General features: G+C 36.9%; 2 protein-coding genes across 2 annotated transcripts; both read right to left on the minus strand.

Moving 5' to 3' along the window:
* Nucleotides 1-2,297: 2,297 nt before the first annotated feature.
* On the minus strand, nt 2,298-33,924 carry LOC139726058 (uncharacterized). Its single transcript, XM_071637139.1, has 7 exons — nt 33,599-33,924; nt 18,790-19,083; nt 17,907-18,254; nt 17,329-17,454; nt 16,858-16,932; nt 4,131-5,812; nt 2,298-3,200 (listed from the first exon to the last, which is right to left on the minus strand). Exons 1-7 carry the CDS (start codon nt 33,663-33,665, stop codon nt 3,027-3,029), a joined length of 2,766 nt encoding a protein of 921 aa, XP_071493240.1. The 5' UTR covers nt 33,666-33,924; the 3' UTR covers nt 2,298-3,026.
* A 36,533-nt stretch (nt 33,925-70,457) lies between these two features.
* LOC139726046 (testis-expressed protein 52-like) lies at nt 70,458-71,339 on the minus strand. The gene has a single exon (XM_071637127.1). It carries the CDS (start codon nt 71,337-71,339, stop codon nt 70,458-70,460), a length of 882 nt encoding a protein of 293 aa, XP_071493228.1.
* Between the last annotated feature and the right edge of the window lie 750 nt (nt 71,340-72,089).

Consider the following 72,089-nt stretch of genomic DNA (forward strand, 5'->3'; position numbering starts at 1 on the left):
CAGGTGGGCGCTATAGACAGGTGGTAGCGTTAAGAAAGGTTTTACTATACAGTCAAACCTGTCTATAGCTGCCACTCCAAGGGAAACAAAAAGTGGCCGTTATAAACAGGAAGCCGCTGTATAGGTTGTTTAGCATGCCTTTCTCTAGGAGGGAATTGCTTTTGATGGTCGTATATGGCAGGTGGCTTCGATAGACAGATGGTCGCTAAGACAGAAATGATTGTAGCCCAATAGTAGAAACCTGTCTACCGACCACGGAGACGGAAAATATCTGTTGTAGACAGGTGGCCGCTATAGAATACACAGGTTCTTTATCATGTTTTTTTCTCTTGGAGGGAATAGTTATTGTTTTTAGTGCCTGTTATGGCAAGTGGTCGCTACAGACTGGTAGTCGCAAAGACAGGTTTTACTGTACAGGCAAACCTATCTTTAGCTGCCACTCAAGGGAAATGACCCAAAAAAATACCATTGTGGACAGGTGGCCGCTATGTACAGGAGGTCGCTTAGACAAGATAACTGTAAGAAAAAATGGTAATGGCTCATGCGTACAGTGTAGTTTTGATAGAGACTCTACGAGTTTATCGTCAATCCATACATACACAGAATCAACTAGAGATTGTAATTTGTCATTACTGACAAATTAAGGTGATCCGATTTTTTTTTTTCATCAATGATTCGAGTCCTGATCGCAATAGGCATGACCATACACGTTTCGTCTGTTGTTAAAAACATTGGCCGTGTGATGTTTGAATTCTCGTTTAGAAAAGGGAGTCATATCTGCCATCTTTGGTACCAAATTCCGTATACACTAGATAACGAAGATACAACAACAAATACATATGACCTTTGACCCACCTTTACACTCCCAAGATGGCATCTGAGGAAAAAGTGGTTATTTTGTGAAATGATTCTTGTAACATGGTCTTTGCGTGTGCAAAATATGGGAAAGAAAGGACATGTATTCACTAAGATACAGGGTGAAACACTTATGACCTTTGACCCTACTTTACATACCCAAGATGGTGTCCGATCAAGTAGTTGTTATTTTATGAAATAATGTACGTGACATGAACTAAACATGTGCAAAATATGGAAGTGATAGAGGCCGTTTTTCTTGAGTTATTGCAAAGAAAGTTGCAGAAAGAAAGAAATATCTCAATACATCGAAGATAAGCCTGAATTTCAACCCAATTTTTTGACGTGATTCCGACATCGTATGAAAAAACAAAGGGCACACTTACGGTAGCGTAAAGTCTCAGCTAAAACATATTAAAATCTGGGAGAAATTTACCGAAGCTTAAGTGAGCTAGTGCTCGATAAAGATAGTCATGTCAATTTTCATTTCCAGAAAAACTGCACTCCCATAGAGATAACACGTAAACTGGTCAAATTTGACAAGATTACTTTTAATCCATTTTTACGAGGTGATACCGTTATCCAATCAAAATATTGTAATTTTATGTTTGAAAGAACATTAAATAAGCTACATCATACTGAAATCTGGGTGAAAATTGACAAAGGACTAGTGACATACGCTCGAATGAACTTGAAATTTGATGACGTCATTTTGAAAATTTACTTTTTTTACTTTATTAAGAAATTTGATATCTTTTCATCATTTTTTCAGCATCGCCAACCCATGAAATGATATGTACAACTCATCAGCTTTCAGAATATAAAAAGAAAATGGAGGGTCACCGTCCATCCTGACGAGTAATATCGGATTTAAGATTGGCGGTTTTTTGGCATTGTTGCACTGTATTTCGCCATTGACGCGCGCGCGGAATTTCAACTTTGACGGGCCCGTATGACGTCATATTGAGTCGGATTGACTTGAAACTTGGTAGAAATATTCGTTGACATTTCAGGCATCCGATAAGTGTAAAAAAACGGGAAATTTCTATTGCATATGAGCTGTGCGTGCGTATATGTGCGCGCGCGTACGCGTCCGTCCAATTTTTTTAATTTTATAAAAAATGCTCCAAATGGTCTGAAACGTATGCAAAAAAAAATTTGAGCTCGATTTGAGCATACAAATATTTCAACGCGCGCGTACGCGCGCGTTCTAAGATAAATATGAATTTTGAAAATATGAGTAGAATCCGCTTGACTTAAAATATATGTGACGTAAATTTCATTGAAGAATTCTATTCTATTAATGAGATATGCATGAAAATGTTTTCATATAATGACGTCATAGCGACGTCACGGTCGACTGATCACTATGATTTTATAAAATTTTTCGTCTTTGGGACATGATACATATATGGTATGAGTTTGAAATTGATACTGTGAGAACTTTCTGAGTACGTAGATACACAATTTTTGTCCAGAAATAAAGAAAGAAGAAGAAGAAGAAGAACAAAGAATCCGTACAGATACAGAAGGTGATCCGAGAGGATACTCGGATCACCTAATGAGTGGTTCGCACATTTCCCGACAAAAGCCCTAGCGTGGCTTTGCAGCCTGGACTTACCAAACCCGGCATATTTCCGTTAAAGCAATTTCGATATTTGCACATTTCCAGGCAAGACGTTCACACATTTTCCGGCTCCACAAGACGTGAACATAAGCATTACCTCTATACGAAATTACATTTTCAAATGTAGCCAAGGAGGTGCTACGCGCGAGCTAGTACCTCCTTGTGTATACTTACCATTTTTTTTTCTTCTTCATTTTTAGGCTATTCATCCACAATAAAGCAGTGATTTCTCGACCGAAGTCTATTTATTTTGTTGTTTCTTGTTGCTGTATATATAAGTGGGTTTCTTTACCAACGTGTGTTGCATCTTGTGCAAGACTACCCATTTACATGCTGTCCAGGTGACCACAGGGGAATTTAAGACTCAACAGACGACGCCCTGTCAGCTGGATTTACTACGCATTGAACGCATAATAACGATAAGGAGAAGAAGTGGGAGTACAATGAAATGTATGCATTGACTCTCTGAAATACTTAAATAACACACCATCAGATTCTATAGTCTGAACATTATAACACACGTACGTGTTGTAGAACTATACTGCTAAGTTCTTACCTCACAGTTCGAAGCCTCTGCGCTGAGAATGTTGTAGAAGTCCATGTGAAATTGTGACTCACATATGACTACTTTGCTGAGTACACTCCTGGAACACATACCCTCTGCCAAGTCACGTGACACAGTTCTTCCGCATTTCACTTGGATAATTTCCAGTGATGGCTGATTGGAAGGAATATTAATTGACAGGTAGTGAAGAGTCGGTGATGGTGGAAAATGTACATGCAGTTGGTTCGGAGGTGGGAAACTCAGAGCAACTGATATAATTTTGATACACTCAATCATATCATAATTTCATTAACCAGAGCTTATAAAAAAAAAAAAAGTTTGTTAAACTTGTTTTATTGTGACAAAGAACTGAGGAATGACACTGACGTGACTTCATCAATGTTCATCAACACTCATATTGTGAACCGTAAATGTACTGTATCGGTCTGGTACTCTGCAGATCACGTTGGTAGTACGGCATATCACAATCACATCACTGTCACATACAAAGCGTCTTTGGTAAAATCATGATCACACTTAAAAAGATTTTAACCAATAGCAGCTTTGAAACTGTAACTTGTAAGGGAACTTTCTTATTTTTGGAAAAAGTTGCACTTTTACCCCAGTGAAATCCAATATTGATGCTACGTATGACAAAAGTGGAAATTATTCCCTAATGTTGACTAAGTCAAACTTTTCGAAAAGGCCAATGAAACACATTCACATAGTTTACCATCAACAAAAATCCCATGGTGGTTTAGATTTTTTTAACATTTTAATTTATGTATATATTTTAATTTATGTAGCGAAGTTTGTTGCAACCTCATTGTGAGAGAAAACATCATGTCATATGTTTACAGCAATGACATTATGTTCAATTTTTGTTCACAGTTATGCGTTTTAGGACTTCAGATCTTACACCCATAATAGCAAGTAATAAGTTGATGGGTTTGTATTTAATTACACACGGGCGCGCACCCACACACACACACACACACACACACACACACACACAAAGACGCATAGTCACGCTCAGAAATGCGTTGTCATTATGTACTAGTATTTCAGCACTGTTCAAATCGAAATCCTAGCTTAATCACTCACCACTTGGTTAAAGCGCACCATAAAAGCGACTCCTGAATTTGTATGTTCTGGCGAATATGATGACAGTTCGTACTTTTTCCGTCGTTCTCCCACTGCTCTAGCGCCCTCCTCGGTATGATATTCAAACATAGAGTTTGTATGTTCATATCCTGGCACATTTGATGAGAGTGTGTACTCTGTCCATTGTTTTCCCACTGCTCTGGCGGCTTCTTCAGTATGACATTCAAACGCAACGTCAACGCAGAAATCACGGTATCGACGATCACCAGAGTTATTTCGATCAGAGTCTATCAAGCCTTGGATGATATCAAGACCGAGTTCATTCCCTAAAGCTGAGGTGAAGTAGAGTAGGTAGCGGAACTCCTGACGTCGACTAAGACATTCACTTTTCACCTTGTCGTACTTGGGCCGATCATTGGCAAATAGATTTTCAATATACAACGCTGCAATGTATTCTTGGAACAACTTGTGAGGAAACGAAACCGTTGATGCAACAAAGGATGAAATGTTGACATCCCGCCGACGCTCCCTTGTGATGACATCTGTTTCTGTAGTCAAAACACCCACGCTGCAGCATGTTTCCATGGCATCATGACAATCTCTGAATTGTTCTTCAGGGAATGAAAGATTCCTGTCCAATAAACCGTTAAGTGCAATTTCACTTATGTCTTGAATTGCCCTATGAGCTTTCTTCAATAGCTCAACAACATTCTGATTCTGAAGATTTCCACAAGTTTTTGATGCGAAGTGTTCTTTTAAGAAAGAGATCATTTCTCCAAAGATTTTCGAGAAAGTTTTCAATTCGCGCATTTTCTCTTGTTTCTCTTCACTGCAATCGTTCCACATAAGGCAAAGCATTGCACAGTAGATAGGAAATGGGGCCATGTTCGACCGGATGACTTCATTTTCTTCCATGAAACTTATCAAACTTTCTGCACGATTAATCTTCCCTCGTATCTTAAAGTACCTCTTAATGTAAGCTGATAAATTCTCCGTGTTAAATCCTTCTACGTGAAGAAACGTGTAAGCGTCAGCAAGTTCCTTTTCCATCACAAACTCGTCAGTTCTCCATGGTCGCGTGGTCACAATTACTTTGCATGACTTATATTGCTCCATTCTTAGAATGTGAATGACCTCACTGCTGTCTTCTCCACGTAATTTTCCGTTATACTCGTCAAATCCATCAAAAATAATGACTATTCTTTTTGGATTTCTTAAAATATAGTCATCGATCTGGTACGATTTTGCTGGATTTGAATCGGAGAGATAGGTTTTCACAATACCACCAATACTTCCTTTGTTAGTGACATCTCGAAGAGGAATTAGAATCACCATGTCCAGATCCTGGAAAATCCGTCCCTGGCACCAGTCCCAGGCAATTTTAGCACAAAGTGTTGTTTTTCCGACACCCCCTTCACCCTGGATCAGAAGGCGCTTTGAAATATGTCCATTTTCATGGTTGGTCAAAAGATCACAGTAAGTTATTGGTGTCTTAGTGATACCTTTGCTAGTTCTGTCTATTATACTTAAATTGGTATAGATTTCATCCAACTCAACACGTTCCATAAAGTTGAGTGGATCCACAGTGACCTTCCGTCGTGACATACGGTAATACGCCTTTAGCTCTTCTTTGCACCGCAGTACCTGTTCATTAGTAAGCGATGATGTTCCTAAGGGTGAAGCTATTTGAAAGACAGAAAACAATTTGTTTGTATAAACAATGAAAAATCTTCTTTGCGCTCAGTTGATTGTGGAGTTCCACAAGGAAGTATTCTAGGGCCGTTACATCTTATTATCTACATCAATGATTTTCCAATATCTTCAAATGTTCTTTCTTTTATATTATTTGCAGATGATTCTAATCTTTTCTTTTCTCATTCAAATCCTCATACATTAGTTGATGTCATGAATATAGAATTGAACAAGATAATGCAATGGCTAAGAGCAAATAGATTATCGCTTAATTTGCAGAAAACAAATGTGACGTTGTTTAGTAATACCCTTGATAAATTGCCACATGATATAATTTTGAAAATGAAGTGATAAAACAGGTCTATTCTGTTAGATTTCTTGGTGTAACTGTAGACAGTAAGCTTTCTTGGAAACAGCATATAGATTGTAGGCCGCACTATTTCCAGTAACATAGGTGTAATTGATAAAGTAAAGTTTTGTTTTTCTGTCAAAAAGTTGCTAATGTTATATTCAACGTTAATTTTACCTTATTAAACGTATGGAATTGTAGTATGGGGAAATACACATTCAACTTATTTGGATAGATTATTTTTGTTTAAAAAAAAGCACTTCGAGTAATATGTAATACCTCCAAACATTCCCATACTGACGGATTATTTGTGGAGAATAAGGTTTTGAAAGTAAGGGATTTGTATTATTATTACCTTGGTCAATTTATGTACAGTTTGTCTAATAATTCACTTCCTTTAGTTTTTGAAAATATGTTTAATAAGAATAAAAATATTCATAAATACCCCACTCGTCAAACAGATGAATATCATTTGCCCCTCACCCGAAATCTATTTACAAAATCCACGTTTATCTACAGTGGCCCAAAATTTTGGAATTCCCTTGAGAAAAATATAAAAGATTCCATTAGTTTGAAATGATTAGTTTGACTGTTTGGAATTGTTGTTCTTTTTTCTTCACCCTGCATCGAGAATGTTGACCTGCCCTTCGCTCTCTCTACTCCCCCTCTCCCCCTCCCTCCCTCTCTTTCCCTACTCTCTTCTGTGTGTGCACAATGTATGTGGATGCATACATGTGTGTGTACGTGCGTGTGTGTGCGTATGTGTATGTGGGTACGTGTGTGTGCTTGTGTGCATGTGTATGTGTATGTCTATGTCTATGTCTATGTCTATGTGTATGTCTATGTCTATGTGTATGTGTATACATGTGAAAGCGTATACTTCATGTAACCATCCGATTCGATTGAATGAAAACTGTATACTTTCAATGATTAGCTTGTACGGTACATGTATCGTTGTATTGTGTTATAAAGTCATATAATTACAATTTATGTATTGTAGTAATGTAACGTAAGTGAGGGGACTCCAATCTGCAAGTTCACTTTTTAGCAGCCCCTCAATTTCCATTTCCATGAAGTTCTTTTAAGAACCAATATGTATTATTATGTTCCAATATATGTAATCATGTCAAAGTGTATTACCTGTGTTTGATAGGAAATGAAAATTAAAAAAAAAACAACATGCATGTGAACATGCACGTGTGAAATGAAATGAAATGAACATGAGTGGCAAATCATTGACACCAGATATCATTATTGGTGTGAAAAAATGCATTTTATGTCAAAATGCATGGAAACAAAAGTTGCACTTTAGTGATTTGCAATGACTTTTACCAAAATAATCAAACAATCACTCATGATTCTAGAACATTTAAGCATGGGTTATTGCATATTTCTCTATCTCGTTCTTTTCATGAGCATATAGTGAAGTATTTGATAATTGATATGTCCACCACCCGCAATGACCAGCCGTCATCTCCTCCTCATACTGTTAACTAAAGTTTGTACTTGGCGCTGCTCAATGTTGGCCCATGCTCTCTGCAAGATGCGCTGAAATTCTTGCAGTGAAGTGTCATCTTTCAACTTCTTGCTCGCTTTCCACTTAATGATATCCCAAAGATTCTCTACTGGATTACAGTCAGGGGATCTTGCAGGCCACTCTATACGTTCGATGCCATTTCCCTCAGCAAACTGATCTACAACTTGAGGGCATGATGCAAAATGCCCACAGGCACATTAATGTGATCAACCTAAATTGGAATTACAAATCACATGGCTTTTACCAATATTTTCATGTTGAGAAGGCCTATTGTTCAAAAAGTATGCATAACATCTGTTTAATAGGGAAGCACATTGTACCTGAAGAAATTCCTGAGAATTACACAATTTAAAAAGATCATTTTGATAACTTACATAGGAAATGTATACAATATGCTTCCTATGGCCTAAAGTGCAACTTTTTTCCCCATGCATTTTGACATAAAATGAATGGGACAAAAACAGGAAGTAAATCACCAAAGTAACAACAATGAAGGGATTATCAGATTACACTAAAATTGAGTATGCCTCATCAACACATTCTGTCCATAATTAACGCCAACTTTCAAAGCAGTAGCCATATCCTTTCAAAAGTTATTAGAGTTGAAATTGAAGAGTGTGGACAAGGTTTTTCAGAAATGAAAAAGGGATTCTAAAGACACACCTGTTGCGACACGGATTGTCGCCCCTACACGGATTGTCGCCTCCTGCTCGGGGCGACAATCCGTGACGGGCGTTGGCGGCACGGATTGTCGCCCCCTACACGGATTGTCGCCTGGCGACAATCCGTGTAGGGGGCTGGCGGCACGGATTGTCGCCCGCCCTCGAAGCACATTTTGCTGGGTAATATCGTTCTGGACATAATCATTGAAATACTAACACATAACTTACATGGCTACATCCATGCAAACATGCCATGTAAAAAGTCATGGTGAGGTTTCAAGGAAGTGTCTATGTGCGCGTGCACATGATAATTTAGTGTCCGTTTGTGCGTGTGTGTGTATGTGTGTGTGTGTGTGTGTGTGTGTTTGTTTGTGATGGAAGAATGTGTTTATTATGTCAGTTTTTTGCGTATGTGTTTTTTAGCTGCGCGTGGGGAGGGATACCTAGTAAGCTGTTGCTGGCATAAACGTTGATATTGATTTTATCAGCAGCTTTGAATTTGATGAGTTTGTTCGGCAGATTTGTATAATATGAATTCGGAGTGGACATTGCGTGCGGGCAGATGCTGCTTTTCTGCATACGGTTCATTATGTCTTATTTATCAACATTGGGAAATCGTTTCATCAGGAAGGAATGTGGTATCGGTTCGGGTGTGCGTCGGTATGTGAGAAGGGGGTTACATTTCGTTATTGCAAAAGTTTGTTACTCTGAAGGCTCATTCGTCCGAAGGCTCATTATTCCGAAGGTTCGTTATTCCGAATTTCATTTTTGGATCAACGAACCTCTAGGTATAGGGAATTGTGTGTTTTGGATATTAAAATGAAGCCTCGGAAAAAAACGAAACTTCGGAATAACGGGACCTTCGTGTGTGTGTGTGTGTGTGTGTGTGTGTGCGTGTGTGTATGTATTTGGGTTGGTGAATGTGGGTGTGGGATGATTTAGGTTTTGTTTAATCAGGGGTTGGTGGGTTGGGGATGGGATTTGAAGAAGGATAGTTATAAATGGTATGACAGATGTTGGTAGGATTTAATATTTAGGATAGATGTAGGCCCTAGATTTGTTTCGGATGGGGAGGGGAGGGGTGGTCGGGTTTTTTATGACTGATTTCATTCTAGATTCGTGTAATGTATTTGTGTTTTTTTTTTATGTATATGCCCTTGTAAGTAAGAAGGTGTTACATGATCCAAACCAATGTATTCAAGGAATATACGTTTGGTAGGGCCCTACATGTCAAACATTTCTCGTGAAGAAATTGTTAGTAGGGTTGGTCTATAATCGTGTTATCTATGTTGAAGTGAGATTATTTGTGGTATAAATTGACAAATTGATTTGTTTCTGTTTCGAATTGACATTTGTAACTTTTTTTTTCATGTTACACCCAGAATGAGTCGATTTATGAATGATAAGAATGAAATCAATGAATATCAAGGAAAAAAATGTTGAGTTGGTTTATTTGCATTATGAGGATTTGTTTGAATGTTTGTTGGTGTTTGTTTGTATTACGTATGTATTAGCGGTGTGCAATGGCAGTTCGTTTGTGCTAAAATCAACTAACGATTGACAATTTTTTTACGGCGTGTGGAAATTATTCGCTCGTGCATAAAGCATGCCAAACCTATTCTGGGACAAAGAATAGTGGTATGGACGTTCTAGTTTATAAGACTGATGGAGGAAAATGACTGCAGTGAAAAATGAACAAGGACAAATAACATTTGGGGAGGGTACCTGATCCCTCGTACGTATTTTCTCTCGGTCTCTCTCTCTCGCCTAGCTAGTCTGGTTCCAGACCCTTTGCCAACTGGACTCCGCGGCGACGAAGTCGCCGCCCCGCGACGAAGTCGCCGCCTTTGCCGAAGGCAAAGGGTCTGGGCACATTCGCTTCAAGTGGGAGGAGCCTAAATTTACCCCCAGTGAGCGAGGGCGATCATTCTGTCATTACGTAATAAGGAAGAGGTCACGTTAGTGACCCCTGCATCCTCACCCAGAGGTCCCAAGGACACTCTCCATATACATTACATGCATACATCCACTGTCCGTGGAGTATTTCCATGCACTGTTTACTGCATGGAAAGGTTTTCTGGTGCGATAATCCTGTTTCTGATAGGACCTATTTAGTCACTGTATCCACACTATGCACGGAGCTATACACCATGCCCAAGACACATGGCATCCAAAGAGCGAAAAATGAAGTCGAAAAAATAAAGTGCAGCGGAGTATTGTGCAAAATTTTTTGTAAAAACTTTGTATGTGGAGATGAGTTGTGGGTGGGCGGCCCATGTGATATATAATGTATTATTCTATGTACATGTATTTTTTATGTTCGTGTTTGCTGATGAATACGTTCAGTTGCATGAGACCCTTCTTTCTATAACTTGATAGCAGCTAGTGAATAAAAAAGAAACAGATGATTAGCAACGTGCTCTTCCGATCAGTTCTTGTCTTCATAATATCGTGTCCCTCTCGTGGAAACATTGCGGCAACTGACTTAACTTAAAAATATTCTACGATATTGTTTATTTCTTCATCTCACACAATATGATAATCACCAAGATAATAACATCGGGATATGTATGAACCCACACAAGAAAAATGAAGTACACTTGCATGTATAGGTGAGCTGGGGTATTGTGGCCCCTCAACATAAGATGTCTTCATACACCATCTTCTATCCCTTGAAATAGCCCGCTTGATAGCCGTACAAGGTCACTTCTTACCACTATATGCTCCAACATCCATTCATTTAGCAATTATAGCATCTATAGGGGGACCAGTTTTTAAAAGAACGCGCGATAAGAGCCACATCTATTCATTTTCAATTTATTTTTCATAAAGTCACTTGATGATAAAAACCTTGTCTGAAGTGGTTATGTATAATGAAACAAATAATTAAAAAGATATTTCTTTGACAGAAGGCCATTGTTTGAAGCATGATGCGCTTCGGGGCAATTATGCCCCCCCCCCCCCCCCTTAAAAAGCCTTGCTTGCTAAGAACATCCATGGGTATATATGCAAGAAAGAATACTAATTATTTAGTTTAAAAGTTCATTGCTGGCATATATCAAGTGGACGTATACAGTGCAATCGTAATGAATTATCATTGCAGCTTTGTTTTGGATATTTTCAGCTGAAAGACTTCATTTCCCAAGGTCATCATGCAAAAAAAAAAATTAACGGCCAAACGTTACAAACAATAATAGACTCTGACTTACAGTTTTTGTATTCACATAATTAAGATATGACAAGCTCTAGCATTTGATATAGATTTGTCCATGTAACTCATATATTTTTTCAGCTTATTGCAGATTTTCACTTGTATATATAGGAAAGTATCAGTTTTGTGGAATATTTTGCCTCAATTCAAATTCTCAAAAGATGCTCATGTACTTTTTTTTTCATTGTTTTTCATATATGCTCAGAGACCCGTCCATATTAGTTAATCATAATAAACTTTCTATAAAAGAAACAGGTGCCAAGTTTATGACAAATGATATGTTTAGAGACATTTATCACCCCATCGTAAGACTATTAATTTTTTTTTTTTTAATTTCTATATATAAGAAGCAACGCAAGTTGGCTGCTTTTATTACCTCATTCAATGCAAAATGAAAATTGAGTGTAGATAAGTAGAGAACAGAAATAAGTTCGGTACTATATGGCACACCACAACCAATTATTAATTTTGGTCTCCATCCTGTAATTTTTGCTTTTTAATCCCTCGACGACAAACTTCTCCATTTCACCATATGCATGTCTTTAGTTGATATGCCCCTTGGACCTTAAAGCATGTAGGCCATAATAGGTGGTATAACCAGGGAGGTGGGAAAACCGAGCACTTGTGTGACCTTTTGTAAATATTGATGTTGTTACATTCCTGATTCCGATTTATTGAATGGTGAATGTGGCAACGAATGGTTCATCCCAATGACGATGTTGGCTATAGAGTATATATGGGAAAGGTGGGATACGGAGGAAGAAGAGGAAATATTCGTTTTCTATCAATAATGCAATCCAAAATTCCAATTGTATTCCAGCGCTCTTCCCTTAAATTTCATTGCGTAATATTCAATATCTTACCAATAACAACACCGCATTTCGCTGAAAAATAAAACATATTTTATTTTCGGAATTACGAATCCTATTTCATCACCAGATTGACGCGCCTTTGGAATAACGACCCTTCATTCATTTTGGGATAAACGAAACTTTGGAATAAAGAACCCAATTAAGTTTTTCGGAATAAGGAACATTATTCAATATCATCTGATGATATTGAATAATGTTCGTCATTCCGAAAAACATGATCTGATCAACAAACCTTCTGAAGAATTACGACTCTGCATTCATTTTGGGATTAATCATAAATTTTTGATTCACGAAACTTATTACATTTTAGCACTGACAAACTTTCGGAATAATGAACTTAATCATTCGCATTAGCGAACTTTGTTCGGAACGTAACGAATTATAACAATGAGAATTATACGTATGAAAGCATTGACAAAAATTTAAAGAATATATTATGTCCAATTCAGATACTTTTAGCTTGAATAATTTTTTTAAATATTTTTCCCGTGCACAGGTCATATTGAATCATAGCTCTTCTCCGAATATTAGCCTGCCTTATGCAATTATAATAGCTTGTCATCAACATATTTTACAGAGCATGTGGAAGCACTATGCTTTTCAGATGGAGAAATTGTGTGTGTTTTTGTAATGTATCTCATCGTTCTGACTCTTAAGTATGAGTTTAACGTTATACGAACAAATACAGCGGAAGGCGTTGTGCATCAATCAATATCGCCACAATCAAGTCTATTATACTTGCAGGGTTTTGTTGTTGTTGTTGTTGCTGTTTTGCTCTTTTAGAGGGCCTAGTCAATTTTTTCATCCACAAAGATGCCTGATTTTGAAACTCACAATTCCGGATACCTGATTTGGGAAACCTCTTTAGAGTTTTCATTATTCGTCGAAAATGATCATTGATATCATGAGAACAATAATTATATCTCTCTAAGATTTATAATGTTTGTTTTTTGTTAAGTGCTGTCTGGGGCAAATTATTTGTATAGGGCCCCATTTTCTCTCTCTCTTTTTTCGTTCTTGAAAACAACAACAACAACAACAACAATAATGTCTACATGAATTGTTAACTTGTTTCTCTCTGAAAAACCCAAACCATCCCCCCTTCCCCCCCCCCCAAAAAAAAAGCAACAAATTAAAATACTTCACTGTTGATGCTGTTCATTTGGATATTTGAGCACCAATTCGCACATTGATGAATGTCGGGAAGATTTGGGACCTCAGATAATGTTCATTTACATTGAGCTGATGATTGCATTCCACGTCTATAGCACCTATAAAGGGACTGTACAGTACTGGTTGAGGTGGGCATTCATCTTTTGAACATTCCTAAGCGAGATAATGAAAAGCCTCTTATGAAATATGAAAGAGCATGTAATTTTAAGAAGGATTCAATGTTTATTTGATGAAAATTGGTTTTCAAATGGCTGAGATATCCAAAAAAAAAAGGTGCTAATAAAAGGCGACATGCCACAACTTTATTAGGACTGATCTCTTTGTTTCACCTTGTTTTTGGTTATCTCGGCCATTTCAAAACCGATTTTCATCGAATAAACTTTTGATACCCCTTATAGAACTTAGAAGGTTTCTGAATATCTCGCAAAACGTTCAGAGCTATATCCTCACCACGACCTGAACTGTACACACCCTTTAAGATTAAATCATTGAAGTGAACTCAATATCACATATAGAAAAAAAAAAACGTGTATCTGAAATTGCCAGTTTCTATCAAAATATGCATCCATTTTGTGTTTTTTCATTGGTCAAAGATCCGTGAATTTTGCTTTATTTGTAGGATTCAGTATACTAGTAGTCAAATTAGACCGGTTTTTACATTCATACTCATAAGGCCTACTAAAAAAAAAAGGTAAAAAAAAAATGTTGCTGGTTTTCCCCAAGTCGAGCCTACAAAAGAAATCCATTAGACAACATAGTGGAAACGAGAAAACGACCCAGATGGTTATGCATTAGAATACTGTGATTGAGATACTTTGCAAAAGAAGGAAGGGAAATGTGGTTCGCATTTACTGATTGTATTGCACTATAGGCCCTACATTAGTTGAAAAAAAAAAACCAGCACAAATGAAGAAAGAAAAAAAAATCTTACTTGGACACCTATTCCTTATTGAGCTTATAACATAAGTAACAAGGATATGTGATTTTTGATTTCGTCGATAGACACAATGACACAAAATGGTCTGCTTCAATTTTATTGGAAACATAGTTCACTTGACCATTGTGCGCATCTATAGTAGTAAACAGGAAAAAAACGTGAGTAACAATAAAAAACATAGCAAACTTTTAGGAATACACATCATGGAGTACACACTGTCTACGATTGCCGATTCTTCCATCCGACCTTAAGTCCGAATGTTCGTGTGCAGGGAGGTAGAATATACGCCTCCCTGAATGTACCTGTATACCATCACCCTCATCCTGCATACTACAGTATACAGCATCCACACCATTGGTACACACACGCCGCAATGCCAACACACAGGTAGTATATAGGGAGAGTCCTCCCACCACCCGGCTCTGATAACACGCTGAGCAGGATAATTCGAATTTCGCGCTTCAGAGGACGGGAGCGCTGACAGATTTATGGATTCCGCCCAAAATCGGGCGGAATCCATTAACTCCAAGACGAATGCTTCCAGACCCTCTGCGCGAGAAAATCAACTTAAACTATACTAGTTTTCGACGTTGAGGGCGTCAATATCATGGATAGCGAAATAGTATGGGCAGAGGGTCTGGAAGCCAGACTATCGCCTAGCCTGCCTCACCGCCGATATTGGTTCAGACACCCATACTATTTTTAGATCAACGCTGGTGTGAATTTCTTAAACACGTGCTCATGCACTCTGAAGGCGTTTGTATTGCCACAGTAGCGCCGCTATATGCCACATACACACGTAAGCATACAGGCACACGTATACACACAGACAAACAAACCACTACCACTATGACCACCACACATGCACAGTTTCTACATGATTATTGTATTATTATACTCCAAACACACACACATACACACATTTACACACACACACACACAGACACACACACACACAACAAATCATACACATCACATATCATGCAGCTCACAATACACACACACACACACACACGCACACACGCACACCCACCCACCCCCCCCCCCCCCCAACACACACACACATGCGCATAACTTACCAGTCATACCCATCCCACCAAAGCTTAACACCGGAGGAACCACCCCGAGCCCGGGGCGACAATCTGTGACGGGGCGACAATCCGTGTCGCAACAATTTTTTTTTGCCAACACGGATTGTCGCCTTCGAGGTCAAAAACTGGGAACTGCACAAGCGTCACGGATTGTCGCCAGGCGACAATCCGTGTAGGGGGCGACAATCCGTGCCGCCAGCGCCCGTCACGGATTGTCGCCCCGAGCAGGAGGCGGCAATCCGTGTAGGGGCGACAATCCGTGTCGCAACACACACCTAATCACACTATTCTACCCAAAATGTTCGCGATAAACTGCTAAAAATACACACACTTTTCTGCCCGTTTTATGATACTAAAATTTAGCATAATGTAAAGAAGACCCGCTCTTTCAGAAAATATGAAAAAGTCAAGTTCGGCTAGGTTGACCCATTTCACTTATTTTCACTCCTCACGCAAAATCAGTGTGCATGCGACTTTATGTTCGCTTTGAGGTGCACGGTCACATATTGTACCTTTTAAGGATAATCGACTGAAATGGAAATATAACTATAAATACACAGTGCAAATGCTGCAATGACAACTAATCCTTAATGCATTATTTGCTATACCGTCGGAGAATAAGAAACATCTCGGCAAGGATTAGTGACCTTATCTTTAAATGTTCAAGAAAAAATATCATAAATGAGAAAATCATAGTAACCGGGAATGAAATTTGTGAGAAGGATTATTTCTTCATCAACGCAACAATGAATTTCATGGAATATGCAATTCATAACATTTATCTCATGGAAGAACACAGAAACCAGCGTTTCACTGCATCATTTGTTGTAAAAGGATTAAAATATGAGTTTATGTTATATTGCAATGATATCTAAAAAAAAAAGAAGAAGTATTCGAGTAATCGAGTAATAAAATCAGTTACACTCAGAATTTTGGTTTTATGTTAATTGAACTATCAATTATGACTGTAATTGTTTTATGCTTGTATTGAATTATGCATGCGTCTGAATATCGAGTCATATACATAAAGTCCCTCGGTTTGAGGATAAAAAAATACGGTTCATGGACTTCCAAGGCACTATACTCTACGTCGTTTCATGAGATGACACATAATTTTTCTTTTAATGTTTTTAACCACATTTATTATGTGAAACAAATAATTGATGAATTGATGAACGGATACAATAAGGACTATTTTCTTACTCAGCATTGATTCGTCTTCCTCATCAAATCGCTCTGGTTTATTTGGTCTTCGCCAGCACGGATTCCAGCCACATCCTGAAACATATCATGAACAATGGTAACAACATCACTGATATTAGTGTTAGATATATACATATTATATACATGCTGCCTGATAAGCACTTATCTATAATTTTATGTTTATCCTAGAATTCTGTCTTTACATCTTCCACTACGGGCATTTTGTTTAATTACAAGCCTATGCTGAATACGTCAGACAACTATAATGAAGAACTGGTTTATCAGCACAACTTCCAACTCCCTAGCACCTTTTAATGGGTTAAATGTTGATGAAAATTGACTGTTATTCAATTAAATATTGTAACCAGTGGCTTCCTATAGTTCCCCCCGCACACACACACACACACACACACACACACATGCACACAAGGATGAAAACACGTTCAAACAAGAAGTATCAAAGATCTACACCTTTTCTTGGTAAGTAGTCCGGGTGTTTGTTTTGAAGATACTTTCCAACAAGGAGAAATACGATGATAAGGACAGCAGGCAGGCCAATGGCGAGTCCAATGATGAGAGCCAAATGAGCGCGTTTTCCTGAAATTTAATACAAATATAAACAAAGATGATGCACGTTTTCATTCATGACCGGATGTAGAAGGCAATAAATAAACGGGTCAATATTAAAAGGTTGACATTCTGTTCTATGCTTTGCCCCAGTACCAAAAGAAAAAAAAAAAGAATTGATTACACATATTACATTACTCATAGTGTGACAAAATCATAATTCAGAGGACACCCTGAGAAAAGTTGTTAGTTGGTGTTTTTTTTCTGTTTTGCTTTTTTCTGTCTTCACTTGTTATAAGTTATAAAACTTTGTTTTTCATTAGTAGACATGATAATCGTGTGTGATAATGTTAGATTATCCAAAATGTCGTATCAGATTTTACCGTGACAAAGATATTAAAAATCAGAACATTTGTTTAGGTTTCAGAACGTGTTTACCTAATGTAATTCAGAAACAAAGAAGTTTGAAAGTTTCACGGAACCTGATACATGTATAGGCAGAATGGTGATTTCTCTGGTCGACGTTCCATTCAGCGAGTCACCGGTAGCCACGCACATGAAGGTTTGCTCTGTCCCATGTTTGGCTGATACAGTGATTGTCTCGAACCTCTCGTATGTGCCGTCACAAAGTGTGTTCTGTTGTGAAACCACGGAATTCAGTCTCTTACCCGACTCCTCGGTCCACAGCATGGACACGTTAGGTTTGAATCCATTCACCACACACGTAAGATTTAAAGAAGGGGTGTTGGAGGGAGATTGATATGTACACCGGTTTTGACGAGATTGACTTCTATCAGCACATTCCTCAATCGTATGTCCTGATGCCATCGCTGGGAAAATATATAGGAAAATCAATTTCAAAATTACGCGAATTTCGTATTCAATTTCAAATTATTGTTTTTTCGCTCAGCAAAGAATTGAAATATTTTTAGCGGACCTCCATCCTTTTTGTGGAGAGAGTTTCATTTTTTTTTTCATTATCTACCGTGATATCTGATTTTTTTGTGTTTAAATTTGATTTTTATTTGATTTTTGCATTATTCATTCCTACAAGAATATAGCAGAACGTCAATTTATCAAGGTTTATTGCCATTTGAACAAAGAAAACACACTGAAATAATTATGTTAAAGTTGGATATAAATGTACAGCATTTCTCCTCAAAGAATGAAATAAAAGTGTTTTACGACGTAATACGCCCTAGAGTGACTAAAGTTAGGTAAGCCCCAAAATTGTGCGTAACTTCCGCGTATCGTTGAAGCCTGTTACACAAAACTCATGTGTAAGTCTGTCAAAGTAATATACGAACATTTGCTCAAAGTCTTAAACCATGCTTCTCAGTATATTTTTGTCCCAATGCGACTTACAGCTAATCGTCACGATGGTGGTATTCTTGGACGTCTGCTGATCTCCTAGTGCCACTTCGCAATAGTAAAGACCTTCATCTGCCACCCGCAGGTCGGTGATGACGAGGCTGAAATCATTTTCCATGTTGAAACGTTCCTTCCTGCTTTCATATGTCCCATCGTTGAATGTAGCTACGGGCTCCCTCAGCTCATCGTTCCAATACACAATGAGAGGATCCTCCTGAATGTCACATCGTAGTCGAATGTCTTCCCCTTTCCATCCCCGAACAGTGGGGGCAGTACCTACCACAAACGCTTAAGATAGAAATTCTCGAGTGTCTTAATGCGTGTATATTACAAGATTCGTTCCGTTTTCTTTCGTTCATTTATATAAGCTCGGCAATAAGATTCAGTCAAGGCTGTTTTTCTTTATGTTCGTTTCGGATAAAAACATACTGAAATTTAGTAAACAATACAAACATGCTTTAGATTAATACAAATTATACAAAAAGTAAAAACAAAAAAGAATGTGAAAAGCAATACGAGATAATCGTAAGTCCATAGTTAATAAACAAATAGATTATATAATCATACAACATTACTGGGTTGATGCTTCTTATCACTATAAATCACAAGTTACACTGTATTAGTTGTATTTTTCAAGCTTTCGAATTGTATGTTTGTTTGTTTTTTACTATTTTTGCGCAAAGCTTGTGTCCGCATTGTTGTGAGACTGCCGTGCAGGCATGCCTTTCAAATATTGTTTTTTTTTTTACAAATCTCTTAAGTAATCTAGCCTTTTATATAGTTTTTTATGCCTCTGCCACGTAGTGGTGCCGGAGGCATTATGTTTTCGGGTTGTCCGTCCGTCCATCCGTCCGTCCGTCCTTCCGTCCGTCCGTCCGTCTGTCCGTCTGTAATGAATGTTGCGGACAGCGTAACTAAAAAAACCTTTTGAGGTATCGTAATGAAACTTTGCATGTATGTGTATTAGGGGGTGAAGTTGTGCCTTTTGGGCACATATGCTCGAGGTCAAAGGACAAAAGGTCAAGGTCAAATACGTAAAATTTCACTATTTCCATCATATCTGTGCAATGTCTGAAGATATTTTCTTGAAACTTAGTGTATACATGTATTACCCAAATGAGATTCTCTGGTAAAGGTTTGGGGTCATGAGGTCAAAGGTCAAAGGTCAAAAGGTCAAGTAGAATATGAAAACTTCACTTTTTTCTCCGTAACTTGGAAATTGTTCAAGGTATCTTCATGGAACATAGTATACATACATTTACTGACTGGCAGTGATTATCTAGAGAATTTAGGGTTCATGGGTTCAAAGGTCAGGGGTCAAAGGTCAAGGGCAACACTTCAAAATTTTACTATTTTCCTCATTTATGCAATGCCACCAGGATTTTTTTTTTTTTGGTTACACTTGGTGTATGCATGTATAACCTGATAGAGATTCTCTGGAAACTTTTTCTTTTCTTCTTTTTTTTTGGCCTCAAAGGTCAAAAGATCAAAGATCAAGTGAAAGTGCTGAACTAACTTTTTCCTCCATATCTCGGAAGTGGCTCCAGTTATCTTGAAACTTTCTACATACTTATGCATGTTCTGCCTGACAGTGATTATCCTATGAATTGTAGTGTCAAAGGCCAGATGAAAATGGTAACAATGTACTTTTCAATACAGAAATTGCACTCTTTCTCTATACCTTGAAAATTACTCCATGCATAAACTTATGAATGGGTCAAAGTCAAGTTAAAAGTCCTTAAATCCCCAAATACATGCTCTCCTATTTATCCAATTGCACCTAGGTCAAGGAAGGTGAACATTCAACACTTTTCTGACAAACTTGTCATTATTTGATATTTTGCAAATTTTGTGAAAATGTAATCACACATTGTCCACGAGTACTATAGACCTATTAGGAGAATCATGCATTATGGCGGAGGCATACCAGTCGCCTTAGCGACATTTCTAGTTGTTTATGCTTCGCATGCAATGACAAACGTTTTAAAGACAATTGCAAGCTTTTTATGAAGTAACTTTTACGATATTTCATTTTCCCCTTTTTTGCGTCCAAATGGCCAGTAACTACATTACATTCAAGGTCTCAGAGGCATGAGTTGAATACATAACCATGACAACGGAGGGGGGGGGGAATTAGAAACGACTTGGAAAAATTAAGGCAAGTGACAAAATGTGTCTCGCCCATTTGCGTAGAAGAAATTGATGTTTTACTTAAATTTTGCACTATCCTGTTTGATACCTGTATTTTTTTTCCTTTTTTTGTGCGGATATTACTTCCCATGTTCATAGTATACATGTTGTCTATTTCAAAATGCATTTTATGTACACTGTATAGTTCTTCTCCCCTTTTACTTATATGTTGGCTTACACTTAGTCTCAACAATGTTGATGTCACACGATAGGGACGCTAGCTTCCGGCTCTATGCCGCCCTCCCTCGCTTGCACTGGCGTTCCCTCTGATTTCCTGCACACATGGTATACTGCATACTCTTTGCATCCTCAGCATACCGTCCAGTACATATCTCTGTTACCTTTCTGTCTGATGGCCATTATTATAAAACGTTTTCGCCTCATTGATTACATTGTTATATTGTACAATTCTTGATTACCATGTACAATACTTTAATCCAAAATCTTGAACTCATTTGTTTTTTGGATGTTATATAGGAATGTAATTATTTTTTTTTTCTTTTTTTCTTTCTTTCTTTCATTAATCGTTCCGAAATGTTATATCCGAAACTCAAGAAAGATGTATTTAAACCTCCTTACACATTCTCTTATGCTATTAAATTGTCGTGTTATCATTGAAGGATTATTATTCATTACAATTTTATTTCATCTAATGTAATTCTGTTCCCCATCGTATTTCTGTATCTGGCGGGAGCCCTCCCCCAAACACACTACAACATGGCTTTGTTATCCCACCTTCTTCGCTCTAGCATATCGGATTGCCTCTCGCAATCCTCTTTATCCTTTCCAATGCATGTATGTCTTCTCGGAATCCCACTGAGACACTGGATTTATTCTTGTTATTGTGTTGTGTGTGTTCTATGTCCTTTTCTGTCGATTCTTCTCACTGCTCTTACTTACCTTATTCTTCCCCTTCTCATTTCACGTTCTACGTCTCCTCAGCGATCTTCTGCTTATCATGATTATGACGTCACCCATGTTCGTAACTTACTCCAGTGTCTTGCCACATTACGGCGACTGGGTATTTTCTTGTATTGTCCACTCGTTCACTACATCCTAGTTTCGTTGATGACGCAGACTTTAAAAGATTCGTCTTGTATTCGTAATTATGGCTAATTTTTTGAATGCTCCATTTTATTCCTTATCGAACGATGATTTTTTTTTTAATTGTTTAGGGACACAGGCTTAGACTCTGACCCAGTGAGTGGGTCAACCAGTATACGAACCACCCCTTACGATAATTTTGTTACCGATAGCCTGAACACTGCTGCAAATGAATTGCCTTTTGATTTTAGTAATGATAATATCACCCAAAATAAGTTGTGCAATTATACTACAGTGAATCAATACAAAAATATAATTCATAATTTTTCTGAGGATACATATTCTTTTTTGCATTTAAATATAAGGAGTTTGAATAAACATTTTGATGATTTAAAATTCTTATTAGAATCTGATGCAAGTCAGTCGCTATCCGTTATCGGATTAAGTGAGACATGGTTAGCTTCCAATGCAGAAAATTATTTCGCAATCGAGGGTTATAATTTATTTGTTAACAATAGGTCTGATAAGAATGGAGGGGGGGTTGCATTGTATGTAGCACGTTCCTATGATACTATTATTCATGAAGATATCTCTAGAATGGACAATATTGTTGAATCTTTGTTTATAGAAATTTTTATCCCAGGATGTAGAAATCTTATGGTAGGCGTTATATACAGACCCCCTAATTCAAATTCTAATGATTTTTTAGATTATTTTTCAGATCTGGCTAGTTCCCACGTTTTTCAAAATAAGGATTGCTTCTTACCTGGCGATTTTAATATTGATTTGCTGAAGTCTGAGCATGATAATATCTCTAGTTAGTTTCTCCACACACTTCTGTCTTCGTCCTTTCTTCCGCTTATTCCTAAACCCACACGTGTTACAGATCGCTCTGCCACCCTCATTGACAACTTGTTTTGTAATATTTTACCCCTCCCCGATTCTTTTATAATTCTTTCAGATATGACCGATCATTTTCCAATAATGACTTGTTTTACACCTAAAACACCAGCTAATACTAAACCTGTTTCATCTTTTTTGTTCAGACGTAGAGTTTCACCTGAAAAGTTAGCAAGTTTTGATGCGGCTCTCGAGAATGCTGACTGGTCAGGAGTATTTGGCAGCGATGACGTTAATATATCTTTTCATAATTTTATGGAAATTTTCAATCATCATTTAGATGATGTAATTCCAAAACAAAGAAATAGAACAGAGTATAAAAAAACACCCAGGTTACCTTGGATTTCAAGATCAATTCTTCGTTCAATTAATAGGAAAAATCGTTTGTATTATAAGTACAAAATGGAAAAATCTGAGCGATCGAAGAATAGATATACATCATACAAAAATACTTTGAGAATGATTTTACGTTTTGAAAAGAAAAGATATTATTCTAAGCAATTATCGAGATATAAGTTTGATATGAAAAATACCTGGAAAGTTTTAAAACAGGCCATGAATGTTCCGAGTAAAAACTGTGACATTGATAGAGTTAAAGTGAATGATGAATTAATTAATGATCCCCTTTATATTGCAAATATTTTTAATACTTATTTTTCAAAAATAGGCGAAAATTATGCTCATAACATTCCTGCAACAGAGACTCATTTTACTGAATTTTTAGGTCAGCGTAACTCTGATTCCACATTTTTCACACCAACTAACAGATTTGAAATTATTGATATAGTTTCCTTTTTTTTTAAAATAAACGTAGTTCTGGTTATGATGAGATAGATAATTTTGTACTTAAGGGTGTTATTTCCTCGGTTGCTGATCCACTTGCTCATATATTTCATTTGTCAATTTTTAACGGCGTGTTTCCCGATAAAATGAAATTAGCTAAAGTAATCCCAATATTTAAGGCAGGTGATAAGTTTGAAATCAGCAATTATCGCCCAATTTCATTATTATCGTCATTGTCCAAGGTCTTAGAAAAACTCATTTATAAGAGAATGATTAATTTTTTGAAGGCACATGAGGTTATTACGAATTATCAGTTTGGTTTTCGCGAGAAACATAGTACAACGCATGCTCTTTTGCATTTTGTTGATAGAGTAGTTCATGCAATTGATAACCATTCTCATTTAGTTAGTATTTTCTTGGACTTCTCCAAGGCCTTCGACACTATCAATCATGATATTTTACTTTATAAGTTATCGCATTATGGAATACGTGGGAAGGCCTTGGAGTGGTTCAGGAGTTATTTAGTTGATAGAAAACAATTTGTAACAATTAAAAACTATGATTCAGTTGTCAGAGAAGTCAAATGCGGCGTCCCACAGGGAAGTCTTTTAGGGCCGTTATTGTTCATTATTTATATCAATGATTTTTGTCGCGTATCCGACAGCCTCTCTTTTATTCATTTTGCAGATGACACAAATGTATTTTTTGCCCATAATGATATTGATTTTCTTGTTCATAAAATATTCATATTAGTTTGGGGCAACACCCATCAGAATTTATTAGACAAAGTGTTCCTTTTAAAAAAGAAAGCTCTTCGTGTTATCTGTAATTCCTCTGTATGTTCTCATACAAATATGTTGTTTGCCTCCAACAAGCTCTTAAAAATGACAGATTTGTTTTTGTTTAATTTAGGGCAATTTATGTACAAGTATTGTAATAACTTGCTTCCATCTATTTTTGATTCTATGTTCCTCAAAAAACAATCATTTCATAAATATCCCACTAGGCGATCTAGTGAATTTCATTTACCTCTTTTAAGAACGATTTTTGCTAAAAACACACTTATTTATGTAGGCCCAAATTATTGGAATTCTTTGAATCATGACTTAAAAGATGCTCCATCCATATACTCTTTCAAGAGGAGACTGAAGTCTTTTTTATTGCAATCGTATGACTCTACAATACTGAATTAACCTTTTGGCCTTTTTTTTATACTAACCTGTTTACTTTGTCCCCTATTCGAAGAATTAACGGTATTTTTTTCCCCTGGATGTTTGCAATGTTGTCATCTATGCCATTTCTTACCTATAGAGTCTAGTAGCTGACTCTCCGTGTGCTACTTCGGTTCATATATCCCTCTATTTTCTATTTTCTTGTCTTTCTTCAAGGCGTCAAAATTTCGCTTTCCCCAGCAATTATCTTCTGTTTCTCTTGGCATGCTTCTGCCGAAGATCGCTGTTTATGTTTATGTTGTTTCTGTTGTTCTGTTACTGTTTCTGTCTTGTTTGCGTTCTTGTCTGCTATTTCGTCTTCAGTTCGTCAGTCTTGTCCATCCCGTTTTGTCCTTTACAACCTTTTCTTTAGTAGTTGTCTTGCTGTCTAGTCCTGTTTTATGTTAGTTCGCGTCTATGTAAATGTATTTATTTGTTAATCTAATTTCTAGTGGGCTTCCAGACTTCTTCCACTTTGTTATCTTTTTGTATATACGACGGTTCAATTTATCTTTTCGTTGATGTTCTTCTCCAGAGGGACCCACATACTACAAGCTCTGTCTTTTTAGTGGGTCCCTCCATTTTTCGCATTTAAAACAACGGTATACATGTATTTCGCTTTGATCACTTTTGTTTCTTTCTTGCAATACAATGTATGATTACTTTAGGTCCTCAATTGTTATACTCAAATAGGATCTGCTTCTATTAGATTATGTACGGATTTTTGTTAGTAACACTTTTCTCCAGGATTTTATTTATTTTTTTTATTTTTTTTTTTTTACCCTGGTACACTGTACTATGAAGTATTCATGTAATGCACACAAGTCAGTGGAAAGTATTCATCACAATAATAAGCTCTGGAGAGGTACAGTATAATGTTGATCTATTTTGTCAACCCCCCCTTCTATCCACCACCCCCCCCCCCCCCAACTCTGCTTCTCTACATTTTTTTTTTTTAATAAAGTTCTTGTGGTACTAGATTTCAGTTCAAAGTAGTTGAATTCCTGAATCCTGAATCCTGGTCAGTGACGGGGCATAAATCTGCACATTACTTGAATATGAGACCATTCTGAAGCAAATAATTTTCACATAACAGTATATATATAATGTACTCTTAAATGAATCCCACAAGGATTGGAACAATTATCCCTCAGCATTCCCACTGATTCCCACTGATCGGTTACTAGCCATCCCCTTTAATCTGTTCGATAATTAAAAGTCGTTTTGTTCTTTTGTAGACAATAAGGTGATAATGATACCCCTTAAATGCAAGGATAGTTGCATGTATCTATTATAGGCATCTTTTGTAAAACTATATCAACACTGCAGGACTTCTTTTTTTTAAACCCAATGTGCATCATTCTCAAAAGTGTCCCTATTAGAAGTTTTTCCATCCTTCAATGTGCAATTTCTCATATGATAACAAACGGGAAGATATCATCAAAAATACATGATTAAAAAGAAATCTGTACAGAAATGTGACCACCACTAAGGACTCACACCTGTAAATATTATAATGAAATATCCAAAACCGCATCACAAAATCGTACCAAAAGATACTAACAATCAGAGTAACATTAAGTGAAAAAAAAAATTAACTGAAAAATCAGATGAAATTATCTACTGACAGCATTTTGGATGGAAGATGAAGGCTTTTCTCATGAAATTTGAAGGGACTATTAATTGTACGCATGTATGTACAAAAAATATGTGATCTATGTGTTTATTTATTTATTTTCTTTTTTAAGTAAAAAAAAACAAACAAACGCATAGTCTGGCTTAGCAAACCCCTGGACAGAGTTTGACCAGAACACCCCTTGGAAATTTAATGGATTGAACGGCATATCTCACTTTTACAGATTAGAGAAGATGAAAGACCTGATTCCTCCCAGCTATTTTACAGATTTTTTTTTTTAATTTAAACACACGTATTGATGGGGAAATACCTGTGTGAGCCCTTTATGTGACAAAACGGGCAATGGCTCACAACGACATTTGCAAGGAGCCCTCTTTCGTCCATAATGAATCCACGTACAGCCAAGTTCTAAGCCACTCATAGTTCAAAGTTCACGTGGGATTCCCCATGCTCACACTACTGGTCTCCAGATATACTTTTCGTAGAGATCAGTGTCCACGCCACACGCAGTTAAAGCCTTGCTGTTTTCCGAATGCATAATACATTTTACTTTTATAGTTTGTATGCATTCCATGGTAGTTGCATGGATGAAGAAGCGTTTCACTGTATACGATGCCGTCAATACCACCGTGTGGAAAATCAAACGTATTGACGTAAGTCTCTGTCATGAGTTAAACAGATTGAAGCCATCAAAGGCATATACAATATAATATGCACAGTTAAAGGACTTTCGACACGCATGTCGACCGAAAAAAGAACAGTTTTTCTGGTGACTTTAGTGATTCTTCATTTTTTTTTCCATCTTGTTTTATTATGAAACAGGTCTATCCGATTCCTCCTGCCAGTGTTTTGTTTTTTTAATTCCAATAATTCAAGTTTTGTTTTTTATTACAGATTAAGGAGATCCAGTTTTTTTGCCTGTTAGTGTTAGGTTCTAGGCTACTGTGATTTGTTTCTTCTTATCGGTGGTCACCAGTACGATGCATTCATAGTTAGTATTCCATGCCAAGGTATTTTGTTTTACATTGATATTGCTATATCCAGAAATTATCTTCTTTTTTTTTTTTTTTTGCTCAACCTGACATTTACAATCAATACGATAATGTTATTTTGATAGTCTCATTGGCTTTGCACCTTGTTATCCATCACTGCTTTTATCCATCTTTCAGTGATATGTAAAAAATGATTAATATAAAATAATCTGTAAACAAAAAAAAAATCGTGAGGAGCAATATGAGATATCATAAGTCCAAAATGAAATCAACAAATAGATCATACAGTCATACAACTGGGTTAATGCTTCAAATCGCTATCAATCACAAGTTACAAAGTATCAGTTCTATTTTTCAAACTTTCGAATTGTAGGTTTTTTTAATCAACTATTTATGCGCAAAGGTTGTGTCCGCATTGTTGGAAAATATTTGAAAAATATTGGAAATTAAATGAAAAAAATAACATAATTTTGTTTTGGATATACTATGTAAAAAAAGGAAATAGATTAACCCCTCTATCAATACTCCCGTTGGCATCGTTAACATTTGTAATGATTTTTTTTTTGTTTGTTTGTTTCTCTCGTCAATTGGGATTAAGAAAAAAAAAACGCTCTTCAGCAAAAAAACAAAAAAAAACAAACAAATAGGATCTGCTTCTATTAGATTATGTACGGATTTTTGTTAGTAACACTTTTCTCCAGGATTTTATTTATTTTTTTTTTATTATTTTTTTTTACCCTGGTACACTGTACTATGAAGTATTCATGTAATGCACACAAGTCAGTGGAAAGTATTCATCACAATAATAAGCTCTGGAGAGGTACAGTATAATGTTGATCTATTTTGTCAACCCCCCCCCCCCCCCTTCTATCCACCACCCCCCCCCCCCCCCCCCCAACTCTGCTTCTCTACATTTTTTTTTTTTAAATAAAGTTCTTGTGGTACTAGATTTCAGTTCAAAATAGTTGAATTCCTGAATCATAAAGTAGTCATTTTTTTTCCACAACTTTGACTGATTGGGGTATCTTCTAGTTTTGGCTATACAACTGAAATAGTTCAAAATGCATACATTTAAAGGGAATGGCTGGTAACTGATCAGTGGGAATCAGTGGGAATGCTGGAGGATGATTGTTCCAGTCTTTGTGGGATTCATTTAAGAGTACATTATATCTATTGTTTTGTGAAAATTATTTGCTTCAGAATGGTCTCATATTCAAGTGATGTGCAGTTTAATGTTTCCAGGTTAGCGTGCCTGGTCAGTGACGGGGCATTAATCTGCACATTACTTGAATATGAGACCATTCTGAAGCAAATAATTTGCACATAACAGTATATATATAATGTACTCTTAAATGAATCCCACAAGGATTGGAACAATTATCCCTCAGCATTCCCACTGATTCCCACTGATCGGTTACTAGCCATCCCCTTTAATCTGTTCGATAATTAAAAGTCGTTTTGTTCTTTTGTAGACAATAAGGTGATAATGATACCCCTTAAATGCAAGGATAGTTGCATGTATCTATTATAGGCATCTTTTGTAAAACTATATCAACACTGCAGAACTTCTTTTTTTTAAACCCAATGTGCATCATTCTCAAAAGTGTCCCTATTAGAAGTTTTTCCATCCTTCAATGTGCAATTTCTCATATGATAACAAACGGGAAGATATCATCAAAAATACATGATTAAAAAGAAATCTGTACAGAAATGTGACCACCACTAAGGACTCACACCTGTAAATATTATAATGAAATATCCAAAACCGCATCACAAAATCGTACCAAAGATACTAACAATCAGAGTAACATTAAGTGAAAAAAAAAATTAACTGAAAAATCAGATGAAATTATCTACTGACAGCATTTTGGATGGAAGATGAAGGCTTTTCTCATGAAATTTGAAGGGACTATTAATTGTACGCATGTATGTACAAAAAATATGTAATCTATGTGTTTATTTATTTATTTTCTTTTTTAAGTAAAAAAAAACAAACAAACGCATAGTCTGGCTTAGCAAACCCCTGGACAGAGTTTGACCAGAACACCCCTTGGAAATTTAATGGATTGAACGGCATATCTCACTTTTACAGATTAGAGAAGATGAAAGACCTGATTCCTCCCAGCTATTTTACAGATTTTTTTTTTAATTTAAACACACGTATTGATGGGGAAATACCTGTGTGAGCCCTTTATGTGACAAAACGGGCAATGGCTCACAACGACATTTGCAAGGAGCCCTCTTTCGTCCATAATGAATCCACGTACAGCCAAGTTCTAAGCCACTCATAGTTCAAAGTTCACGTGGGATTCCCCATGCTCACACTACTGGTCTCCAGATATACTTTTCGTAGAGATCAGTGTCCACGCCACACGCAGTTAAAGCCTTGCTGTTTTCCGAATGCATAATACATTTTACTTTTATAGTTTGTATGCATTCCATGGTAGTTGCATGGATGAAGAAGCGTTTCACTGTATACGATGCCGTCAATACCACCGTGTGGAAAATCAAACGTATTGACGTAAGTCTCTGTCATGAGTTAAACAGATTGAAGCCATCAAAGGCATATACAATATAATATGCACAGTTAAAGGACTTTCGACACGCATGTCGACCGAAAAAAGAACAGTTTTTCTGGTGACTTTAGTGATTCTTCATTTTTTTTTCCATCTTGTTTTATTATGAAACAGGTCTATCCGATTCCTCCTGCCAGTGTTTTGTTTTTTTAATTCCAATAATTCAAGTTTTGTTTTTTATTACAGATTAAGGAGATCCAGTTTTTTTGCCTGTTAGTGTTAGGTTCTAGGCTACTGTGATTTGTTTCTTCTTATCGGTGGTCACCAGTACGATGCATTCATAGTTAGTATTCCATGCCAAGGTATTTTGTTTTACATTGATATTGCTATATCCAGAAATTATCTTCTTTTTTTTTTTTTTTTTGCTCAACCTGACATTTACAATCAATACGATAATGTTATTTTGATAGTCTCATTGGCTTTGCACCTTGTTATCCATCACTGCTTTTATCCATCTTTCAGTGATATGTAAAAAATGATTAATATAAAATAATCTGTAAACAAAAAAAAAATCGTGAGGAGCAATATGAGATATCATAAGTCCAAAATGAAATCAACAAATAGATCATACAGTCATACAACTGGGTTAATGCTTCAAATCGCTATCAATCACAAGTTACAAAGTATCAGTTCTATTTTTCAAACTTTCGAATTGTAGGTTTTTTTAATCAACTATTTATGCGCAAAGGTTGTGTCCGCATTGTTGGAAAATATTTGAAAAATATTGGAAATTAAATGAAAAAAATAACATAATTTTGTTTTGGATATACTATGTAAAAAAAGGAAATAGATTAACCCCTCTATCAATACTCCCGTTGGCATCGTTAACATTTGTAATGATTTTTTTTTTTGTTTGTTTGTTTCTCTCGTCAATTGGGATTAAGAAAAAAAAAACGCTCTTCAGCAAAAAAACAAAAAAAAACAAACAAATAGGATCTGCTTCTATTAGATTATGTACGGATTTTTGTTAGTAACACTTTTCTCCAGGATTTTATTTATTTTTTTTTATTATTTTTTTTTACCCTGGTACACTGTACTATGAAGTATTCATGTAATGCACACAAGTCAGTGGAAAGTATTCATCACAATAATAAGCTCTGGAGAGGTACAGTATAATGTTGATCTATTTTGTCAACCCCCCCCCCCCCCCCTTCTATCCACCACCCCCCCCCCCAACTCTGCTTCTCTACATTTTTTTTTTTTAAATAAAGTTCTTGTGGTACTAGATTTCAGTTCAAAATAGTTGAATTCCTGAATCATAAAGTAGTCATTTTTTTTCCACAACTTTGACTGATTGGGGTATCTTCTAGTTTTGGCTATACAACTGAAATAGTTCAAAATGCATACATTTAAAGGGAATGGCTGGTAACTGATCAGTGGGAATCAGTGGGAATGCTGGAGGATGATTGTTCCAGTCTTTGTGGGATTCATTTAAGAGTACATTATATCTATTGTTTTGTGAAAATTATTTGCTTCAGAATGGTCTCATATTCAAGTGATGTGCAGTTTAATGTTTCCAGGTTAGCGTGCCTGGTCAGTGACGGGGCATTAATCTGCACATTACTTGAATATGAGACCATTCTGAAGCAAATAATTTGCACATAACAGTATATATATAATGTACTCTTAAATGAATCCCACAAGGATTGGAACAATTATCCCTCAGCATTCCCACTGATTCTCACTGATCGGTTACTAGCCATCCCCTTTAATCTGTTCGATAATTAAAAGTCGTTTTGTTCTTTTGTAGACAATAAGGTGATAATGATACCCCTTAAATGCAAGGATAGTTGCATGTATCTATTATAGGCATCTTTTGTAAAACTATATCAACACTGCAGAACTTCTTTTTTTTAAACCCAATGTGCATCATTCTCAAAAGTGTCCCTATTAGAAGTTTTTCCATCCTTCAATGTGCAATTTCTCATATGATAACAAACGGGAAGATATCATCAAAAATACATGATTAAAAAGAAATCTGTACAGAAATGTGACCACCACTAAGGACTCACACCTGTAAATATTATAATGAAATATCCAAAACCGCATCACAAAATCGTACCAAAGATACTAACAATCAGAGTAACATTAAGTGAAAAAAAAAAATTAACTGAAAAATCAGATGAAATTATCTACTGACAGCACTTTGGATGGACGATGAAGGCTTTTCTCATGAAATTTGAAGGGACTATTAATTGTACGCATGTATGTACAAAAAATATGTAATCTATGTGTTTATTAATTTATTTTCTTTTTTAAGTAAAAAAAACAAACAAACAAACGCATAGTCTGGCTTAGCAAACCCCTGGACAGAGTTTGACCAGAACACCCCTTGGAAATTTAATGGATTGAACGGCATATCTCACTTTTACAGATTAGAGAAGATGAAAGACCTGATTCCTCCCAGCTATTTTACAGAGTTTTTTTTTTTTAATTTAAACACACGTATTGATGGGGAAATACCTGTGTGAGCCCTTTATGTGACAAAACGGGCAATGGCTCACAACGACATTTGCAAGGAGCCCTCTTTCGTCCATAATGAATCCACGTACAGCCAAGTTCTAAGCCACTCATAGTTCAAAGTTCACGTGGGATTCCCCGTGCTCACACTGGTCTCCAGATATACTTTTCGTAGAGATCAGTGTCCACGCCACACGTAGTTAAAGCCTTGCTGTTTTCCGAATGCATAATACATTTTACTTTTATAGTTTGTATGCATTCCATGGTAGTTGCATGGATGAAGAAGCGTTTCACTGTATGCGATGCCGTCAATACCACCGTGTGGAAAATCGTACGTATTGACGTAAGTCTCTGTCATGAGTTAAACAGCTTAAATATGCACAGTTAAAGGACTTTCGACACGCATGTCGACCGAAAAAAGAACAGTTTTTATTATGAAACAGGTCTATCCTATTCCTACTGCCAGTGTTTTTTTTTTTTCATTCCAATAATTCAAGTTTTGTTTTTTATTACAGATTAAGGAGATCCAGTTTTTTTCCCTGTTAGGTTCTAGGCTACTGTGATTTGTTTCTTCTTAATCTTATCGGTGGTCACCAGTACGATAGTTAGTATTCCATGCCAAGGTATTTTGTTTTACATTGATATTGCTATATCCAGAAATTATCTTCTTCTTTTTTTTTTTTGCTCAACCTGACATTTACAATCAATACGATAATGTTATTTTGATAGTCTCATTGGCTTAAATTGCACCTTGTTATCCATCACTGCTTTTATCCATCTTTCAGTGATATTAATTTCTGTTTTGGACAATTTTTGGCAATTGTGCCTTATAGACTACCCTGTGGGAGAACAGACGCATTTTGGAAATACCAAGGCTCACCAGGCGCGCAATCAGAGACAGTTTTTTTCATACCGTAGGTCTATATAATAATTATATATATTTTTTTTTTACATTTTGTATATTTTATCTGAACGCGGAAATAACAGCAGCAACAGCATTATTAAACTTACCTTCTGCATTATGACCACTCAGCACGGTCAATATTAATAGGACAACGAGGCCGTGTCTTCTATCCATGACTGTACGTTGTAGTCGAAGACTAAACACATTTCACATAAAATGAGATGAATATGCGTTCTGATCGTTAACGTAGACCTATATGTTTTGATGTAATGTCCAAGCCTCTCTCATGATCTAAGTAACCACAGCTTTCGAGAAGGCGCAAGAGTCGAACACTTACAATGCAGCCTCCCTATATTCGAGACAAGCGTCATTCCATTGTGTACAAAGAATGCTGGTTGTTGTAAACGCACTGCTCCCAATCCGCGACGATAGCAGAGTGCATCAAACGCTTTATTTCCGTAGAGAAACATTTCCTGGCATCTCGCCAACTTGGGACCAGCGCCCAAACAGTGATCGCGATACAGGCTGTTATCGATACCAGACCTCTTCCTGTAAGGAGGTGGAGCATAATATAGGAAGAAGTTGAAGAGGTGTTTTAGCATGTTTAGGGTGAGAATTCGTTCTTGCCCTTAAATGGATAGTACATTTTGTGGTAAAGATGGAGACTCATTTATTAACTGTTCGCGTAATAATAAGAAACCACGTGTAATAAGATACACAATGTAGGCCCTATAATGTAAGATGAATTAAGAATATTCGATAAAATTCGGTTGGGGGTGATGATGACGCGGACAAAATGACAATGTATATTGTGTTCACACATGTCATCGTTAGAAGGCAAAATGTTACACGGAGCAGCGGCTGTAATTTTATTTCTTTCGTTCTGAAGCGATCGCCCACTGGATCAAACGAGGGCGCCAAAGGTGTCGAACAAAAACCAAATCAAACAAGATAAGAACAACACGTAATGATGATGCGGAAATATACACATTTCGGCTCACTCGCGCATACTAATTTAGAGTATTTTTTCAAGTCCTCAGTTTGTTGGTATAAATCGTTATGTATAAGGCCGCCACTATATCTTGATTAAATTGTAAGATTAATAAGCAAAAAATGACAAGAATTCCATGTTTTCAAGCTGAAATACATAAATTTTCGGCTCGCTCGCTGCGCTCGCTCGCCAAAATTTATCCCCCCCCAAAAAAAGAGATAAAAACAAAACGTGATGATGGCGCGGAAATATACAAATTTCTGCTCACTCGTGAGTACTAATCTGGAGTATTTTTTCAAGTCCTCAGTTTGTTGGTATAAATCGTTATCTATAAGGCCGTCACTATATCTTGATTAGAATTGTAAGATTTGATAAGCAAAAAATGACAAGAATTCCATGTTTTGTAAGCTGAAATACAAAATCTTCGACTCGCTCGCTGTGCTCGCTCGCCAGAATTTATCCAAAAAAAAAAAAGAAGATAAGAACAAAACGTGATAATGACGCGGAAATATACAAAAATTTTCGGCTCGCTCGCTGCGCTCGCTCGCTAAAATTCATCTAGATTTATTACATTTAAATCACCCTCAAAAGACCCCTTTTAAGTGCTTGAAAAAGCATATCATGTGGACTTTTTTTTTAATGTCCCTACCTGGATGGGGTTGGGGTTGAACACTTTTGCAGAAATTAGGGGCGGAATTTTCGCGCTTGCCCCGGGCGCCGTTTTCCCTAGATACGCCACTGGATGTGATCATACTTCCTCAGCCCGGTGAGCAAGCGTGCTGCTGCATTCGGTACTGCTTGAAGTCTTTTCAAGGTTGCAGATGGATCACCAGCAAGAATACTGTTACGAAAAATCCAGTTTTGATGTTATGAATGAATGGATGTTTTATGCTGCCGTCCTTGAAAGCAGATGTCGAATAGCTGCGATGCTACGAAGCTGGAAGTAAGCAATCTGGCATACCCGCGAAACATAATAATATCCATCCTCATAGACTGGTCAAAGTAGACCCCAAGTTTACGGACGCTTTCTGCAGAAGAGACGTACACATCACCGACCTAAAAATCCATGGACACAATCTTGTTTCTCATTTGTCGAGAAGAAATGATGAGACATTCAGTCTCGTCGTCATGGAGTTTCATGAAGTTCTTTACCATCCATTGTCGGATATCTGACAGGTATTTGGTCATCCCATTTGCTGCTGCTGTTTCTTCAGCTGCCATTCTTGGATCAAAATATGTCACATTAAATTGAGTGTCATCTGCATATAATTGGGGTTTTAAACCATGTTGACGCGCCATATTCCCAAGGGGGAAAGAGTAGTGGGCAAAGAGTAAAGGTCCGAGGACTGAACCTTTTTGGATGCCACAGGTCAGGAAGACCTCCTCTGACACAGTTCCATTGATGTTCAAATTGTCTTCGGCAAAGGAGATAAGATCTATACCATTCAAGGGCAGTGGCGCCAACTTTGTAATCCTGCTGCGCCCTGTGGATGAGGAATTTGTAATCAAATGTGACAAAATGCAGCTGATAGATCCAAGATAATTACCATGGCTGCTTCCTTGTTGTCAACTGCTCGCAAAATGCCATCATCTTTTTTTTTTTTCAGAATGGCTGTCTCTTCGCTGTGATGTCTCTTATAAGCAGACTGCATAGAGGTTGCAATCCTGGAGATGTGACATTAGTCTTCCGGCAACTACTTTGGCAAGGAACGGCAAGTTAGATATGTCGGTAGCTGCTCATCTCATCCGTATCTATAGATGTTCTCTGCAGTACAGGAGTGACATGGGATAGCTTCAGCTCATCTGGATGGAAACATTTCTTCCTGTAAGGAACTATTGATTATCCTGGAGATAGGAATGGCCATCAGTTCGTAACTCTCCTTAAAAACTGAGGTTTGGATCAGGGCTGGCGGAGCGTTTTCAAAAGTGTGGGTTCCCACTTCCGGGTTTCATGAGCTAACAAGCAAACCCCCCCCCCCCCCCCAAAAAAAAAAGGATCCTCAGCTCATCTCTCCCTTCCATTTCCGGGCTACTTCAGCTGACAAGCAAAAAAAAAAAAAAAAAAAAAAAAGTGTGGGGGCCCAAAGTGATGACACCTTATGTATTCATTTGTATGGTGCACAAAAAGGGTGGGGGTCCGAGCCCCCACGGCCGCCACGGTTCCGCCGGCCATGTGGATTGGATACAGGGAGCATGACTTGGCAGGAGAGCTGCGGATAACACTCTGTATTTCTGCCGGAGTTGTGGGCGTGAGGTTATATCACTGGTCGACTCTGGCTCTGTACAGTAAAAATCATGTCCGACCGTTTATTGCATCTTATCGACTCAATCTTACCAATAAACTACCATGAGAATTTAGAGGCTACACAAAAGCTTGTCGATGATGGCATAGAGTGCTTTTTGGTCAGATCCATAATCAACTTTAATGTACATATTCCATTCTATATACATGTATAATACGTACCAGTCGCACAGGAATCCCCCCAAAGAACAACATGCATAACAATGGGGCCCTTTTTATGATGTCCATGTAATATACGTATAACCGACAATTTGTAGATACTTTTTTGCCCTATTTTTAACAATATCAAGCATATTACACATGACATTCGATCATTTATCTTCCGAGATACTACTTCTTCTTAGGATCAAGCTGTGCTCAACTTTTTTGTTAAAAGGAAACAAAATTCGTAATGCTAGAGATTTGGTATGTTGTTAATTGAGACAGATGATGTTTTGATGCTGTTTGGTGCAGACATATACATGTATACACACAAACACACACACACACACACACACACACACACTATATATATATATATATACATGAAGACTTTGTTCGCAAAAGCCGATAGTCCATTTTTGAAGTTTTTGAGGTAAGATCTCTATCATAAAGTACAAAATAATACCTTTTAAATTATACAAATGACGCACAGGTCTGAGTGCGTCAGTCGGAATTGTGTGCATAAGGTAACTATGGAATGCTTAACCCACGAGGCGAAGCCGAGTAGGTTTAGGCTAAATTCCATAGTTACCGCATGCACACTATATTCCGACTGACGCACGAAAAGACATGTGCGTCATTTGATTTATAGAATGGGTAATTTTCTTGTCAAAAACCCAGTTTTCTATCGTGTTACCCGATGACAAAATTACTGGATGCATTTCCTTTTGGCTTTCCGTAAAGGGCATGCATACCCGTACTTACTGGGTAAGCACTATCTGGGCACCCGTCCCGCTTCATCATGAATATAGAATGGGTAATTTTCTTGTCAAAAACCCAGTTTTCTATCGTGTTACCCGATGACAAAATTACTGGATGCATTTCCTTTTGGCTTTCCGTAAAGGGCATGCATACCCGTACCTACTTAGGTAAGCACTATCTGGGCACCCGTCCCGCTTCATCATGAATATTCATCATCTACATGTAATCGTAATACCGTTGAAATACATATTTTTTTCATTTCCCGGCAGCGTTTTTACATTCCTGTTACCTTTTACTGGATGCATGGCCAGCCATGCATAAGTTTTTACTGGATGCATGGCCAAGCTGAGTGCGCGAACGCTTGCTTTAGTGCGCGAACCTTTGTTACAAGTACGCGTACTCTTGCTAAGTGCGCGATAACATGTTTACCACTGTGACTCAGCGTGCGGCCAGTAAAAAATAATGAACACATAGCTCTCGACCAATCAGATCGCAGGATTCTCGCTACCCATTCTATAAGATATACAAAAACACTGGTCACTACATATCAAGGTACATTTTTGAAGTTATGGTCAAAAGAAGCAAATATTTTCTTATCATTCTCTTTATTTTTCTTGACCTTTAATCGCAAATATCTCCATTTGGCAAATATGAACTTATTTCCTTTTTTGCAAACAAACTCTTCATATATAAGATTATACTTCATTTGTATATATCTTTCTTATTTTGTATCATCTGCAAAGCTTACACACCTATACGTTTGATTATTCCAAGGGAGACACCTGAAGTAGTTTTCAAAATGTTACATAGATATTGTCATTTAATACCCATTGTCTTCCATTTTTGTTAATGAACTCTTTAACCATTAGAAAGTAATTAAATGTATGCTTGAACATTATTTTCGAAACAAAAGAGAATGATCCAGTGTGACAAAATCTGTCGACAGATGAAACAAATTTTCAACACTCGTAAAATCCAACGAGCTGCAACTACTCATGCATTATTTGCATTAGAAGCTTCTAATATGGAACTGGTCATGAAATTGCCGTACATCGAGTTAAAAGAGCATTGACTTAATTTGTTTTAGTAGCAGCTTTAAAAATAAACTCACATATGGATTAGAATCAGCTACCTCCCGACACATGTCTCTCAAACAAAATAACGCCGATACTGAAATGGTGTTATAATCTTTTGATATCACTACCTTATATTTCCCTCCGAAATTTTCAGCTGTCGACACTACAGCCTTTATCAGCGGAATGACCCGTCTTAGCCTTAATCATGTGACGGTCGATAAGCAGGTTATAAGAAGTTGGTAGCCCCCCCCCCCCCCCCCCCCCCCCCACCCCCCGAATAAGTTATTTGCCCCAACACTAGCTGTTGATGTTATTCTTCGTAAAGAAGGGAGCACATTCATTTTTAGATTTAAAGAAAATAAGAATTTATCACGAAGTAACTACCTGTATACACACTTATGATTGATTGATTGATTGATTGATTAAAAGGTCTTTATTCAAATAAAATCTGAGTCGGCGACTAAAAGTCGAATTACACAGATATACAGAGATTATACAGCAAAACAGATGAAATAATAACATAATCATAATACATAAAAAAATACATTACATTCAAACATTCTGTATACACAACTAATACATTTTTAACGCTACAGATTGTTATATAAATACCAAAAGAAAAAAAAATGAATGGACATTTTATAAACAGTAGCGGTACACTCCTAATTTTTTTTTTCACAGAAAAAAAAGAAAAGGAAGAAACGCTCAGGGCTACACAACTCATTGTCGAAAGAATAAGAAAAAAAAATGTAAGCTCTTCTACAGATACAAAAGGGAGTACAGGAGTTTGCAGTGTGGTTGGAAAGACGCGTCAACAACCTACACTATAAATTCCACAAATACTTGCAGTAACATTATTTTGTTGGTGAGGTGATCATCCCCCTCCCCCGTAATGTACACACATTCACTACCCACACATACCTAAAGCATTTCTCACTGGCATACTCTCTCTCTCTCTCTCTCTCTCACACACACACACACACACACACACATGCACACATACAGTACTGTACATTGATGTGTAGATCGCATACTGTATCTGTACAACACTCACAAACGCGCATGAGCATAAACACAGTGCACATGCTCAATGTACAATACAACGTATGTACACACTCACATTCACGCGCATACATTTAGATACATATACGTACACACAGGGAAAACACACACACACATATTGCAGCTACAAACACACACACACATACACATACACACACATACATAACTCACACACACACACAAGCACCGTCATGTCCACAAGACCACACCCAACACACGCCCATACAATGTACCTGTGCTAAGTGTACGTTTAAAGACAGGCCCACCTACATGTACATGTATTGTACATTGTGTAAATGTCTAACAACTATCCCAAAAACTACAAAAAATACAATATATCGCCTCATTACCGCTGTGAACAGAAAATCTGCACTCTTTACAGTCGGGTATACCTTAAAATACCGCAGCCTTTTAACAATATAGCATAATTATAATAAAATTACCCCCCAAAAAAAATTAACTTAGAGTGCAGTATGGAAAAAGTGGGGTTTCCTAGCATGCATAAAATACATAAAAATTCCCTAATCAAATGTATCATTTGTCTTCCCTACCCACCACGCTGCAAACTCCTATACATATAACTATATAAATAAATTTACCAACACATTAGACAGTACTGAGAATAAAAAACTCTACTAAGAGTCATTGCAATAATAATCATTCAGTATATCAATAAAATGCGGTATTGCACTTTTCTTAAACCGATCAGTCTTACAATGCAGTTGAGAATATTTTGTAGTATTTCTTAAATTGATTTTAACATCTCTTTGATCCGGTAACCACAATGAATGATTGGGGTGTTTTTCTAACTGCAGAGCAAAATCTAAACACAATTTCCTTCTCCTTTCTTTTAAAGATAATAAATTGCACACTTGTAAGGCCATATCATATGTAACATAATTACAACCTAATATGATTTTCAATACACGTTTTTGAATCTTTTCTATTACCTCTGTGTGTTTTTTTTTTTTTGTAAAACTCGAATGAAATAGTGGGGCACAATATTCTAGAATTGGTATGATATATCCTGTATACACTGTAATAAGATCAACTATTGATAAATTAAAGTGTTTCAATTTGCGTAACATAAACAATCTCCTATTGCATCTTTTCACCATTTCAGAAACATGTGCATCCCATTTGAGATTCTGCTGAAAATACACCCCTAGAATCTTAACAGTGCTTGTTTCTTTCAAAAAAATTTCGTTGATACACAAACTTTGCTGAATTGATTGCTTCATAAAAGAAATTGTCATAAAAACACATTTCTGAGGATTAAGTTTCATGTTATTCAACAATGACCAACTTGCCAGTGCATTAATTTGTCTTTGTATCTGAGATGGCTGATTTCTATTCCTAGCCTCTACAATAGTCAAATCATCAACATATTTATAAAATGAAAAAGGGCAATCTTTACAAGCATCATTTATCATAATCAAAAACAAAACCGGTCCAAGTTTTGTTCCCTGCGGAACCCCTGCATTGCATTCTCTAATATCAGAGATACTGCCATTGTATTTAACAACCTGTTGTCTGCTATATAAAAAATCCACAACTAATGAAATAACAAATGAGCGCACATTCATAAATACCAATTTATGAATCAGAATGTTATGATCAATTCGGTCAAATGCTTTCGAAAAATCTGTTAAAACCATAGTTGATACATTGCTTTGCTTTTCAGCATTTTTAGCTCACCTGAGCCAAAGGCTCAAGTGAGCTATTGCGATCGCCCTTCGTCCGGCGTCCGTCGTGCGTCGTGCGTCGTCCGTCGTCCGTCGTCCGTCGTGCGTCGTGCGTAAACTTTTTACATTTTCATCTTCTTCTTGAAAACCCCAAGACCGATTTTCATCAAACTTGGCAGGTAGCATCCCTAGGGGGTTAGGAACTCAATTTGTTAAAATGGGCACCATGCCCCACCCAGGGGGCCCCCAGGGGGGCCCAAACCCCCCAAAATTAAGGAATCTGTAAAAATCTTCTTCTCTAGAACCAGATGTGATAGAGCTAAGTTAATACTATGAGTTAGTACATTGATGACTATAGTTTCAAGTTTGTTCATGGCAGAATCAGGGGTGCCCCCCTTGGGACCCAGGGGAGGGGGGTGGGGAAGGGTTCTAATGGGGCCTAAATTGTACATTTTCATCTTCTTCTTGAGAACCCCATGACCCATTTTCACCAAACTTGGCAGATAGCATCCCTAGGGGGTTAGGAACTCAATTTGTTAAAATGGGCACCATGCCCCACCCAGGGGGCCCCCAGGGGGTCCAAACCCCCCAAAATTAAGGAATCTGTAAAAATCTTCTTCTCTAGAACCAGAAGTGATAGAGCTAAGTTAATACTATGAGTTAGTACATTGATGACTATAGTTTCAAGTTTGTTCATGGCAGAATCAGGGGTGCCCCCCTTGGGATCCAGGGGAGGGGGGTGGGGAAGGGTTCTAATGGGGCCTAAATTGTACATTTTCATCTTCTTCTTGAGAACCCCATGACCCATTTTCACCAAACTTGGCAGGTAGCATCCCTAGGGGGTTAGGAACTCAATTTGTTAAAATGGGCACCATGCCCCACCCAGGGGGCCCCCAGGGGGCCCAAACCCCCCAAAATTAAGGAATCCGCAAAAATCTTCTTCTCTAGAACCAGAAGTGATAGAGCTAAGTTAATACTATGAGTTAGTACATTGATGACTGTAGTTTCAAGTTTGTTCATGGCAGAATCAGGGGTGCCCCCCTTGGGACCCAGGGGAGGGGGTGAGGAGGGGTCCTTATGGGGCCTAAATTGTACATTTTTATCTTCTTCTTGAGAACCCCATGACCCATTTTCACCAAACTTGGCAGGTAGCATCCCTAGGGGGTTAGGATCTCAATTTGTTAAAATGGGCACCATGCCCCACCCAGGTCCCAAACCCCCCAAATGAAGGAATCTTTATAAATCTTCTCTAGAATCAGAAGTTATAGAGCTGAGATAATACTATGAGTGAGTGCATTAATGACTGTAGTTTCAAGTTTGTTCATAGGAGATCCAGGGGTGCCCTCTTGGGTAGGGAGGGTCCAAATGGGGGCCTGAATTGTACATTTTCATCTTCCTCCTGAAAACCTCATGATGGATTTTTGTCAAACTTGGCAGGTAGCATCCCTAGGGGGTCAGGATCTCAATTTATCAAAATGGGCACCATGCCCCACCCAGAGGGCCCCGGGGGCCCCAATCCCCCCAAATTAAGGAATCTTAAAAAAATTGGGCCCTTATTGTACATTTTCATCTTCTACTTGAGAATGCCTGGTCAAATTTTGGTAGAGCTGTGAATAAGATTAGTGACTGCGTGAAAGGTGAACTTGCGATACTCAGGTGAGCGCTAGACCCGCGGGTCTCTTGTTATACAGGTTATGAAGCATTGCAATCAAATAATGACAAGTTGAAAGGCCAGGGCGGTTACCAAACTGATTGACATCGATTTGGTCCCTATTGTCTTCTAACAGCCATTTAACTATGAAAGACTCAGCAATCTTAGCAAAATAAGAGGTCAGAGCTATTGGTTTCAACTCAGATACTACTGGGGGAAAACATTTGGGAATTGGAATAATTTCAGCATATTTCCACATTTTTGGGAAAGTACCCTGCTTAAAGGCAATGTTGATATTATGACATAAAGGAAAGCATATCTCATAAGCAAATTCTCGGATTATTCTCACTGGCAAATCATAAGACACAGATTACGGCATAATCTGAATTACGGCATAATCTGAATTTGGTCAGTTTCCATAGATGGCTCTTTCATTTTGAACACATTTTTCACTTGTCTCACACGGCTGAGACGCGACTAAGCTGCACCGAGTGAGGGTTCATGAAAATAATAAATGTAGGCCTGTAACTTACCTATTGGGAAACAGATCACAGTGGCAGTCAGTGCTAATAGGAGAACGAGCTCGTATCTTTTCTCCATTACACGTAGTCTTTGACCGAGTTAATTCATGGACAATAAGTTGAATGTTCGTTTTGAACGTAATGTCTGTATGATGGACTCCTGAGTAATCACAGTTACGTAACTTTCGAAAAAGGGGGAATATTCGAACACACCCCAAACATTGTGCCCTAACCAGACCAAGGGAAATCTTGATATCAGTGCATGCGCTGAGGTAATATGCGCATCCGTTTCCTTGCTAATATTTGTCATAGGTAAAAATCTTCATTTTTTTTTCGCAAAATATGTTGCATACAGCATACAGTTTATACAGTTTATATGACATAACGATCGTTTCCCTGTGCGTGAATGAATGGTTTCGCAGCAACGCATGCAAAGTATTTTCCCGCGCAAACCTCAAACTAGAATACAAGACTGCTACACGCGTACAACTGGACTGTGTGCAGTCTTCAATACTATGGAAGCAGGAGCCCGTCAAAAACATGGATATACGTCGCGTAGCAATTCGAATTACTACGCGACGTAAATAATTACGTCGCGTCGTAATTCGAATTACTACGCGACGTAATCATTTACGTCGCGTAGTAATTCGAATTGCTACGCGACGTAATTCCGAATTACTGCTCAACGACTTAACGTCACGACATAAAATGAATTAACGTCATGTTGTAATTCCCATTGCTACACAACGTAAATAATTACGTCGCGTAGTAATTCCAATTAAGACGCGACGCAAATAATTACGCTGTGTTGTAAATAATTACAACGCGACGTAATTCCGAATTACTGCTCAACGACTAACGCAGCGAATTAACGTAGCGACGTTAAATCAACCAATGGGATCGTTCCTAATAGCGTGTGAAAAACAGGTCGTGAAGCGCATGCAATCCGTTCACTGCGTGCTGGTGAAAACCGGAACTGACTATACAGCAGGGTGGTGGAAGTTCCTTTTCACCTCCCTGCTATACAGCGAGCCATATGCCATTTCGTTGACAGTACAATCCTATGAAATGTTTATAACCTAAATTATTGGGCCTACATTGCATCAGAAATATATGTATTCAAGGTATACCAGCTAATCAAGTACGCTGTACTGACAAACATGCTGTAGGAAATGAGTGTCTCGCCCTTTGGCACGTGCACCGTGATGCATCAATGAGCAAATAACGAACGATTTCATTGGTTGATTTAACGTCGCTACGTTAATTCGCTGCGTTAGTCGTTGAGCAGTAATTCGGAATTACGTCGCGTTGTTATTATTTACAACACTACGTAATTATTTGCGTCGCGTCGTAATTGGAATTACTACGCGACGTAATTATTTACGTTGCGTAGCATTGGGAATTACAACATGACACTAATTCATTTAATGTCGTGACGTTAAGTCGTTGAGCAGTAATTCGGAATTACGTCGCGTAGCATTTCGAATTACTACGCGACGTAAATAATTACGTCGCGTAGTAATTCGAATTACGACGCGTAGTAATTCGAATAACGACGCGACGTAATTATTTACGTCGCGTAGCAATTCGAATTACTACGCGACGTATATCCGTGTTTTTGACGGGCTCCTGCTTCCATACAATACAGCGCATAGCACGACTGCAGCTGCAGCACCCCGGTGCAGGCACTAATAGTTATGATGAATAAAGTGGTGCAGTTTCGAGCACTTACAATGGCAATGCCGTGAATGATTTTTTTTTTTGATACTCCATTTTTAGGGATTCAGAGACCCAAATAGAACAATGACCCAACCATGGTTCATCTGACAGCAGTTAACCATTTTAACTCTTTACGAACGCTAAATCTGTCCCCCAATACAGCACATTAGTCACATACCCTCAATTTTTAAAGCAAGTACGGTCAATAATATTAGACATACATGATTCATTGAAACAAATTTGAACTGGCTTATAATAGTCACTTGTTATGACATTGCTACTATGAACAGAACGCAATACTGTGCTACAAACACCTTTCAAAATGATTCTTAGTAGGACTCCGCTGCATCATGGGTTGGAATTTTTCTGAATACCTTTGTGTGTTGTATATACCTAGAAATATTCCAGAAATACTCTATGTTGTAAAACACGAACCGTATAATGAGATTTCCATCTAAGAATAATCTTAAATCGCTAACATTTAATGCCCTGTCAATTGTCCTTCTTTACAATGGTGTATTTTGGCAAAATCGAATAAACACACTTTGCTGTTTTCCTGACACATGGTCCTGAAGGAGACGACAACATAAGATCCGGGTATACAACTTCAAGGTCAATACTAGTGCTGACGTGGGTATAATCCCCCAAACAACTGCGTTAAATAAACAGATTTAATCAACCATTCTAACCACCGCCAGTGTGTTATACTGCCCTCTTACTTGCAGTGTTTGAGATGTATGTTAGAATGTAAATGTAATTTTATGAAGCCTACATGATATGTATGGTAACACATTGTAGGCCTACATGACACATAGTTTTGATGTACCTCATGTTATCAGTAGCTCATCCTTCCCCTCTTTTTGATATGTAGGACCTACGAATCATGTGTCAGGTCATATTGTATGGAGTGACGTCGATGTAGGATTCCGTTTTTGATGCATGTGTACAAGGCAGCAGTTCATATAGTGATACACTTCAAGGACAAAATATGTTTTGGAAGTTTGAGTATGTTTTCAAAAGTGTAATGCAGGTGTATTTGATCTCTGCTTATTTCTGATAATTTGTTGTCATAATTTATGTGACTTTTTTTTTTACTGACTGAATCGTTTTCAGTTGTTTTGTTTGGTATTGTATATGCCAACGGGTTGTAGTAATAACTCACATGATAAGTTGATGATGACACTAAGGTTTTGATATTGTTACATCAGGTGGGTGGTTCTTCTCAGCAGCTTTCATGTACATGTTGGTCTTACTCATACCGATTTGAATACATGTATCAGGCATTATAATACACACACCCCATTGTTGATTTCCATGCCATGTTAGTTTCGTTTGATTTCTCGAGAGATTTTTGTCTTTGCGCTTTCAGGGCCAATGTTGGTCGTTTATTTGGTTCTAACAGCATTGTGTGTGTGTGTGTGTGTGTGTGTGTGTGTGTGTGTATGTGTGTGTGTGTGTGTATGTGTGTGTGTGTGTGTGTGTGTGTGTGTGTGTGTGTGTGTGTGTGCGTGCGTGTGTTTGTGTGTTTTAAGACTGTAAACAAAAGGTCACAGCTATGGTGTATAGTGTTTATGTACACTCGTTCCAAATCCCAGCAGAAGAAAAGTGATTACAGCTGTATGTGCTGTGTTTGACAGTAACAAAAGAGTGAATGAGAGTGGGGAGATCATGGTACTTTTTAATACGTACAGTAGTAGTGTTTCATTGTGAGAAAAGGTAGAAAGTAAGTGAGGTAGCTATGTACTATATTTGATAGTTGACATTGTGAAATATTTTCTGTTTTCTTTACAGCATAAGGTAGTTTGTTTTATTAAGTGCCGTTTTATGATTGGTAGAATACGTTGTACAGTGTATAATCTTCGAGGTTACAATATACATGTATAGCATAGCTTATTGGTATTTTTGTATGGACATGATTCTGATTGTTGGTCCAATGAGTATTATGTATAGCAGTGCTGATCATAGTTAGTGTAATGTTAATGTTTCATATTAGTTGGTTGTCAGTCAGTCCAGACAGGTTTCTAGAGACTGTGTCTATATGGGGATAATGTTTGTATTAATGTTATCAAATCATTGAGTGTTCGTAATGTGGTATACCTATCCACGTTATTAGTCAGAAGTTTGATTGGTTTCATTCCACACACATTCTTGGCATATTGAATGTGCATGATTATTCCACAGCCAAGGGTTTTCCATTCTATTATGTAGAAGAAGACAGAAAGAAGAAAGTGATCGCGCCAGTGTGTTATACTGCCCTCTTACGGGCAGTGTTTGAGATGTATGTTCTATTGTTGTTGTACAACCTTTCCCCCTTTCGGCCGGCAGTTTGTGTTGCGTGAGCATAATAAAGTTTGCTTAAACCTGGACTATTGTGACTGGTTATCCATCCCCGAACAATGTTCGTTTAATGACGCATAGTTATCCACATAATAGTGCGCTCTTCTTGGATTTTGTGCATTGGAACTGCACAAAGGGATGCCAAGTGATTGCCTTTAATTGAAGCCGTAAGGAAATATACGGGAGTGAATTAGAATTCTATATTCTTCACAAATAAAGACGTTACAAACAATTCGATTTTTAAAATTGGCTCCCAGGTCAGATTTATATAGTCATGTCTAGTTGGTCGTCTGCTTCACACTGCCGACTGCATTCCACGGACCATGCACGTAGGCCTACATAATTAGAGTGCACTCATTGATTCAAAGGCGAGTCTGTACTCCGGTAACACTAATACCATAGCCGGATATATCCGAACCGCAGAGAATTTCATCTTTCTCTCGAAATGTACTATCTCATTTTTTTTTTCTTTGCAACATTTCCATCTTTCAACGAAACTTAAATCGTATATTACAATCATTTGATGTGTTGATTAATGCCTTCTTAACATATTGGCTACATAACATCATGATAAAGTCTTGGGTCTTGATATATTGAGTTGACGTTTCCACAATATATTCTTTCCTGAGTTTGATAGTCAAATTTCAGTTGCTAAATTTCGTATAACAAAATAATAATCTACTTCTGAACTTCAATTTACATGTTATAGTACAGCTGTACAAATCATGTAATTCTGATAAGGTACACAAGTGCTTACTGTTGACAGAATGCCATGCGTACATACATACTGACAGTTTATTTTTTGTCGTTGTATATAACATTTTGTGTGGCTGAGCCTGCTACTCGAATGAAATGGTTTCACAAGGAATCATCCAACTTCCAAGATGCTGACCACACTGAGTGGTAAAACATTTTCATCTGCTGCTCACAAACTGTGGAATCAACTACAGGCCTGTACCCCAAATTCTCCGCAACCAGCAATCTTTCATCTTCTCCAGAAAACATTTAACAACTCCATTTTGTTCCATTAATATTTATAATCCAATGCTAAAGTGCGTTTGAATATATACGTTCAATTCAATTCAATTCAATTCAATAGTTTATTTATTTCCATCATCACAAAGAAAAGAAAAGAAAAAGTTGACATAATCCAAAGTGATACAATTTTTTTTTCATTTCTCTTACACTCGTCCGATAAAGGATTTTTTTTTTCAATACAATATAAATTATACATGAATGATGTCGTAAAAAAGAAACAATGCACTTTGTCATGGCAACAAAAATAGTAAATAATCACAATGATGGAAAACAGTGTTCCACTAAAAAAGCCACGCTTGTAAAACGTGGAACACTGGAACAAAACAACAACAGCACCAATTTGTTATACCAATAAGACATATTCATTTTAAATTCTTCTATATACTATTGTACATTTTACTCATTGATATAATGATGTTGATACTATGAACAATACTTACTAGGATTTTAGGATGCAAACGTATAAACTATATAACATATCACATTTGTGGCACAGACACTATGGGGCCAGGTGTGCCAGGAAAATTGAACTGAAAGGAAGATATGCAATCGGCCACAAAAAAACATAACGACGACAACAACAACAACAATAACACAATACACAGAAACAGAATTTGAGGAAATGCACTCAGACAGATACTGGACAACGAAGAACGAGGAAAAAGGAGCAGGGAAGAATAGAGAAGGAAAAGGAGAGGGATGGAAAAGGTCTGTGGACACACTACAAAATCTCAAGGAAAAGTGAAACATGACGGGTTTTTTCATTGAACAGAATTAACTTGTATATTTAGAAAACAAATATTTTTTGAGTTTATACCTAAATGTAATTAACTTCACAGATTCTTTTAGATCATTATCTAAGCTATTCCAAAATCTGGGTCCGGTATAAACAAATGTATTTTGAGTGTGTACAGTTCTAACTAAGGGAAGATGAAATTCTTTAGATTGTCTAGTGGGATAGTTATGTACGTGGCTGTTACGGTGAAATAAAGAATAAAATATTTTGGGTAGATGATTGCAGTTGTAATTAAACATAAATTGACCAAGTTGAAACAAATACAACTCTTTTATTTTCAGAATTTTGTGCTCAAGGAAAAGCTTGTCAGTATGTGCTCGGATATGAAGGTTAAAAACGATTCTGAGCGCCATCTTTTGCAGAAGAAAAAGTTTATCTAACAATGTCGAATGTGTATTCCCCCAAGCAAGAATTCCGTAATTCAAGTACGGCAATACCAAACTTGAATAAAGCGTAATCAAAGCCGAAGAAGGAAGATAATATTTCAATCTATTCATTATGCCTATGTTACGTGCAATTACTTTATAAATATTGTTTATGTGACACTTCCATAATAACTTATTATCAACACAAACACCTAAGAATTTAATAGACGAAACCTCTTCTAGGGGAGTAGTGTCAAATATAACATTACCTGGTAATCTATCTAAAGAATTACTGAAAAACATATACTTTGTCTTCTCAATATTCAGTGACAATTTATTTGCATATATCCATTGTGAGACATTCTTCAATTCATCATTCACTGTACTAATCAAAGTATTAGGGTCAGGGTGGGAATAAAAAAGATTGGAATCATCCGCGAATAATATGAAAGAGAGTTTATCTGAAGATCTATAAAAATCATTAATGTAAACTATAAATAACAGTGGGCCTAACAAACTTCCTTGCGGAACACCACATTCTATTTTCTTCATAGAAGAATCAAAACTGTTCACATGTACATATTGAAATCTGTCAGATAAATAACTCGTAAACCATTGCAAGGCTTTTCCGCGAATACCATAATGGGATAACTTAGAAAGAAGTATACCGTGATTAATCGTATCAAAAGCCTTTGAGAAGTCCAGGAAGATGCCTATTGTATGCGAGAATGTATCAAGTGCATGTGTAATCTTTTCCACAAAGGTAAGTAAAGCGTGGGTGGTGTTGTGATTTTCTCTGAATCCAAATTGAAAATTCGTAAATATATTACTCATATTGAAAAATTTTACAGTTCGGATATATACTATTCTTTCCAAAATTTTAGAAATTGAAGTTAATAACGATATTGGTCTGTAATTATTGACATCATTTTTCTCCCCTTTCTTATATATAGGTATAACTTTGGCAGTTTACGTTTATGGGACATGCGTTATGCAAATGTATTGTTATTAACATTATGATTATCATTATTCTTGAATGATAATTCAAGTCCCACCTGCGTGTGGAGACATCATATAGGAGCAGGGAATCAATGAAATACAATAATGTCGTGTCATAGTGATCTTGCTCTTTGTGAGCAGACCTAACAATCATCAATTCCATTCAGTGTCATGCCATATCATGTACTGACATAATGATATCCAAACTTTTGTATAATGGAGGACCTACCGGTGGCTGTCAATCATTTTAAAGTATACTCTTATATTATTATCATTAGTCAGTTTAAAGCCTCCACGATCGCCTGCAAAGAGAAAAGGTGGCACCCTCCTTTACTTCATAAATTCTTGAATTGAATAAATCTCATTTTATCAGGACAAACCTCATCGAAATTAGACAACACACGATTTACATTTACTGCATAATGTCAAGGGCGCATAACAGAAAACAGAGAAACAGTGTTCACTGTCTTATTTTGCTGCTACATTGTAAAAACATCGGTGTTAGATTTAACACCACGGGTGTTAAATCTAACACCGATCAAACTTCAATAAAGGACCACACCCACAGGTGTTAAAAATGCACTGTGATGGTGTTGAAAAGTGTTCACCTGACACTTCGTGGAGTTAATTTGACACTGTACCTGGTGTTATTTTGACACTGTACTGGTGTTAATTCAAAAATGACACCACATGGTGTTGATTTGATATGTGTTGGTGTTAATATCAATGGCTTAACACCCGTCCAGCTTCAATAAGAGACCACACCAGCTGGTGTTACTTCGGTGTAAATTTATTTTCACATTTTTTTCAAAAATCTAGTATTTTAATGTAAAATTCTTGATCGTCTTGTTTAAATTAAAAATCAACAAGAAGTGCAGTTACTAAGAAACTCTTCAAAAAACAGTTTAAAATTTGGAAATGACACCAGGAGGTGTTAATTTAACACCATAAATGAGCACCGAAAATTTAATACCAGCTCGGTGTTCACTATTTAACACCGGACTTTTTGCAGTGTATATTCTAGAAAACAAAGTAATGCGGAGTATCGGACAAAAAGTTAATCTGCTCAATGGAGGTGCGTGTTGTGATTGCTGTGATCCCCCCCCCCACCCTTTTCTCCACATGAAATGTGTCCTTCCTTGCCCACGACACACTCACACATAGAAACATACAAACACACACACACACACACACGCATTTAACTATAAATGACGTCTCAAAATCTTAGTAAACGAAATTTAGACTACAAAGGAGACCTCCGGATGATTTTCAGATTTTTTTTTCCATTTGAACAACTATTTCAAGTTAGTTATACCGAGGGCATAGTTTTAGAATTTGTGGTAATTAGGATGAAGAATAAGAGTATTTAAGAAATTTAGAACAAATTGCAATGAACAAGGATGATGACATGGCGGAGTCACCATGAGAATGCATGAGTTGGGACTCAAGGAAGCAGAACAAAGGAAGAAGGCATGTATAGATTATACACAGGTGAACTCGCAAGCAAGATGTTTTGTAATGGAATTACACTGCTACATTTCTGAAATATGTGAACCCGAGTATGTCATCTTCCTTGTTCAGTGTAATTTAATTAAGGTTTTTCAAAGTATTGTTTCTCTGCTCAAGAACCACAATAAATTCCTCAAATCTATACATGGAGTTGTCAACTTATATACTACTAGTACATGATGTGAAATTATGAAAATCGTCTGGAATGTCCCTTTAAGGTCAAATACAGTGGAAATTCGTCAGGAAGAACAGTGATACAATTCTTGTCATGCAGGTTCTTTTCCAGTCCTTCTCTACCTTGTTTTTGTATTGATATAGCAATAATATTGTTATAATTATCAATACACTATATTGTACCCTAACAAGACAGGACAAGACGTGAATATAGCTGGTATATAATGGCAGTAAAATTTCTTGTTCCAAAGACCTTGCTTCAACAAGGTTCAAATGTATTCTATAGTGTCAATTAACTAGAAGCCTGCTGCTATTAGAAATTAGTATATTACTGCATAACACAAACGCTACCGAATTCTGAAGCAATCACCACAAAATGTGTTTTGTTCTGATGAGGTTAAATGTATTATACAAAGTCAACATTTTTGGTGCAGTGCAGCAACAACATACCATGTATGTCCATGGCCAGGGGAAGTATCAGTTACGGTGCTATCTGAAACGATATGGACTGCGTTAACATTGATAGGTGACAAAGATTTCGTTTGCTCTTAGGAATGACATTATGGAGGAGTAGAAATGTCTAGAGACTCGTAAGTTATTGCAATTGATAATCATACAGGATATAACAATTTTGCCTTGTCCATTATAAGATATCATTTACTATACATGTTGGGGCTCATCAGACTTATGACAGACCTGCTTTGTGAAGTTGTGAGGAATATGTTGGGGTATCAAATATAATTTGAGCAAGGCTTCACTGCAATCTTAATGCAATACTTTGTACTGACTAGGAACAAACAATGGCAATGGGTTTAGGTTTATTCGAAATGTGAATGTGGCACGAGTACTGTAATTCAGTTTGTGTTTGAGTTTATTTATATAACCACGCTAAAAAGCTAGTTATTAGCTAAAAGCTGTATTTCAGCAAGGCTGTGAAATGATAACAAAACATAGAAATCATACAATGAAATAATGCAAATTAAAACATAATAATCGTTGCAAACGAACGCCAAAAAAAGAAAAAAGTCACAAAGTCACAAAGTATACAAAGTGTAACATGAAAAGTATGTAATTCAATTGTATGAAATAAAGTTCAAAACAAGGAAAGCTGATCTCCAAGAGTTTGGTATAATTAATGTAATTAATTCATAATATCAGTGTGAGCACAAGAGTGGTTTATATATTATACATGCAAACTGAACAATCATTCACATAGTTTTAGCACTACTTGTACCTATCACTTCCAAGCCTTTGCATGCATGCCAATGTGAACAATCACAGCCGATCTTATGCACACACACAAAAAAAGACGCAAACATATGCATGAGTTATAGCAAGGGAAAGATATTACAAGGTAATTTCCACGTCATCTCGTTTATTGTGACACTGAGAGCACATACGTGATGTTCTTTGTTTTGCCTGCGTAGCGGAAGTGAGACATGAATTATTCCATCGTTGTCGTCATTGTTGTCGACATTTTGTTGCACTCTCAATAACTTTAAATAATTTTGAGCTGTTAACACCAAAGTCATATCACGCATTAAAACTTTCAATGGTCAAGTTTATACATGGGTAAAGTTCGCTAAGGTTAAAGGTCAAAAGCTCGATGATATTTCCCTGGTAAGCACTTTGTTCACACACAAAAAAAATACTGTGTTTTGGATCTTGAATTACTTCCTCGGCAATTACCCTGGACCTTTCCCCCTTACTGTAATCATAATCCTGAACCTAATCCTTACCCTAACCCAAACTTTATACCCTAAACCTAACCATAAACGTTATCTTTATTCTAACCTTTTCAATGATTTCCATCGGGGTGTAATTGCCCTGATACGCTGTGGGGTACACTCAGTAACTTTCCAGTGCTTTCAGTGGTGAAAATCATATACACACCACAGGTACATCGCCTTAAAATGCTATTCAAGTTCGATACCAGTAAGAGACAAGTTCGACAAGAGCAAGGGCAAAGCCTAAATGGACATACTGTACATCGAAAACCATCGTCAAACGGTATTTGGATATACTCTTAAAATGTTTGATTCGTTGCAACACATTGGATTGAGCCTTCTGACCTTCCCTAATTGTCATATTTTTATTTCCTTCCTGCACATCAACAAATCTATACTTATTTCTCAACCTTAGAAAAAATGGGGAAGTTTGTGAAATCAAACATTTATCCATGATAATATGAAACATCAGGAACTCAGGGTAGAATTGCTATTATAGTAATCGCAGGTGAAAGGCACTGGCACACACATATTTGTTAAATCATTACTGAAGGATGGCTAAACCAAGCAATTTGATACATTTCTGAAAGCGAGTTTGATTGCACTCGTGGAAATGGAACCCTCCTCTAACACTATGCAAATTGAATCAGGTTTTAAAATACTTACATTCTATACAGACCCTAATGCGGAGTTAATGCAAAGAACAACTGTATGTGACTGAGCATCAATCGTCATATTTTACGATAAATTGTTGGTTTCCATTAATGTGATTAAAAATAATGTAATGTGTATGATAAGAATCGAAGAGCATAAAGAAGTTGAATGCTAAGATCATCTATTACTTATACAATCATTTTCTAGACTGCCGTTGTAATTCAATAACTACAAAGTGTTATTGTTATAGTTCTGAATGTCGATACTATTCCAGGCAACGGATATTATAAGATATATATTCACATTCTTTGAGTCAAACGAATGGTAAGCCAAAGCTCCTGTTTGCAATGTAATATAACCATCTCTATGTCACGCCATCGTACTTCATATCCCTCGAGGGTCTATGACGTATATTTTAATAATTTATGTGTTTAAACATAATATTCGCTTCATCAAAAATAATTCGAAGATCCCTTTAAAATCATATTAGAAATACTGTGCAACATATAGTATAACAAATTATAGGTCGGTAATGATATCAATCTGTACAAACTTTCTTACAAGTTTAGATTATTATTGACATGGATTTTTTTATGTTAATATTGAAGGTTTAACTATGGGCAGTGATATATCATGTACCAACAGACAGACACGTGTGGACATAGTGAAATCGGGAACGTCATCCAGACACATTGCTCTTCTCTAAAATAAAATTGTTTAGTACGTCTCCTGGCGTGTATGTGTGAATATGTGTTTCTGTTTATATATATATATATATATATATGTATATGATATGCCATTATATATATATATATATGTATATTTATACATACATAAATGAATCAATTATTTAATTCTTATGATTGTCTAATAATAAATTCTTCAACTTAACTTTAAAACAATTGAAACTTGGAGCCGTTTTCAAATTATCACTAAGGTTATTCCAAAAATTTGGTCCAACAAAAGTAAATGTGGATTGAGTGAATATAGTCCTGGTTAAAGGCAAATGAAAGTCATTAAAATGACGAGTTGGGTATCTGTGGAAAGAATTATTCTTCACAAACGTCCCAGTAAAAATGGGAGGTAATAAATTGACCAAGATGATAATTATAAAGATCAGTTACTCTTAAAATCATATTTTTAAAAGATAATACGTCAGTATGGGATCTTAAAGATACATTGCAATTTATGCGAAAGGATTTTTATTTTTTGAGACGTAGAAGTTTTTCAAAATGCATTGAATGAGTATTTCCCCAAACTATAATACCGTAATTAAGATAAGGCAGAATCAAAGTTGAGTATTACATAAGGAGGGTGGGAATGGTAAAATAAAACTTTACTTTGTTTATAACGTCAATATTACAAGATAATATATGACAAATATTATTAATATGTGTCTTCCCTTCAAGTGTATTATCAATTGTAAATCCCAGAAACTTCATTGATGGAACTACAGTACATCTATAACAATCATCTAATACGATGTTGTTAGGAAGACTATCCAAAGAATAACTGCTAAACTACACATTTGGTTTTGAGAAGATTCAAAGACAATGTGTTTACGGGTTAACGCTACATTTATTACACTTAAAGTACCTGCATGATTGTGTACCTTTGGGAACAGTGATTAAAAAAATCAAGATATGACATTCAATGCACATATAATGTGTAGGTCTGTTGCACCACGAAACATTCTGTCATATACAATTTTTGCAATAAAACCTAAAATGTAAGGAAATATCTGTATTTTTATCAATAAACCGTAAATGTAGACGGTTTAGTCTGGAAACATTTTTATAACTATTGTTCACATTTTGTACATTTAGCAATACTTAACATCAATTTTACCGATTCAAATTTTTACACTGGTTATTTCTATCAGTAATTCACATTTTAGAACTATTTTAAAGCACTAATGCTTGGTTTTTGTTTCATCTGCACATGGTAAATTATGTCATTAAGATTGACATTACAATTCGGGCTAAATATATCTATGAATTATTATTTCATTTAGCGTTAAAAGTAAATTCGGCTCACCGTATAGCTTGACTTCAGTTATTGCATTGAAAATGTTGCCTCGTTTATCACATGTACATGTATACAGTTTTATTACAGGAATATCACATGTAGGCCTATAGGATTAAAAGTTTTTACATCTAGAGTCTGTGCTACACCAGGCGTTTTTTCACTCCAGGGCGTAGTGCACATGCCAGATGACACAGGTGAAGGGGAATGATTATGAATTTCACTCCCATGATTGATATCTGCATACGACGAGATAAAGCATAATAACTCCAAAAAACAAAGAGAAAACAGCATGGTTGAGAGTAAATTAGTTTGTACGTCAACATCAACAAACTAACAATGACTAAGCAACATGGAAACACAAACCCAGTCGCAAGCAAAATGTATATGAATCGTAAACACTAATTAGTGTTAATACGATTATTGGAATGTTATCAATTGGGAACTGAAAAAATAATCGAAAGCTTAAGAAAAAGAAAGACAATAGTCTGTTTCAAGCAAGGTGACAGAAAGAGAGAGAGAGGGGGTGATAACGAGGAGGATGAAGAGGCCTGTAGAAGAACGAAGAGGAGGAAGTGATCAAGAAAAGTTGTCATCAATTCCGAGTATTGTTACAAGATATACATAGATATCCATTCCATTTGCGTAAAGTCAGGATGTTGGAAACCGGAGTCATCCAACCCAGTGTAATGTTTAAGGCAACTTTAGCAGTACAGCCATTAGCTACAACCGTCCTCTGACGACTTGTGCATGATGCAAGTTCTTTTGTAATACATGGTATTAGTAACGAATCTTCTCAATGTTTGACTGGGAAATTAAATCGTTGAATTTGATGACACCTTGATTAACAATTGAAGAGTTTATTTGCAAAAGATGCTAGATCCACTTATAGTACTTTGGAGAAGAATTGGTTTGCTTGTGAGAATTTGTACACAGGTGTATGGAAAATCAAAATCTAATTTTGCGATAATATCTATTCAGATGGTTGTCGGGAGTTGAAATTTTCACTCTAACTAACTCAAATGGAATTCTGTGCAGTGATGCTAACAGTGACTCAATTTTCATCTAAAATGGATCTAGCCCCTTTTGCAAATAAGCTCTTCAATTCAGAGCTAGCCCATTCTGCACATAGTAGGTCACACCAAGGAGCTACTACAAACACAAGCTGGATGACGTAACGACCTCGAACATGGAGGACGCATGAGTCTTGAGCTCTCCCACCACCACTGGTTTTTCGCCGTCTTTAGGAAGCCAGCAACTCGAAACGTATGTATAGAACTCGTACTTGCTGAAATGTCTTTGCTTCAACTTCAGGTGTGATAACATTTGAAAGTAGACTTTTGCTCGCTTCTGATGGAAAACTCCTACAACTTGAGAAGCAAATCTCACCATACAGCCATGCCGAACGATAACCGGCCTACACAGCAACGCGCAGCCACCACTGCAGTAGCCGGTGACAAGGGCACATTCACACTCGCAGATGTCATGAGCTCTTTAAAGGATTCGGAAACCAGAGTGTGTGCCAAACTCGAGCAAATGCACACGGACATAACTGCTGTTAACCAGAAAGCAAAGTAGCTACAAATGGCTGTCCAAAGCAACTCAGCAAGAGTCGTCGAGATCGAGAATGTTAACATACCGGAGGTGGAAACTAAGCTTCAAGCCAGAATTGCTGACCTGGAAAAGAAGATCATGGCTGCCGAAATCTATCAACGGAAGGCCAATCTCCTCTTCTATGGTGTGAAGACCACGGCCAACGAGGATGTCGACGCGGTTATTCGATACACGTTCACTCACCTCGGCATTCCCAAGGATGACGCCGATACCATCAGCCTTGTGAACGTCCATCGACTTCCGCAGCGCGAGGGAGACGACAGACCCCCACCGATCATTGCCAAATTCGTTTATATGTCTCGAAACCGCGTCCTCACGGCAATCGAATCTGCTAGCAAGGCGGGTGGAAACGCGCCTAGCACCGGAAAGAGGATCACTGTCCGATCTGACCTCCCCCAGCCCTAAAAGCCAAACGGAGCAAGCAAAGAAAAAAACCCGTCAACGAAGATAGCCGTCGTCGGCACCGACGTATAGAGTAAAATATCCCGTTTGCGGCAGTTTAAGCATTGTTAAGGGTTTTTCCAACTTGTAAACAAATCAGGCAAATTATTTTCAACCATTTCATATATCATAGACAAGAATATTCATTAATGCAATTGTTTTCATGAAAGAAATTTACCACTGACCAACGCAGTTTTTATGATTTACGAGGGCAAAACCCGGCACAATTTTCGCCGATAAGGGCGATATGCGACGTATTATTTCTGCTTGCGGCACGATGTACAATCCCTATGCAATGCGCGCGTGCTCCGCGATCTTTAGCTGAACGCCTTCACATGTCTCGCGAACATTGCGTAAGCGCCAATTCCCATTGCGAAAGCACGTGAAAATAGCGTGCGCACATGCATTGGCCGCAAACAAGATCGCAATTCTGGCGGTGTTGTTGATGTCTTTCTCGTGTTTTTCTCATTTTTTTCGATGGTAACATCCACTTTCCGAAAAAAATGGCGGCCCACATCGGCTCGCGAAAATTCTATTTTACGTGAGAATATGTTTTCAAAATCCACGAACATCGAGAAAACGACAAAAAATCCAGTTTCTTGGACCATTGTTTCTTAACTGTTATGTTAAGAAGTACCGAAAATTTCATTTTGGATGCGATATGTTGTCATTTAGGTGAGAAAATTTCACTTTCGTCAGAGATCGTGCCCATTTTATCGGTTGGTTTTTGTTGATTGCTAGTGTGTTAGTATATGTGTAGTGTGCATGTAACAGTGCAATGCTGTGTTTAGCTGTATATTACCGTGTATGTTGTACCTGCCGCGAACGGCTGCACGGCCGCTTACTGACGCAGTTACTCTAGTCATGTTTTGCAAGGAGAAAGGTACGAGGAAATGGGAAACATACAGAGATTAACTCTCCTGATCATTGTGTTATGCTGCCTTTAAACCTGTTTGTTCCTTAATTTTGGTTGTTTTGTGATATCTTTCTTTTTTTTCTCTCTCTCTCTCTCTCTGCTGGCATCTAATAGGCACTTTATGAGAGAAATTTCTTGTTTGAATGATGTGTTTTATTCGGATAAATCCTCCCGAATTTCTTATATAAAACTCATTACGACAAATCTCTCTTTTTTCTTCATGTGAGAACACGCTTTATGCATTATACAGAAAAAGCGAATCTAATGCATTTCTCTAGCATGTTGTTTGGTGCCATGTTAATGAACTTGGTGGTGGTGGGATTCCATTCCAGCCCAACTCTCGTCCTGTAGTTCTTTTTACGTCATTATTTCAGTCACACCAGATGTGCGTTTACCGTTCCATAATTCTGTAGCCTTTCGCCTCATCATAATGTTCCATTTATTCATAGCCATTGCATACACATCACTGAGTCTGTTTCTATGTAAACAGAGAATTCAGTTCACCGAAAGTCAAATGCCACATTTTTCTCATGCCTCCTTGTATGTATCACGTCTTGTCGAGATCATTGTACTTCTGATTTGGTATTCCCTAGTCTCCCGCGCGACGCATCATGCAGCTTGTTATGTACACTAATGTATTAAGTATTGAAACACATGTATCCATGAATCTTCAGCTCACAAGAAATCAGGTGCTTTTCGCTTACATATTTGTTGTCGCCCTGTTATTCATGAATTGTATGGAGGTGGGACTCCTTTTCACTTTCCCCCAAGTTCAATTTCACTGCTTTCTATCGGTCACACCAGACAGATGGTTCCTTAATTTTCTTATACTCGCCTTCTCTATAATGTCACATTTATTTACAGTTACAGTAGTCCTTATACTGAGCCTATTTCTGCGGAAATCAAGCAAACAGTTCATTGAAAGTTTATTGTATTTTTGTCATACCTCCTCTGATAGTACGTGTATTGTCGAGTGCACTATACTATATATGGCTTTATTGCAGCCAAGTCACCCGTGCGACAAATCGTGTGGCTTTACATGTATTTCACATTGTAACGAATTGGTTGACCAAACTGAAATGTCCTATGCTGTTGTATTCTTTAGAAACTTTTGGGATGATTCCAACCAATGTTTTACCATCTTGTCATCTTTCTCAGGTGTGTCTGTTAGAAAATGTTAGCGAATGTATGCAATGGAATCGAAGATATCGAAACTCTTAATGCTGATATGCCTGATTTTGATTTTATTCATGATAACCACGATATTTTTTCTCACCAGAAACCAAGAACATCTAGTTATATATTACCCCAACATGTAGCAAAGCCGAAGTCTTTTAAAACGGAGTATTATACTTTTTCAGTTTTGCACCATGAAATAAGGAGTTTGATAAAAAACTTTGATCAATTAAATTTTTTTCTTGATACTTTGAATTTAAAACTCTCAGTTTTGGGGTTACGTAAAACCTGGGTGACCGAAAACTTCACTTCTCTAGTACAATTAGACAGTTATACACTGGTCACAAATAACAGAATTTGTAAAAGGGGTGGAGGTGTGGCATTTTATGTGAAGAATGATTTGAAATTTGAAATGGTAACCCAGTTGAATTATGTCGGATTCAATTGAAAGTATCTTTATTGATATAAGTATGCCAGACGGTAAGAATGTGTTAATAGGAGAAATTTATAAGCCACCGAACTGTAATCATTCTGATTTTATGTCAATCCTTGAATTAATTTTAGATTCGCCCTATCTCCGCAACAAACACAGTTATATATTGGGCGACTTTAATTTAGACTTACTTGATTATGAAAAGCCACAAACACGTGATTTTCTTAATACCATGGTATCATCTTTTTTTCACTCCTTGTATTACCAAGATAACAAGATTATGTAAAGCTTCCGCAACACTGATTGATAATGTATTCTCAAACAATCACACTTATGGTGATCAATGTATTGTTGTAACAGACATATCAGATCATTTTCCCGTTATAGTTTCTACCAATCCTGTTATACCTGAATCACAGAAACAAAAGACGTGTAATAATTCATCGCAAACACGAATATTTTCTGATTATAATATTCAGCTGTTTAAACATAGTTTATCCACAATAGAATGGAATGAAGTTTTTGATTCTATTGACCCGAACGATGCGTATGATAGATTTATGAATACTTTGTTACCCTTACTTCACTCACATTTTCCATTGAGAAATCAAAGAGGAAATTATAAAACAGTTCCATGTTCACCTTGGATAACTAAAGCCTTACTCAGATCCATAAACAAGAAAAATACTCTGTTTTACAGATACAAATCACATAATACAGCTTTGAATAAAGCAAAGTACATCAAGTATCGGAACACCCTTACATCCCTATTACGTAAAGCGAAAAAGGATTGTTCTTTGTTTGAACAGCATAAGTCCAATGTAAAATCTACTTGGTGTATGATTAATAATGTAATTCATAGCAGGTATGATTCATAGATATGAAAATAAAAGTGTAATTGATAAGATTGTCTGTGAAGGCAAGAATACAACAGATGATGGAGAAATTGCGGAAGCATTTAATTCTTGTTTTGGTAACATTGGTCCAAACTTGGCACGCAACATTTCATCTGCACACAGATCTTTCCACTCATATCTACTAAATTCCAATCCTCGGTCTTTATTTTTTCTCCCTGTACTTGAAGCAGAGGTCTTAGATATTGTTAATTCCCTTTCCCCCAAGAAGAGTGCAGGTCACGATGGGTTTTCTAGTCATCTCATAAAATGTATTATAAATGAAATTCTTTCACCATTAGTCCACATTTTGAATTTGTCTTTACTTACTGGCATTGTGCCCACTCAAATGAAAATTGCTAAAGTTTTACCAATCTATAAGAAGGGTAGAGAGGATGAGTTGGGAAATTATCGACCAATATCATTACTGTCTTCTTTTTCTAAAATACTTGAAAAGGTGGTTTATAATCGTTTACTTAAATTCTTAAATGAATGTCATATTTTAGCTGATAATCAATTCGGATTCCGGAAAAAACATGCAACCACTCATGCTACATTATTACTTTGTAGAGAAAGTTGCGAAAGCTTTAGACTCAAAGTCGTATACAGTCGGCTGTTCCTGGACTACTCCAAGGCCTTCGACACAATAGACCACGAAATACTTTTGTACAAATTAAGTCATTAGGCTGCGTTCACATAGAAGTATTCGGTATTCGGTATTCGGTATTCGGTATTCGGTATTCGTATTCGGTATTCGGGCACCGAATACACCATCACCCGCACCGTCAACTCACCATCCCATGCAGTGAGGATTTCTTCCTCCTACATCCCAGCAAATCTTATTAACAATGTCTAAACTGCATCGGAATGTCAGTCCACATGCTTATTTTTGCTAAAGGGTAAATCCAGACCAAAAGTGTCATTATTTCATAAACGAGAGACGGTATACGCTGCAAGAAAATCGAACAAGCTCGATTCCCACTTTGCTATACTTTTCGCAGCTATTCGTACTTTCGAATAGTGCCCTCCTATGTGAACCGGTGTGAGGAAATCCTATCGTTCGATTCAAGCTATTCGCGTGCCCTCGAAAAACGAGCCCGAATACCCGAAAAGTATACTTCTATGTGAACTCGGCCTTACGGCATTCGTGGAAAGGCCTTGGAGTGGTTCAGAAGTTATCTTACAGAAAGAACTGTGAATAACCATGACTCGGAAATAAGTTCGATTTGCTGTGGCGTTCCACAGGGCTCCCTCTTAGGTCCTCTTTTATTCATTCTTTATATTAATGACTTTCGCAACCCTTACGAAAAAGTCCTGTGGTACTCCTGTGGTAATTACCACAGGACGGTACCACAGGAAAGTACCACAGGACAGTACCACAGGAATTGTCCTGTGGTATTTTGGAACATACCACAGGACAGTACCACAGGAATTCCTGTGGTATTTTGGGACGTACCACAGGGCAGTACCACAGGAAAGTACCACAGGACCGGTACCACAGAACAGTACCACAGGACAGTACCACAGGAATTCCTGTGGTATTTTGGGACGTACCACAGGGCAGTACCACAGGACTAGTACCACAGAACAGTACCACAGGAACTGTCCTGTGGTATTTTGGGACAGTACCACAGGACAGTACCACAGGTGGATCATTACCACACAGCATTACCACAGGGCAGTACCACACAGCATTTCCATGGTACCACAGGATAGTACCACACAGGATAGATCGGAAAAAAAATCTGGGAGACTTTTAGCCACATTTCAAGGAATATTTCTGATAGGTGAGTGATGGATTTTAGGACAAACATGGCCCTCTTAATAACCTGTCATACTCCTAACATATAACCTCAAACGAGAGTCTAATGGCCAAGTGCCAATCTAATCCTATAATAGATCTATATAGTCATATTCTATTCCTAGGTAGCCATCGATCCTATCAGTACATATACATGATATATATATGGCCGTCTATCCGTAAAGCATTAAGGCATGGTTACTAACTCGATTATACTTTATTATCAAGATATGAAATTACACTTTCATAACAATATCTATGATATTGGGAATAACATAACATAATTAGACAATCTTTCATAAAGTTCAAAGTAAGTTCCATCTTTAATACTTTGACTTTTTAAGTCATATATGTATTTTCTAAAATCTAGAGTGCTTTTTTATGAATATTCATGAGCTATGTAAAAATTTGTACCACAGGAGTACCACAGGAGTACCACAGGAGTACCACAGAAGTCCTTATGAAATTTCTCATGCTTTACATCAGCACTTTCACTAAATAGGTAATACTGTATGGGAGTATAGGACAGGATAAGTAATGGCAAATCAATTGTTATAATTCACAGCATAACTCATCTATCAATTAATTGAGGAATATTAATATGTGTTTTTTTGTTTGTATTTTTGTTGTAACTTTCAGTTGATTCTGCCTTACAATTTTCCTGTGTGGTACTCCTGTGTGGTACTGCTGTTTGATATTCTCCTGATGTGATAGCCCTCCGGTATAAAATGTTAAGAAAAAAAAGAATAACCTGTAGCATTTTTCTGTGGTACTTACGAATTTAATTTGCTGTGTGGTACTTCTGTGTGGAATAGCACCATATTATGATTTTCCTGTGGGATTTTGGACAGTTCCTGTGGTACTCTCCTGTGGTTTACATCGAAAATTACCACAGGAATTCCTGTCGTACTATCCTGTGGTACGTCCCAAAATTCCACAGGACAATTCGTGTGGTACTGTCCTGTGGTACGTCCCAAAATACCACAGGACAAGTCATGTGGTACTGTCCTGTGGTACTATCCTGTGGTACTTTCCTGTGGTATTGTCCTGTGGTACTGCCCTGTGGTACTGCCCTGTGGTCATACAAATGAACCGTTTGTTTCCAGTAAATTACTAAAAGTTTCTGATTTGTATTTGTATCACGTTGGAATTTTTATGTATAAGTAATTGGCGATCTTCCTAGTTTATTTTCCTCAATGTTTGTTAAAAACAGTGAAATTCATAATTACCCTACAAGACAAAGTGGATCATATCACTTTTCCCCCGTTCGTACAGTTTTAGCCCTTAAGACAATTACTTCTACAGGTCCTTCTTTCTGGAATGAGTTAGATTCTGTACGGCTGCAATCAAGTTCTCTAAGTTCCTTTAAGCAAAATCTAAAAGCCAATTTTTTTTTAAATCTTATGTATAGTTACTTGTTGTGACCATTTTTATATATCTGTTCTTATTCGCAATGATGGCTCGCTCGGATGACTTCATTTGACCACATTTCTTTGACCAATAATGCAATTTTATGGAGGATTGAATCCCTGACTTTTACCTTGAACATCATAAACTATTTTGTACATTCCGTAGAGGTTATTATAATCTCGACATACCGAGTTTCGCTTGTGTTTCGTCATCTTTTGTAATTAGCATGTTGTACAAACACTTATGTTATTTCTTTGGTACCTACATCCTACAAGCATTGCTTTTTAGTAGGTTCATCATATTTACACATCATTTTATTACATGTCCTTATACATTTGTGAAATTATGTCTAAAATTGAATGTTGTGTGATACATATTTTACTCCGAAATCAAATGGAATATGAAACCTGAATATGGAATGTGGAATATGGAACTTGAATTTTAGAAGAAAAAAAAAAGTAGCTCCTTGGTCACACAGGGATGTCATACATCTCTGTTGTAGCCGATGTCCACATTGTTTTTTTTTTCAGCTCATAATCATGACCATGCACAAGACATATCATCTAAATCAATGGTAGCAATTAAACCAAACCAACCCGAGCAAAACAATAAAAGTCTCTTCTCACTTAATTTTTTGTTTGTGTTGCGTTGTTGATGATGTTGTTCTTGTTGTTCCTGTTTAGAATAGCATTACAATGTTCAAAATATATAAAAACATATAAATAGATATCACAACAGACGAAATGGTATCAAAATCGAAATAATACATTTAATTTGGCGCAATACACTATGACAACTTTGATGGTTGCCATCTTGATTTTTTTTTTGGGGGGGTAGACATGGATTGACACTGGTCAGGTCGTCAACGGGTCGTACAGAACCACTGATTTCTGTGTGCAGAATGCATTGCAAGGAACACATTCCTTGGCTTGGCGGAGAATACTAGTACTGTCGAGTAACTGATTCACTCGCTTCATACCTGTGAAGTGTCCGATCAATTCAAGTGTAACCTGCAGCCTGCTACACAATAAAATCATGAGTCTACAGAAGACTACGTGAGATATTGGCAATCTGTGCACGATCTAACAAAATACATGTACACAGCAGTCTAAACAATTTTACTTTGGAAAGGGTAAAAGAATATTTTGGTATTTTCTTGGTTTTGGCAGGCTCTAGTAATTACATGGAAGATGTTACCTGTTTGGGGTCATAGCTATATTATAATAAAGAGAACATAAAAAGAAGTTTGCAATATGATAACATGTTTATCATACTTTTAAAAAGACAGTAATATCTACGCTGTCCATTTTCTCCATGAAAGATGCATTTATGTGATATACATACGCCAACGCTTATTCATTTATGTTGTTCAACACTAAGTTCTTTATTATATCAATAAACAATGTAACGTGAAAGACTAGGTTGTCTCCTGGATTGAACAGGAGGCGCAAGGCAAAGACAAAGGACAATAAATACAGAAAAACATGTAAATACATCATACATAGTAAAAAAAAAGCACGCACTCAACAAGTACAGTTACATAATCACAAACTGATTGACAACAAAATCTAACTTTTTTACACAAATTAAAATATGCAATATCTGATTTCAAAACATACCTTTCTATCATAATAATGCAACTTTATCTCATTTCATATACATACCATACATATTTTTTTATGAAAATGAGTTTTCATTCTAGATAATACACAAGAAAGATGAAATGAAGTTTGTAAAAGCTATAAACAGTGTTTGAATGAATAAAAAGGAAGACAGAGGAAAGAGCGAAGTGAGCCGAGATTAAGAGTAAGATAGCAAGAGGGAGAAGAGAATAGAAGAATGAGAGAAATTAAACTAGAAAATATAGGCTTTGGAATAGAATATAAAAGATTGTTTAAACTTGTTCATGTATGTATGCAATAGATTACTATGAAACAATGGGGGTGAACACATGGGGTACGAGTTTTCTTCAATTTGTCTTTCTCTGTACAGATGAACAGAGGGAGACAAATTGAAGAAAACTCATTCCCCATTTTTTTTCATGGTTATGTAATCACGGTGATGATTTTTTTTGTATATCTTCATATTGTGTACACATACAGAATGTTCAGATCTTATTTTGTAATAATTTTTTTTACGATACTGTGACACAAGTCTGTAACATATTTTTGTCTGTGGCTTGTGTGTTCTTATTCCACGGGACAGCCAATGGAGTATTATTGCATGTTACATTGTTTCTTGACGTAATGAATGCTGAAGCATATCTGTATGTCTGTGTGTATTCTGTAATGTGTGTATACAATACAGAGTATTCAAGTATCAAAAATCACTAGTCTATACAGGTACAAGTGTATGACAAAAAAGAATGCATCAGTCATGTAGCATCTACAAAAGCACACAGCACACCCACACACACACACACACACACACAGATATATAGATATATATATATATATATATATATATATATATATCCCTAGTTGGCACCTTAGGGAGACATATTGGGGGGAAGTGTCTTCATTAGGGAGACAACTGGTCATTAAGGAGACAATTTTCGTGTCTCCATTGCGTAAATTGCCATTGAACATGTATTTTAAAATTTGCATATAAAACAAATGGAAATGTCTTCCAAATGACCCATCTAGGAGTATATATATATATATATATATATGTATGTATATATATATATATATATATATATATATATATATATATTAATATAAGGGTAGATATATATGATACATGTATTTTTTTTCATATTTCAGCCACATCCTTACGAAAATAAATCAGCCTAACCTAGATTTTGACATGGATATATATCTTTTTATTATTACATGTATTATGAAATATTCACTCGGGTTTCAAAGACTATGATGTAGGAGTGTACATGCAATAAACTACACACATATCAAAATTACCATTTGAAGCAGCAGTAAAAAAAAAAACCTGATTGTTAAATCAATTTCAATATCCAAACAAGTACCATAAGTCACTGGTTCATTAAGGGTTTTGTTTTATCAGCAAGCACTTTTTGCTTTAATACATTAAATATACAGCACGATCACTGCACAGATATACTGTTTGCACTTTCTTTAGAAGTAATATGTTCCTTACCTTGGTATTCAAACATTTTTGCCATGAATGAAACCCTCACGATTTTGGGATGAAAAGAATTTGATAAATTGATTGATTGATATATTGATTAAGATAAACATTCATTTAACCTTTTTGTTAATTATTGTATCATTTGTTAGTCATTTGTTAGTATGTTGTACCGGTATCTGAATTGTACAGCACATAGAGAAGCATGTACCTATTATGCTCTCTATAAATGAAGTATTACTATTATCATTATCTATTAAAACTCCTAAATAAGGCAAAATTCCACAGTACATGGCTAAAAACGAGATCTACATGCAGACACAAATGCATGAGATGGTAGAAAATAGTTCTTCTACCATGGAAAAAGATTTTCTCCCCACAATGTATAATAATTCCGACATTAGTTATTCCAACATGCTTTCGAGAGTATTCTAGTATCTGCTGAATAAAAAGCAAGAGGAAACACATGCAGCTGATTGTATATCAATAGTTCATGGGCAAAACTGATGGAAATCTATACAGGTTACTTCGGCTATTATAAAGTCCTTGGGAGCAGTGGTTTTTATTATTATTATTATTATTATTATTATTATTATTAAATTGAAGTTTTGTTGTAGCCAAACATGTAAAGTGTATTAAACAATTGTATAGATAATAATTTTGAGACCTAAATTTCACTTTGTTTTATCTAACATTTTGTTTAAACAGTGTTTGTTATACCGAGAGTGCACTATATAATGTTGTATATGCCTCTTTAGTTAAAAGGTATTGTAGAGTTGCTGATTTACTGACAGGGCTGCTGACCAATGAGGGCAAACGTTTGAGGGAAATGAACTTCAAAAGTAGTATTTCAACAGATAGCATGGCATAACTATATGATTCAATAAGATTGTACTACATCAAGCAAGTCAAAATAATTTGGTATTATCTAAAATGAAAATACATGCATGACTCATACCAAGGTCTTACCTTGTATTTACACAATTTAGGGATTGATCACATTTGAAGCTACACAGTTTGTATATTGGAGTGTAATATTTGAAGAGTTTGTTTGCAAAAACCGATAAGTCCATGTCAAATTGTCAAATGGAGATATTTGCGATTAAAGGTAAAGAAAAATAAAGAGAATAATAAGAAAATTTTTGTTTCTTTTGACCATAACTTCAAAAATATACCTTTATATGTAGTGACCAATATATCATTTAAAATGTATTATTTTGTACTTTATGACAGAGACCGTACTTCAAAATCTTCAAAAATGGACTTATCGGTTTTTGCAGACAAACTCTTCATTTTTACTAACCTAAAATCTAATTTAGAGTGTAAAGATATTCCTTGTAGTTGTATTTCACTGCAGCAGACACTTTCAACATAATATTATAAAAGTGAGCTTTCTCTCCTTCTCTTTGACAATTACTTGCTGCAGATGAAACTTTGTCATACACTTAAACAATTTTCTGCATGATTACAGCACACTCTACGACATTGTACATGCCTAACATTTGGCACCACTAGTCAGTTGTACAGAACTTACAAAAATTACATTCCACAAGAGATCAAATGTTACTCTAAGAGCTGACAAGGGAATTTTGCACTAATTCACTTTTTACGCACAATACAATCATCTTCTTTCCATAATTAACACCTCATTTGAATAGAATTTCTGTAGGAGCAGGACTTCTTGCATCTTTCCGCTTTTTAGGTGATAATTTCCTGCTCTCAATGTCTTTCTGAACTTGCTCAAATTCAGGATTATTGTCTTTGAAAGAAAGTTTCCACAGGCGATTTGGACTAGTTCTGTGAGTTCCAAGTCGACTGCGCTCGCTTTCTTGCTCCATCTCTGTCATTTGTCTAAACTTTGTGGTGATGTTGGCATGCGGCTGACCCTGGAATAATTTTGGGTGTCTCTTGAAGCCCTGAGGGGGAAGCAAATTACCCTCTGCATCCATGGGAGGTACCCGCATCTCGCTGCGGAGTTTGAGCCTCTGGAAGTCTTGGAGTTCTTTCATTGAGTGTGAGATGGCGAGGTGGCGCCTCTTGGGGTCCCTGATGATCGGAACTTCACTGAGGAACTTGGTAAATGTGTGCTCCTTCATTTCAGAGTGTGATGGAATCTTAATGGGGTACACAGCTGCCACCGTCTCCTTCACCCGTCTACCAGGGGTGTCAACCTTGTACCCCTCCCCATGGCTAAAGTTCCGCCATATATTGCTGTTGTAGTCTGGATCCCATCGTGGGGGGAAGGGCGGCTCCCTGCGCCCACCCTCCACCCACAGCCGAAAGGCATCAGACGGTTCCAGCCGACACGAGTCTGGCACGCTATTCCGCAGCTTGTTGTTGATTTCGATGTTGGTCCATGAGCGCGGAGGAAGACGAAATGACTTGGTCTGAATCTGTCTGGGCTTAAAAGCTGTCTGGTGAGCAGACTTAATAGGGAAGAGGAATTCTCTCTCCTCCAAGGTGCGTGATGGAGGTGAACTGTTGTCAAAGTAACTGTAATAAGGAACCATGGTTCCAGCTGTTGCCATATTGATTTTACCTGCAGGGAAGAAAAGTGAATAATGATTAAATGCATATCACACAAAATATGAAATCTTGTCTGTATTTAATATTGTACTCTCTTCACACAATTGCAATATTATGAATTTTTAATCACACAACTCAATTTAGATCATCATGGTAATGGGAAAATGCTCACAAAGAGAGTAAAGAATGACAAGAAATCCCAAACCACATATTTCTTTTTCAATTATTCTGATTGTCACCTACCATATAATGCAGTTTGATATACTACTAGTACATTGGTACACAATCATGTGATCAACTGTGTCAAATACTTGTAAGGTTATTGTAATAAAGCAATTACAGTGTATTGAGATCTTGTGCTATTCCTGGCACTTTACATTTTGTACAATCATTACATGAATACAAATATAATTAAGACTTCCATAATCTCCCAACCATACCATCCAATTTTGCCATTACCATCCACACTACCATGACTACCCTACATACCCTGTGTCAGCTTATGAAGGGAAGACGGTTAGTGCAGAGGTTAGTAGTAACGGTTATGGTTTTGTCTAGGTCTGTAGTGTTTGAATTATTTATGGACAAAAGGATGGGTAGGGAAGCCTGGAATATTAATAGGGGAGCGAGAAAGACATCTAGAGGTCATCTTCTTACCTTTGTCAGCACAGTGTCGCCGCCGTAGCCCCAACCAACCAGCGCAGCTTGGCAGCGGAGGCTAAGTCGAAGTCCTACCACCTGCCGTGCCACTC

This window comes from Diadema antillarum, unplaced genomic scaffold, assembly GCF_040938485.1.
Source record: "Diadema antillarum isolate AM-2024a unplaced genomic scaffold, OU_Dant_1.0 seq00000076_RagTag, whole genome shotgun sequence".
NCBI lineage: Eukaryota > Metazoa > Echinodermata > Echinoidea > Diadematoida > Diadematidae > Diadema > Diadema antillarum.

Coding starts and splice junctions, on each gene's coding strand:
- LOC139726046 (XM_071637127.1), bottom strand. CDS start 71,339: ATGGCAACAGCTGGAACCATGGTTCCTTATTACAGTTACTTTGACAAC.
- LOC139726058 (XM_071637139.1), bottom strand. CDS start 33,665: ATGGATAGAAGACACGGCCTCGTTGTCCTATTAATATTGACCGTGCTG. Junction 18,255..18,789: donor CACCATCGTGACGATTAGCT/GTAAGTCGCATT, acceptor ATATTTTCCCAG/CGATGGCATCAGGACATACG. Junction 17,455..17,906: donor TCTGCCTATACATGTATCAG/GTTCCGTGAAAC, acceptor ATTAAATTTCAG/GAAAACGCGCTCATTTGGCT.